At 39.5% G+C, this 72,089-nt stretch overlaps 1 protein-coding gene and 1 pseudogene across 1 annotated transcript; one reads left to right on the forward strand and one right to left on the reverse strand.

Moving 5' to 3' along the window:
• Positions 1–10,620: 10,620 nt before the first annotated feature.
• LOC108389199 (uncharacterized protein CXorf49 homolog) lies at positions 10,621–14,207 on the reverse strand. The gene is made up of 5 exons (XM_037003989.2): positions 12,933–14,207; positions 12,179–12,332; positions 11,568–11,644; positions 11,255–11,300; positions 10,621–10,661 (listed from the first exon to the last, which is right to left on the reverse strand). The coding sequence occupies exons 1-5, from the start codon at positions 14,205–14,207 to the stop codon at positions 10,621–10,623; spliced, it is 1,593 nt and encodes a 530-aa protein (XP_036859884.2).
• Positions 14,208–15,031: 824 nt separating this feature from the next.
• Positions 15,032–53,662, forward strand: LOC108399440 (trimethyllysine dioxygenase, mitochondrial-like; annotated as a pseudogene).
• The last annotated feature ends 18,427 nt before the right edge of the window (positions 53,663–72,089 follow it).

Here is a 72,089-nt window from a genome sequence, read left to right on the forward strand (position 1 = left end):
ATAGTGATGCGGTAAACGTAGGGGTGCATATGTCTTTTTCAAACTTGGTTGCTGCATTCATAGGGTAAATTCCTAGGAGTGGAATTGCTGGGTCAAATGGTATTTCTATTTTGAGTTTTTTGAGGAACCTCCATACTGCTTTCCACAATGGTTGAACTAGTTTACATTCCCACCAGCAGTGTAGGAGGGTTCCCCTTTCTCCACAACCTCACCAATATTTGTTGTTGTTTGTCTTTTGGATGGTGGAGAGATCCTTACTGGTGCAAGGTGATATCTCATTGTGGTTTTAATTTGTGTTTCTCTGATGACTAGCGATGTGGAGAATCTTTTCATGTGTTTGTTGGCCATCTGAATTTCTTCTTTGGAGAACTGTCTGTTCAGCTCCTCTGATCATTTTTTTATTGGATTATTTGCTTTTTGTTTGTTGAGGTGTGTGAGCTCTTTATATATTTTGGATGTCAACCCTTTATCGGACCTGTCATTTATGAATATATTCTCCCATACTGCAGGATGCCTTTTGTTCTATTGGTGCTGTCCTTTGTTGTACAGAAGCTTTTCACCTTGATATAGTCCCACTTGTTCATTTCTGCTTTCATTTCTCTTGCCCGGGGAGATATGTTCATGAAGATGTTGCTCATGTTTATGTCAAAGAGATTTTTGCCAATGATTTTTCTAACAGTTTTATGGTTTCATCACTTAGATTCACGCCTTTGATCCATTTCAAATTTACTTTTGTGTATGGGGTTAAACAATGATCCAGTTTCATTCTATTACATGTAGCTGTCCAGTTTTGCCAACACCAGCTGGTGAAGAGGCTGTCATTTCCCCATTGTATGTCCCTGGCTCCTTTATTGTATATTAACTGACCATATATGTTTGGGTTAATACCTAGATTTTCTATACTGTTCCACTAGTCTGTGGGTCTGTTCTTGTGTCAGTATTAATTGTCTTAATTAATAAATTGTCTTAATTACTTTTGCTTTGTAGTACAGCTTGAAGATGGGAAGCGAGATCCCCTCTGCTTTATTCTTCCTTCTCAAGGTTGCTTTGGCTATCTGGGGTCTTTTTTGGTCCCATATGAATTTTAGAACTATTTGTTACAGTTCATTGAAGAATGCTTTTGGTATTTTGATAGGAATTGCATTGAATCTGTAAATTGCTTTAGGCAGGAGGCCATTTTGGCAGTATTAATTCTTCCTAGCCAAGAGCATGGGATGAGTTTCCATTTGTTAGTGTCTTCCTTAATTTCTCTTAAGAGTGTCTTGTAGATTTCAGGGTATAGATCTTTCACTTTCTTGGTTAGGTTTATTCCTAGGTATTTTATTCTTTTTGATGCAATTGTGAATGGAATTGTTTTCCTGATTTCTCTTTCTGCTAGTTCATCATTAGTGTATAGGAAAGCAACAGATTTCTGTGTGTTAATTTTGTATCCTGCAGCTTTGCTGAATTCAGATATTTGTTCTAGTCGTTTTGGAGTAGAGTCTTAAGGGTTTTTCATGTATATCATTTCATATGCAAATAGTGATAGTTTGATTTCTTCCTTGACAATCTAGACGCCTTGTATTTCTTTGTTTTGTCTGACTGCCATGGCTAGGACTTCCAATACTGTGTTGAATAACAGTGGGGAGAGTGGGCATCCCTGTCTTGTTCCCAATCTTAGAGGAAAAGCTTTCAGCTTCTTGCTGTTAAGTATGATATTGGCTGTGTATTTGTCATATATGGCCCTTATTATGCTGAGGTACTTGCACTCTATACCCATTTTGTTGAGTTTTTATCATGAATGGATGTGGAATTTTGTCGAATGCTTTTTCAGCATCTATGGAGATGATCATGTGGATTTTGTCCTTCTTTTTGTTCATGTAGTGGATGATGTTGATGGATTTTCGAATGTTGTGCCATCCTTGCATCCCTGAGATGAATCCCACTTGATCATGGTGTATGACGCTCTTGATGTATTTTTGAGTTCCATTTGCTAATATTTTGTAGAGTATTTTTGAATCTATGTTCATCAGGGATATTGGTCTGTAATTTTTTGTGTGTGGGGGGTGTTTGCCTGGTTTTGGTATTAGAGTGATGCTGGCTTCATAGAATGAGTTTGGGAGCATTCCCTCCTCTTCTACATTTTGGAAAACTTTATGGAGAATGGTTATTATGTCTTTCTTCTCTGTATGTCTGATAAAATTCAGTGGTGAATCCATCACGCCTGGGGGTTTTGTTTTTGGGTAGTTTTTGATTCCCTATTCAATTTTGTTGCTGGTATTTGGTCTGCTTAGATTTTCTGTTTCTTCTTTGGTCAGTCTTGGAAGGTTGTATTTTTCTAGGAAGTTGTCCATTGCTTCTAGGTTTTCCCACTTGTTAGTGTATAGACTCTAGTAGTATTTTCTAATAATTATTTGTATATCTGTAAGGTCTGTCATAATTTTTCCTTTCTCATTTCTGATTCTGTTCATGTGTGTAGATTCTTTTTTTCACTTAATAAGTCTGACTTGGGGCTTATTTATTTTGCTTATTTTATCGAATAACCAGCTCTAGATTTCATTGATTTATTTCTATTATTTTATTCGTCCCAATTTTATTTATTTCTTCTCTGATCTTTATTATATCCCTCCTTCTGCTGACTTGGGGTCTCATTTGTTCTTCTTTTTCCAGTTAAGATAATTGTGACGTTAGACTATTAATTTGGAAATGCTCTTCCTTCTTTATATAAGCCTGGATTGCTCTATACTTTCCCCTTAGAACTGCGTTCACTGCATCCCACAGGAGTTGGGGCTTTGTGTTGTTGTTGTCATTTGTCTCCATATATTACTTGATCTCTGTTTTTATTTGGTCATTGATCCACTGATTATTTAGGACCATGTTGTTAAGCCTCAATGTGTTTGTGAGCCTTTTTGTTTTCTTTGTACAGTATAGTTTTATGCCTTTGTGATCTTACAAGTTGTTTGGTAGAATTTCTATCTTTTAGAATGTACTGAGGCTCTTTTTGTGGCCTAGTATGAAGTCTATTCTGGAAAAAGTCCCATGTGCACTTGAGCAGAATGTGTATCCCGCTGCTTTTGGGTGTAGGTTTCTGTAGATGTCTGTTAGGTACATCTGTTCTAGTGTGATGTTCAGTACCTCTGTGTCCTTACTTATTTTCTCTCTGGTGGATCTGTCCTTTGGAGTGGTGTGTTGAAGTCTCCTAGAACGAATTCATTGCATTCTATTTCCTTCTTTAATTCTGTTAGTATTTGTTTCACATATGTTGATGCTCCTGTATTGGGTGCATATATATTAATAATGGTTGTATCCTCTTGTTGGACTGACTCCTTTATCGTTATGCAATGTCCTTCTTTATCTCTTGTTACTTTGTTTTGAAGTCTATTTTGTCTGATACCGGTACTTCAAAACCTCCTTTTTCTCCCTATTGTTTGCTTAAAATATCTTTTTCCATCCTTTGACTTTTAGTCCATGTATGTTTTGTATTTGACATGAGTCTCTTGTAAGCAGCATATAGATGAATCTTGCTTTTTCATTCATTCTATTACACTGTGTCTTTTGATTGGTGCATTCAGTCCATATACATTTAGGGTGATTATCGATAGATATGTACTTATTGCCATTGCAGGCTTTAGATTCATGGTTACCAAAGGTTCAAGGATAGCCTCTTTGCTACCTAACTGTCTAACTTCACTCACTTATTAAGCTATTATAAACACAGTCTGATGATTCTTTATTTCTCTCCATCCTCCATTCTTTATATGTTAGGTGTTATATTCTGTACTCTTTTGTGTTTCCTTTGACTGCTATTTGTGAGTAGTTGATTTTGTTCTTTGCCTTTAGTTAGTATTTGGTTGGTCTGCTTTCTTTAATGTGATTTTCTCTGGTGACATCTATTTTGCCTTAGGAGTGCTTCCATATATAGAATTCCCTTTAAAATGTCCTGTAGAGGTGGTTTGTGGGAGGCAAATTCCCTCAAATTTTGCTTCTCTTGAAATTGTTCAATCCCTCCTTCATAGTTAAATGATAATCATGCTGGATACAGTATTCTTGGTACAAGACCCTTCTCTTTCATTGCATTAAATATAACATGCCGCTCTCTTCTGCCCTGTAAAGTTTCTGTTGAGAAGTCTGATGGGTTTTCCTTTGTAGGTGACCTTTTTTCTCTCTCTGGCTGCCTTTATTACTCTGTCCTTGTCTTTGATCTTTGCCATTTTCATTATTATGTGTCTTGGTGTTGTCATCCTTGGGTCCCTTGTGTTGGGAGTTCTGTGAGCTTCCATGGTCTGAGAGACTATTTCCTCCCCCAGCTTGGGGAAGTTTTCAGCAATTATTTCTTCAAAGACACTTTCCATCCCTTTTTCTCTCTCTTCTTCTGGTACCACTATAATGCAAATATAGTTCCGTTTGGCTTGGTCACACAGTTCTCCTAGTATTCTTTTATTTCTGGAAATCCTTTTATCTCTCTCTGCATCAGCTTCTCTGTGTTCCTGTTCTCTGATTTCTATTCCATTAACGGCCTCTTGTACCTCATCCAGTCTGCTCTTAAGTCCTTCCAGAGATTGTTTTATTTCTGTATTCTCCCACCTACCTTGATCCTTCAGCTCTTGCATATTTGTCTGCAGGTCCATCAGCATGGTTATGACCTTTTTTTGAATTCTTTATCAGGAAGATTGGTTGAATCTATCTCCCCAGGCTCCCTCTCAGGAGTTGTCTGGGTGATTCTGGAATGGATCAAATTCTTCTGCCTTTTCATGGCTATAGAGGTAGTCGTGGGCAGTTGGCATGTGTGTTCAGTGGGAGAAGAAAGTCCCTTCCTGCTTGCTGGTCACCTTGCCTTCCTCAGAGCAGCTTCTAGTTTTATTTCCTGAACCACCATGGGCAGGGCAGCTGTTGGGGCAGCCCAGAGCCCCGTGGGGATGGGCAGGTGCACCGGGTGTGCTCTCCTGCAAGAACGGCAACCCTTGGTGCCCTGTTCTGGCTTCCTCTGTCTGTGCGCACCAGCGGGGCCTCTGAGTCAGGCTGGGCAGCTGCGGAGGAGGCTCTGGGCTGTTGCTGTGGGTGCGGCTCTCTCAGGCTGCTCCCCTGCTATGGTGGGGCTGTGCCAGATGGGGAATGGACGGGAGGCTCTTTATCGCTGTGAGGGGCTTCAGAGCTGTGCTGCCTCCCAGGGGTCTGGAGCACCTGAATTTCCCTGGGATTCCCAGCTGCTGGGCTGAGTGTGTTGGGACGCTTCCATCCCACTGTGAGGCCCCTGTCCCTTTAAGACTTTCAAAAAGCACTCACTTTTCTTTTGTCCCAGGGGCACTGGCTGCTGTGACGCGCTCACAGATTTTACTGTTCCGTTTCCCTAATATCCAGCACACCACGCAATATGGGTCTGTGCTCCTGGTGCAGATGACTAGGGCTGGGTTTTTAGCAGTCCTGGGCTCCCACTCACTCTCCGCTCTGACTCTTCTCCCACTGGTCGGCTGGGGTGGGGTCAGGGGGCACTCAGGTCCCACCGGGCCGTGGCTTGTATCTTACCCCCTTCGTGATGTGCCTAGTTCCCACAGATGTAAATGTAGCCTCACTGTTGTACTGTACCTTCTGGCCTCTCTTTTAGGAATAGTTGTGTTTGTTGTATTTTCAAAAATGTATATGGTTTTGGGAGGAGAAATCCGCTGCCCTACTCACACTGCCATCTTGGCTCCTCCTCTGGCTCTACCTTTTTACCCTTCCCAATGTGGTCTTCTCTTCTTCACCTGTGTGTATGGTCTGTTCTGAAGTCTTCAGGACACTTTCAGGGTTAGTTTGATTTGCTAAAGTTGTTTCCTTGGTGTGCATGTGGGAGGACATTTTCACCTTGCCTTCTTACTCTGCCATCTTTTCCTTGCTCCCACAGTTAAATTTTCTCAGTGTGATGATTGCATTAAGATTTTGTAGCAGACTACCTCTATTCTTAGGAGATACATGGCAAAATATTTAGGGAGGATATACTGTAATGTCTTCAAGTAACTCAAATGATTCAACAAAACAATTTAAAAAAGCAAGATGGAGAGAATATGGCAAATGTGCAAAATGTTAATAATGGGCAAATCCAGGTGAAGGATAAGTGGGTGATCCTTGCAATTTTCTTATAACTATCCATGGGACAGGCATATGTAAGTAAAATTTGGGGGTAAAAGAAGGTATTATAGACCACTTTTCTCCAATCACTTTGAAAACTTGAGAAAGGTAACTCATCTGTACAAAAAAATAAAATTTCTAAAAACTGATTGAAGCAGGAACAACCAACATGAGGTGTTCCATACGCATAAGGAAATACATCAGTACTCAGAACGCTTTTCACAAAAAACCCCGAATATTGAATACTGACAAACATCCTAGGCAAAATTATTTTTAACTTGACATGAACTTTGAGGAAAAACAGAAAAGGAGGGACACTCCCCAACTCATTTTGTGAGGATGGAATAACTTGACACTATATCCTGTCAAGGACAGTTTTGGAAACAGAAATCATGGGTCAGTCACATGCTCTTGACATAGAAGCAAGGGTCAGAAACAGAATATTAGCAAACTGAATCTTATAGGATATAAGAAGGAAAAAGCATAATGTGCCATGACTAAATTTGATTCATCCCAGGAATACAACCCTGAGTTAACTTCAGAAAATAAGGTAAGGTAATATAATATTCCACATTAACTGATTGCAGGAGAAAATTATGATCCTCATATTCAGAGAAAAACACTTAATAGCATCAATATCCACTTGTGACATACTTTATTACATCTTTTTTTAAAGATGCTAAAGATGCGGTATGAGTCTTTATGAACTCATACTGTTAGGGGATCACTACCAGAATCAAATATAACCCATTTTCATCACCCCAAAAATTCCTTCTGGTAGTTAAACCCCTTCTCTCAATCCCCAGATCCTGGCAACCACCGATCTGCTTCTCTGTCCCTGTAGTTTGCCTTTTCAAGAATGTCACATAAGTGGAAGCAAGCAGTGTGTAGACTTTTGCATTTGGCTTCCTTCACAGACAGGGATACCAGATGGCACTTCTGGAGGTTCAATGTACTATGACTTCTCCTAAGCAGTAGCTACATGGCTGATCACTTCATAATTATTTGTCAAATTGCAGGTATATGTTTTCTGTAATTATGCACATGTATACAGTGCTTTATAGATATAATTAATGTTTAATTTCAGGTAACTTTTCTTTTAGATCTTTATAAGGGTTATGCATTAAATAGCAATTGTTATCCTTTATAAAAGTCCTAAAACTCCTAAGAAGTCAGGATGGCACTTACCTTGGGAGGACTGCAGAGAAGTGATTGGCTTTGGCATGAAAAGGGTTCCAAAGGTACTGGCATGTTCTCTAAATCTGAGTGGTGCTTACCAGGGCTTCCACATCACACAAAAGCAGGGGCACCAAGCACCCCGTAGTAGTGCCAGTGGTGCTCCCAGGAGTCAGGCAGGTAGCGTTCACATGGTCACCCTGGCAGCCCCAGTGTGCCTTGCTGGACCTGGCAAACTTGGGCGAGAGTCTCCTCATTCTAAGTCATCTGAGAGGCAATTGTAATTACATCTGTGACCTTAAGCTCCCATTGCCACGCAAGGTAACATGTTAGCCAATTCCAGGAATTAGGACGTGGACATCCTTGGGGACCATTACTCTGCCTACCACACCCTGCTCCCTCTCTAGTGCTCACCTCCTCCTACCTTCCCTGGGTTTGCCAATCCCCCCAAGAGTCCAGAGAGAGTGGATTGGCCACTCCTGTTGGTGGTGCTGGTGGCAGTGGGGGTAATGGAGAGGGTCATCTGCCCAGGAGCTGGGTAGGTAGCAGGATGGGGAAGGATGAGGCCTAGGGCTCTCCAGGTGAGCCCCACTGCCTCCTTGGCTGGACAGGAGGCTTGAGGGGAAGGCAACAGCAACACATTGTATTAGGATAGGGGTCTGACAGCCTCATTTCCCCTGGGACCCAGATGTATTTCTTTGATCTATGTGCCAGAATTGGCCACTTATGAATACCCCCTGGACCTGCAAGGCCCTAGCTGGTAGCCTGTGATGTACACTGTTATAGCAATACTATTGTGCTGTAGTTGGTGTGAATATGGAACAGAGAGACCATGTGCTAGAGGAGGGATGGGAGCCTGGCAAAACTAGTCACTGGGGTTGTGTTCATGTTCTCCCATGACTCGCTCAATGTGCTTCTCCTCATCTTCACCCTTGGTGACCACGTCCCCGACCTCCTGGAGTAGTGCCTGTGCTGATCTTCTGCCCATTCATAACTTGCTTATGTGGCTGGCTGGTTGGAAACCCCAGTTGGAAAGTCTCTGCCAAACTCATTCACTCAGACAGCAGCATGCTGTTACCCTGCCAAGAAATTACCACTGTCGGGTTGAGGTCAAATCTGTAGCCTAAGCAATCCAGCTCACCTTCTCAAGTGAGGGTTTAGAAGTGGAAGCATTGAGTCCCACCAATGTTATTCTGCACCCCTGAGGTCCATGGCTGTCCCCTTTGGGACATGGGGGTCTGTCACCTGAGCTCTGGCCACGGGCCTGCAAGAGAGACAGGGTGAGTGTGGGGGATCGGTGGACTGAGTCTGCCCCATTTCCAGGAGAAGACACCCTACTACCCATCTGCGCTGTGCCCTCCCGCCTGTGTCCTGGCTAGCTCAACTGGGGCAGTCTCCTATGTGAGCTCCCTGCTTCTTAGATGAGGGGTGTCCCAGCTACTCTGATGAAGTCGACCTTCCCACTCTCACTCCATCGACACACACAGGAGATGTCAGATACCGCAGGATCACGGACTAGGATCCAGAGCCTCCTCCAAAGACTCCAGCATTCTGAGTGTTCCGACATGCCATAGTGCAGTTTGGCAACTTCCCTGTCATTCCCCTCCTGTGCTTTAGGAATTTAACAACACTCCCGGAAACATAGACCCAACCCTTGCTCTTGCTCACTCCATCCTTTCTGGGTTCTTGACCAGTCTCTACTCCCCTTATTCCGCAGTCACATCTTTCTCCTTCAAAGGAGACTATCTCCAAACACTATCATTCACAAACCCACACAGGCGCACACATGCCAACCATGAATGTTCCATTCCCCATCATCCCTCCATTTATATATTAAACCCCAGTCACTCGGCAAAGGAGTCCGGCAGAAGTTACCCTCACTCGGTACCCTCCTGTACTGAAGCCTTAGCCCTGGGTCCTGGCTGAAGGAAGGAGGTAGTCCCCAAATGCGAGCAACAGGGAAATCAAACACGGAGTTCAGATTAAGTCTCATGTGACCTAGAGAGGCCTCTGGGAGATTGAGCTGGGACACCGAAATAGCATTTCCAGGAACATCTGTGTCGTGGTTGTATTTGCCGGGGCTGTGCAAGAACACTGAGACCTATCAAGCATGTGTGCCATAGAAACTGGTCACTCAAGGGCATGGAGAAGACCAGGCTGGGGGAGGGGTGGTTAGCTTCCTAGGACAGGAGGGATGTGAAAATCCGGGGGACAGATCATCCATTTCTAGCTGCTGGGTGGGCAGTTTCCCCGAGATTGGACCAGAACCACCACGACAGACTCCTTGCTCCGACCTCCAGCCCAGAAACCAGCCTGTGCTTTCCCTGTCGTGTTCCCTATACCTCTGCTCTTGCTCTGCAAACCCCTGGACTGTGAGTTCTGCATCCTCCCCTCTACTGAAGCCAAGGAGGGCAGCCCCACGGGATCAGTAACCGAGTGTCAAAGGTGACGGCTTCGTCAAAGGAGAGGAGGATGCCACACGGGACCGTGGGTAACTTATCCTGTGCACGGTGGCACCTGAGGGAGGTAAGGACTCCACAGAGAACACTGGACCTTGGGAGAAGGAAGACAAGGCCCACCACATTCTTTAACACCTGCTGAAGCACAGGTGCAGGGAAAGCTGCCAAAGGAAAGCCACAAGGGAGGCCAAGGGCACACGGCCAGCCAGGCAGGGTGGACAGGACCAGCAGGACCGAGATCCCAACCAGGGAGGGGAAGAGGGCTTAGAGCTCTGGAAGGGGGTCTGGAGATCTTGCTGAAGGGTAGGGGGAGGAACAGCAATACCTGGGAACCCAGAGACCCAAGAGGAGGAGATCAGGAGAGAAGCCAAGAGGGCCTGCAGGGGGAAGGGAGGAACTGCTCATGTGGCCAGGCAGAGCCCACACAGAGGCCAGACCCAGGGCCCTCTGGTGGCCTGACCGCAGGGCCCCTACTAGAGGCTGGCCCGGACTCCCCACAGGGAGAAGGCCACTGCACAATTCCAGAGGTGCTGTTCTGGAAAAGGCTCTGAAGTGGAGCAGCTCCCAGCGCCACCCCTCTCCCACTCCTCCCAGCCCCCAGAGAGCAGACAGACCACAGAATTTGAGAGGTACTTTAATTTGAAACTGCTGTGAACTGGGGTGGGGAGGGGGCAAAAGAAGCAGGAGAGGAAGCCCCGGCTGAGGCAGAACAACAGGAGGGACCCAACTCGGCCACAGCTGCTGGGCTCCACAGCGACCAGCTGCTCCTCTTGTACAAAGACGCTGGGCTCAACCTGTGGAACAGAGCAGAGTCAGGGAAAAGCCTCCAGTCAGGGCCGGCCCACAGCCCTCCTTAATAGCCAGGACTATGGGAAGGGAGAAGGAGTGTGTAACACTCACTTCAAAGGGCCTGGAACTTGTCAAACAGGGACTGCATGGCCGCTGAAACAGAGAGAGACTTAAGCAGGCGCTGCAGACATGGGGACAGATGAGCCCATCCCCCATGTCACCCTGGGGGGCACTGCCTAGCCCTGAAACCTCAAATGCCCTGCTGCAGCCCCTGTCCACAGGGCCCAGGACTCACTCACTGACTCACTCACCCACCACCTGAATTAAATGTGGACACGTTTCATAAACGGGAGCTAAAGTGTCAGTACTTCTCAAGCTTTGGGACATATCAGAACCTCTCAGCACTTGTCATTCATACACACACACACACACCCATACTAGCCATACCAAGGGGCAGGTAAAGGGAAAATCAATGGGGCATCTCTAAACGTCCTGAGAAGAGGAGATCTCATTTTTGCAAAGAGTGATGCAGTGCACGCAATGCTTTCCCATTTGCACCCCACCACTCCACCACCCCCTGGCCTGTGAACATGCACAGCAGGCTCCAGGGCCAAGCCTGCTAAGTTTTCCTCCCCCACGGGAGTGTACCCCCAGCCCGGCCACCCCCCACCCCCTAGACTTGGCACCGAGACTCCACAGTCTGCCTCCTGCCCCCTACCACAGCCACAGCCCGAGGTTCCTCATACCGAGTTGGTTTTTAAGCTCATCTATTTCTCTCTGTAGCACCACACACTAGGCCGGCAGACAGCAGAGGAGGAGAAATGATTAGAATGTTCGAACCTCCTGTATCATTGACCTCCCACCTGCCCACCCTCCACCCCTCCCCCAGGCCCTCCAACCCGAAGCCCAGTGGCCAGACTGCCACGGGCTCCTCTGTGGAGAGGAGGTGCCCTGCCTCTGTGGGGTGCAGGACTTGGGAGGGGGCACGTCAGTTTATCCTAGGCTCGGATCCCACCATCTAATTTGGCCTGCACTACTAGGAGCCAGAGGAAGCATTACCTGACAACATCCCTGTGCTCCAGCAGGTTGCTGCTGCCTTTCTGGTCTTGGGGAAACGTCAAGTGGTTCCTGGTCACCTGAGAGGGAAAGAACACAAAATCCAGCTTCCAAGGCTCCCGGTGAGGCAGAAAGGGCTTAGCAGGGTCCAACATGAGGCAGCACCACCCTCTGCTGGCAGCAAGTTGGCCCTGCTCTGCCCAGCTGCTGTAGCCTCCCCTCCGGGGCTGCCTCCCCTGTTCCTCTGGGGCAGCCCATCTGCAACTGTGCTCACCCAGGACCCCAAGGGCTGTGGCTCTGAGTGGCACCCTCCCAGAGCTGTAGCCACAGCCAGACCCTGGGATGAGCAGCATGGCCAAACAGGACTTAACAGAAAAGGCTTGGCTCCACTCAGAGTCGATGTCCAGAGGTGCACTTTGTGGCACTGCCACCGATCACCCCTGCAACTCAAACCCCACGCACACGATGGCTAGCCCTGTCCACACCCCATTTCCTGTGTGAGAAGCTGCCTGGGCAGGCAGGTTGTCAGGGAGCAAGGCTGAGCCCCCAGCAGAGCCAGAGCTTCCTTCCTCATGCCCTCTCCCCTCCCCTCTTATCAAACCCACAAGACTCACCAGAGGGTGCCGGTCCTCTGGGCATGATGTCTTCCTGGATCGGGGTCAAGGGCTGTGAGTTTCCTGGAACCTGGGGGGCTCTGGTGTCCAGGTTGCCAATGTGGCATTCTCCACGATGCATACACAGACATGGCCCTGGACTGGGTGTTGGAGGCTAAAACAAAAATTTCTCACTGGTAGGGGGCGGAGGGGGTACCTGCACATGTGTACCATGTGTGTGCTTAGGGCTGGGGTGAGTCAGGGAACAGAAGGAAATTCAGAGGCTGACCTCATTAGCACCTTTGTCTCACAGTCAGCCCCAGGCCAGGAGGCAGAGCTGAGCTAGGTGGGGGAACAGTGGGGCACTGAGAAAGCCCAGGCCCCTGCGAGGCAGGCTGGGGGAATAGCTAGGATGTAGGAATCAGGAAGGTGATGATGGGGATCTAAACACTGAACCTGTGCCTCCCAAACTCTGAAGGGGTCCCCGATCCAAATCAGCCACCAGCCCTCCCTTTCCTTCCATCCCAGTCCCCCTGGGGGAGAGGGCAGGAAACCTGCAGACAAGGGTCAGTCCGGAATGGCGCCGGCACACACGCAGCGTCATCCTCCTGTCTGCCCCTACTGAAACGACCCCTATCTGGCATCCTAACGACCCAGGGTACCCGGGGACGACCGCTGAGGTATGGACAGTGGGGGTCAAGAGGTGATGGTGTGGGGGTGGGGGGAGGGGAGAAGCATGGGGAGGGAGAGAGGAGCAGCAGCATGGCCTACTCACTTGGCCCTTTGGGACTGGGTCTCCATCTGGATCGTTATCTCCTCCCACCAGCAGCTCAAACTCTTGTGTCCTCCTGGCCACAGAATTCTTCCCAGCACCCCTGTGCTTGGAGTGTTTGGCAAACAAGCGGACCAACGAATACCTCTTGGACTTCCAAGGCAGTGGAACCCCAGAGACTGGGGGTAAGGTGGCTGTCTCCAGGGGAGCTGCCGGGACTCTCTGGCCCCAGGAAGGGAAGGTTTTCACCAGGGTACCTTTGGAGACATCCTCTGGGGATTTCTTCCCCTGGGCCACCTTCTCTGTAGGAGTGGCCTGGTGCAGGCCGCCTGTGCTGGCCACGCCCACAGAAGTTCCCACTCCTGCTCCAGGGTAGCTGGGCCTGCTCCCCACCTTCTCCCAGAACACACTCTGCATTTTCTTAGCGGTAGAGATGTCCACCTGGCCAAGAGCCTGCCTTTCCACAGCTGAAGTGAACCCTAGGGGAGCTGAGGACAGGACAGAGCCTGGCACATGAGGGAAATTCTCCCTGAGGTGTAAATTCAAGCGTCTGGGTGTGTTCCTGGAATCCTCGGGGCTGCTGGGCTTGGCCTGGTCTCCTTCTTTGGGGTAAAGGCTCATCCTCATCAGCTGGATCTCACCCAACTCATCTGATGAGTTGGGGTCCAAAGGCGGCCCAGTCTGGCCCTCTGCCCAGGGCCACTGGTGACCCACACCGACCTTTCGCCTACTCTTTATGCCTCTCTTAGACAACCTCCCCCAGGCCCAGGGCTCGTCGAAGGCATCCAGCTGGAGCAGGGTGGCAGAAGCTGCCTGCGATTCCATAAAGCCAAGGGCAAGTATGCACCCACCACCGGGCCCTGCCTCTGGGCCTGGCCACTTGACCGAGCCCTCAGAGGCGTAGCTCTCTGGGAATGGCTTTCTGCGCCCACCCAGGGTACCCCGGACACTCAGCTGCTGCTGCGTGATGGCCGCCACTACAGACTCGTCAGCGAGGTGGAATGCGTAGTGTAGAGCATCTCCCTTGTCATCGACCGGGTAACCAGGTCGGCCTTCACGGCCCCAAAGCATGGGCCCTCCCACCTCCATCACTTCCCGCTTGGACTCAAAGCCCTCGGGGTCCAGGAACCCGCCCTTGCCGCCGCAGGGGGCCCCTCTTTCAAGGCCTAGCGCAGGTCCCCGCAGGGCTCTGGGATCTGCGGGGTGGACGCCAGCCTGCTTCCCACCCTCTGAGCCGAAACCCGCCCTGTACGCAGACATTTTGTCGGGGGAGGTCATGCTGCGCATGTGCGCAGGCCCGGCTCCCAGGCAACGACCTCCAAGGTCACTGCCCCTGCAGCAGCGGCTAGGCTCTGAGTGCGCAGGCGCCTCATGAGATCGCATCAAACCTCACGTGCCCTCTTCTCATTGCCCCCCCCCCGCCCCCGCCCCTCCCCCCACTCCTCCTCCCGCCACGCCATGCCCCGTGCTACTCCCCACGCCCCGCCCTTCCTCTCCCACCCGCACAAGCCTTGCTAGTCCTCAGCCGATAGGGCCAGGGCCTCTGCTCCATGGCCAAATGAGACCTTGGGTCCTCTGGACTGGAGTCCGCGGGTCATGCCTCTTGTCCCACCTCTTCCAAGTCTGGCCTCGCCTGGTCGGGAACCTACGTCCCAATTTGCAATCAGGGGCTCAGCTCTGAACATCCGTTTCCCATCCCCAAAGCTGGGCGATGACGGCACCTGTCAGTGAGGCTTGGAGGCATGAAACGTCACGATGGAGGTGAAGCACCTGGTGCAGAGGGGTGTTGCTAGCCATCATTCCACACCGAGACTTACCACAACCTGATAGGAAAATGGGCACAGGCAGCCAGCAGTGATCAGGGCTCTGTTCACTCTTCCCGTAAAGGGCCAGAGGGTAAATGCTGTCATGATTATGAGCAGTACGGCTGCTGTCGCAGCAACTGCCTGGTGACGGTTGCTATGGTTGTTAAACGTGGCCTGTGACTGTGCGCTCAGCAAACTTTACTGGCAGGCCTGTTTGGCAGACAGGCTGGGGTTTGCCCCCCTCCCTTGCTGAGCCCCTGCACCACTCCAAGTCAGTTCAAAGGAGAGGCAATCCCGATGGCCAGTGCACACTCCAAAAGATGCTCACCATCACTAATCCTGCAAGTGCGAGCTAAAACCACCAATCAGTTGTCTGGCACCAGGTTTGCAACCCTCAGAGAACGTAACCATTCCAAGGGTGGCAGGGTTGTGACAAATCCCAAGCTTTTGCCCTCTGCTGGGGGGACCGTGGTGCCGGTGGGGGGGAGGGGGTGATGGTGGCTGTGGCAGCAGCAGTGCAGAGGCATCATCTGTGGACAGGAGGTGGGTAATTTGGCAGAATGAATGGAAAGCAACTTCTACCACAAGTTCTGTGTGCCTGGTGCTCTTCTAAGTGCTGTGGGCAAGAACGAACGAACGTGTGCTCACGACAGTCCTAGTATTGAAGTACCCCCCTATTAGCATCCTCAGGTGAGGCACTGACTGACAGGTTCAGCCACTGGCGCAAGGTCACTGGGTTTGTTGGGATCTGCTACAGGTCAGAAACCACGCAGTTGGGCTCCAGAGGTCTGCTCTGAGCCGAGAATCTTTAGCCTGGGAAACGTGCATTCCCGCTGTGACCAGGTCAGGCCGCTGCCAGGCCTGGTACATTTTCCAGAGACAGGCTGGTATGTGTGGTTGGTGTACAAGGGACACATGCACAAGGGTGTTGGTTGTCAGAAACTGAGAACGCTCTGAGTTCCCATCAGTAAGGAGAGGGATGAGTGCAACGAGGCCTGTGTATCCAGTAGATTAAAGCTCAGCAGTCAGAAGGGACGCATGAGCCTGTGTTCACAGATTGCAGAGGCATCCTCGTGAGTGCATAGAGCAAAGCTGCAAGACAACGCCATTGGATGCACGTTTGTAAATTATAAAAGAAAGAAAAAGAAACGAAGTCAACCCTGCATAATGTTTGAGAATACATACAGGTGTGTGTACAGGTATGTTTGAAAGGTCTAGGAGGAAAAACAGCCAATGAGGGACAGTGGTGGTGGCCGTGGCGGTGGCAGTGGGGTGCCAGTTACCTCTCAGACTTCCCTGACACTATTGCTTCCCAGCATCCATGAGCTGAGCAGCCCTGGTATCTGGAGTGTGGTCCCTGCTCCCTTGACTTCGGTAAGGCCCTCCAGTATTAGAATTTCCCTTGCTTGACACTCAGTCCCTGCTCCAACGGCCCTGCTTTCCCTCAACACCTTTCTTCCTCCCTTTCCCATCCATACTCCTCTGTCTTCCTGTCACCTTTCCTTCCTGCATCCTACTCTGGCTGACCTGCAAGGGAGGCCTGGGGTGCCTCAACACCTGTTGCCTGTGGGAACTCAAAGACCTGATTTCTCTGCGTCTTCCCTTGAGAAGCCTGCTGTGCTGGAGCAGGTTACAAAGCAGTGGAGATTCCATCCACTCTAACTCTGCAGTCAGCCTCACGGAGTGTGCTCCCAGCCCCAACACTGCACCCCTGCCTGTGTCTGGAGATTGCTTTCTCCCACTTCTCCCAGGTCTTTATGAATGCTCACGAACAGATTTTTGGTAAACATAAGTTTTCATTTCTCTAGGGCAAGCACCCAGGAGTGGGATCATTGGGTCATATGGTAATTGTATATCTACCTTTATAAGAAATCGACAAACTGTTTTCCAGAATGACCATACCATTCTGCATGCCCTGCACCAATATATGAGCATCTCATTTGCTTAAAATCCTTACTAGTACTTGAAACTGTCAGTAATTTTATTGCAGCTATTCTAATAGGTGGGTACTGGTATCTCACTGTGTTTGTAATTTGCATTTTCCTAATGGCTAATGATTTTGAACATCTTTTCGTGTGCTTATTTGTTATTCTTTTATGCTCTTAGGTGAAGAGTCTGTTCAAGTCCTTTGCCAATTTTTTTAATGAGCTATTCATTTTCTAATTGTTGAGTTTTGAGAGTTCTTTGTATATTGTGGATCTTAGTTGGATGTGTAATTTACAAATATTTCCTTGCACCATGTATTTGTCTTTTCAGTCTCTTAATAGGGACTTTCTAAGAATAAAAGTTTTTAATTTTGCTGAAAAAGCAAATTTAACACTTTTTTCCTATGATTTCTTATAGTTCATGTTTTGGTGTTATGTCTAAGAATTCTTCATCTATCCCCAGGTCATGAAGGTACTCTTCTATGTTTTTCTCTAAGAATATTATGGCTTTATGTTTTATATTTAGATATATGATTTATTTTGAGTTAAGTTTTGTATAAAGTGTGAATTATAGGTTCAGATTATTGTTATTTTTTTATGTATGGATACCTAAATGTTGCAATGCCATATTTGAAAAGGCTATGCCTTATCCAATTAATTTCCTTGTATATTTGTCAAAAATCCATTGGCAGTACTTGCTTGGATCTACTTCTGGAGCCTCAATAGTGTTCCATTTATCTATGTGTCTATTTCTTCACTAACATCACATTGTCTCAATTATTATGCTAAAAGCAGGTAAATATTAAAAGCAGGTCATGTAATTCCTTCACCTTTATTCTTTTAAAACTTGTTTCAGTGCTTCTAGGTTCTCTGCCTTTCTACATAAATTTTAGAACCATCTTGTCTGTATCTATAAAAATATCCTACTGCCATTTTGACGGTATTACATTAAATATGTAGATTAGTTTGAGGAGAATTGATATCTTTACTATGTTTTATATTTCAATCCATTAGCATGTTCTATCTGTCCATTTAACTAAGTCTTCTTGGGTTTCTTTCATTAGTATTTTGTGGATTTCAGAAAGTAGATCTTGTATGCGTTTTGTTAGATTCATCCCTAAATATTTCATGTTTTGAAAATATAAATTATATTGGTTTTAAAATATTTGGTTTCCGTTTGTACATTTATTATATGTAGAAGTATAATTGATTTTTGTATATTAATGTTGTATTCTGTGATTTTACTAAACTAATTTTTTATTATAGGATTTTTTTTTGGTATCATTAATCTACAATTACATGAAGAACATTATGTTTACTAGGTTCCCCCCTTCACCAAGTCCCCCCCACATACCCCTTTCACAGTCACTGTCCATCAGCGTAGTAAGATGCTGTAAAATCACTACTTGTCTTCTCTGTGTTACACAGCCCTCCCATTGCCCCCACCCACACTATACTTGCTAAGAAAAGGGGCATTACGATTATTTATAGGATTTTTAAATAGATTTCATGGGATTTTCTATATAGATAATACTGTTGTCTGTGAATACAGGAGTTTTATTTCTTCCTTTCCTAATGGAATGCCTTTGATTTATTTTTCTTGAATTATTGCACTAGTTAGGATTTATAGTATGCTGTTGAATAGGAATGGTAAGTATGAACATCCTTGCCTTGTTCTAGATCTTAGCGGGAAGCATTCAGCTTTTCACTATTAAGTATAATATTAGCTATAGGTTTCTTTGAAGATGCCCTTTATCAGGTTGAAGAAGTTCCTTTCTATTCGTAGTTTGGTGAGAGTTTTTATCTTGAATAGTTTTATTTTGGGTAGAAAGGCTTTTTCTTTATCAGTTGACTTCATCATGTGATTTTACTTTGAAAAACAATTAATATAGTGTATTTAATTGATTGTTTTACAAACATTGAATAAGCATTTAATATTGCATTCCTGGTATAAACTCTAAGTGTCTGAGATGGATTTTTCTTTATATATATTGCTGGATTCTATTTGCTAATATTTCGTTGAAGATTTTTGTGTCTAGGTTCATGAGAGTCAGTAGTCTGTGGTTTTTTTTCTTGATTGCTTTTTTATTGTCTTTGCTTGGTTTTGGTATCAGGTTAATGCTGACCTCATAAAAGGAGATAGGAACGGTTCTCTCCTGTTCATTTTTGAAGAGGTTTTGTAACATTGCTGTTAATTCTTTAAATATATAGTAGAATTCACCAGTGAAATCATCTTGGGCCTGTGGTTTTCTTTTTGGGAAAGCATTGAACTATGAATTCAATTTCTGTGTAGGAGTATTCTATTTATCTATTTGATATTGGATGAATTGTAGTAAGTTGAGGTTTTCAAGATACTGCTCTATTTCTTCTAAGTTGTTGAATTTATGTTAATTGAGTTATCCATAGTACCATTTCCTCACCTATTTGACCAATATCAATACTTTTCTATATTCCTCAGATTTGGAAGTATCCCAGTAAGATGATTTTTTATGATGTACATTTGGTATACCCCATTAGTTAGCCTGAAGATTTGTGTACTTATAATTCCAGGAACTTCTCTTGTCTACTTAATTGGTTCAGTCTGCTATTACAGTACTGTAGACTGGGTGGCTTGTAAATCACTCAAATTTATTTCTCACAGATCTGGAGGTGGAAAAGTACCAGCTAATTTGGTATGTGGTGAGGGCCCACTTCCTGGTTCATGGACAGTATCTTCTCTGTGTCCTCACAGGCAAGAGGAGCAAGGTAGCTCCCTGGGGTCTCTTGTAAGGGCACTAATCCCGTCCATGAGAGCTCTGCCCTCATGACCTAATCATCTCCCCAAAGCCCTGCTTCCAAATACTATCATGTTGCGGGTGAGGTTTTAACCAGTGAATTTGGGGGGACACAGACATTTAGTCTACATGCACAGTGTTAATTTTTTTCCTTCCCAGCATTTCTTTCTCTCTCTTGAGAACTGCTAGTGTTTCCACGCTGGCAAGCCTGCCACATTTCACAAAACTAAGAACACCATCCCTAGACTGGCAGGCTGGATTTTCTGGTATGATTATGAAATTTTCTTATCTTTTCTTTTTTGTTATCCATCTCACTGTCTTATTTCCATTGCTTCTGGGATACTTCTGTAACTTTAGTTTTCAGCCTATCTAGAGAGGTTTGTTGTTTCTTGGGTTTTGATCTCCATTCTTCTATTTTAGTTTCTCTATCAGCTCTTTTCATTCTCTGTGCCTATTTTAGAGCACGGATGCAGTATATTTTCTCATTTCTCTAGGATATTAATTAAGGATCTTGGGGGTTCATGGTTTAAAAAATGTTTTTCTGTTCCCATATTGATGCCGGGATTCTTGTTTGTGGAGTCAAAGAATGAACTTAGCAAACACCCAAGGTAGGAAAGCCAGGGAGAGGCTTTTATTGAGAGATAGAGTGAGAGGACAGAGCTCCTGGCTCTCACTAGGAGGGGACAAGAGAGCCCAGGGTGGTGTGTTGTCTAGGGGATTCATAGGCTGTTGAGGATTTTGGGGAACTGATAAAGGGCTTAGGGTGTGGACTTGTTCAAAGTGGTCTTAGGATGTTTGTCCTTGATGAGATATTAAGTCTCTTTCACCATGCTGAAGTGAACCATATACATGATTACAATTAGCATTATAAAAACATGGGCTACTTTCCTTTTTTGAGGAGCATCAACTGATCTCACTGAAGAATGACTCTAGAGCTTAATGTTTAACAGAGTTTTGGCAGGGGGTTTCCTTGCATGTAGTTACATTGCTCTGACTGTAAATATCCTGCCTTGCTTTTTCCAGAGGCCCTCACCCTACTCTGTCTAAGGCCACAGTCCCTGTCTCAATATCATATCTGTTTCCTCTGGATTCTACTTTTCTGTTTGTTTTGGTCCCTCTCATATTGGAGATCATACCGAATACCATAGGATCCCTGAAAGTCCACTAGTATTACATTTTAAAGCACTAACATGCTGACTAGAAGTTGCATTTGTGTAAACAGTGTTTGATCACACACTCTTCTACCACACACTGCTTAGTGATTTTAAATTTGGAGTACTCTTTTTCTCTCTTTGATTTTTTAAACTTTTATATTGTGAAAGGTAATGCATGGATGATCACCAAATTCAATAAATTTTCATAAAGCAAATACCTTTGTAACTTCAATAAATAGAACATGCAAGTCAATAAATAGAACATTTTTAGTACTCAGATGCTTCCCCCATGTCCCTTCTCAATCCGTCTTCCCCCTTACCCTAAAGTAACAACTATCTTAATTTTTATGGTAATCCCTTCTTTGTTTTTCTTTAGTGTCTTAACACCAGTAGGAAGAAGCACTCTTACACATTATAGTAATTTTTTTCTCTTTTTTAAACTTTAAATTCATGGAATCTTACTATATACATGGTTGTGGGTCTGGTTGTGTGGTAGACAGAATTATGGCCCCTTAAATATGTCCATGTTCTAATCTGTGAAACTTGTGACAGTGTTTGGTTACATGGCAAAGGTGAATTGAGGTAGCAGATAGAATTAAGTTTGTTAATCAGCTGACTTTAAGATAGTGAGATTATTTTGCATTATCTTGGTAGACTCGATGTAATCACATGTCCTTAAAAGTGGAAGAGGGAGGCAGAAGAGGGAGAACCAGAAAGATGGTAGCATGAGAAAGACTCAATATATTGTTGACATTGAAAATGGAGGAAGAGACTACAACTCAAGGGGTGCAGGCAGCCTCTAGAAACTGGAGAAGTCAAGGAAATATATTCTTCCCTAGAGCCTTCAGAAGGAACAGAGCCCTGTTCCCGCCTTGATTTCAGCCCAGTGAGACCTGTGCTGGACTCCTGATCTCCAGAACTAGAAGACAGTAAATTCATATTAAGGTACTTAGTTTGTGGTAATTTGTTATGACAGCAATAGGAAACTAATGCAGGTTGCTTTTTCTCATTGTCACATTTGTGAGATTTGGCCATGTTTTGATTGCTAGCTATACTTTATTCATTTTCATTACTATATAGCAGGAATAGGCGATCTATGGCCCACAGACCAAATCTGGTCTGGTATTGGTTTTGTATGGCTTTTGAATGGTCTAAGGATGATTTTTACATTTTTAAATAGCTGAAAAAAATTGCAAGAAGAGTAGTATTTTGTGAAATACACATTTTAGTGTCCATAAATAAAGTTTTATTGAAACACAGCCATCCTCGTTCATTAATATATTATCTATGGATGCATTCATGCAACAATGGCAGAATTGAGTAACTGAAACACAGACCACATGGCCTGCAAATTCTAAATTATTTACTGCTAGGCCCTTTGCATAAGAAAGTAGCTGACCCTTGCTCTGGAGCCATGCTGACTGATAATACTTTCTGTGGTAATAAAAATGCTCTGTTTCTATGTTGTATAATTCAGTTGCCAGCAATCACCTGAGGCTGTTGAACACTTGAAATGTAGCTAATGCTACTAAGGAACTGGATTTTAAATTTTTATTTTAATTAGCTTAAATTTAAGGAGCCACATGTGGCTAGTGGACACTGTATTGCACACTGAAGCTCTAAAGTGTTACATTCTATGAATATGCCCACATTTACCCATTTTACTGTTGATGGACATTTGGATTGTTTTCAGTTTGTAAGTATTATGAATAAGCCTATTGTAACTCTTCTTGCATGTGTCTTTGATTCCACATATCCATGACTTTTTGTATATAGGATTTTCTGAATATACAATGAGCAGCATGTGTAAATTCCACTACTTCCACATACCCACCAACTAGACAGTCAATCATTTTTATTTTAGTCAATCTGGTGGACATGTAGGTCTATCACAATGGAGTTTTACATTTGCATTTTCTTGTTCCTAACAATGTTGAGAACTTTCTCACATATTGTTTCAATGCTAGGACCTAGAACACTTCAGTTCCACATATGCTAACAAGCTGGAAAACCTAGAAGAAATGGAAAACTTTCTAGAAAAATATAACCTTCCAAGACTGACCAAGGAAGAAACACAAAATTTAAACAAACCAATTACCATCAATGAAATTGAAGTGGTAATCAAAAAACTACCCAAGAACAAAACCCACAGGCCACATTGGTTTACCTTGGAATTTGATCAGACATACAGAGGAGACATAATACCCATTCTACTTAACGTTTTCCAAAAAATAGAAGCGGACGGAATACTCGCAAACTCATTCTATGAAGCCAACACCACCCTAATACCAAAACCAGGCAAAGACACCACAAAAAAAAGAAAATTACAGACCAATACCCTTGATGAATGTAGATGCAAAAATACTCAGCAAAATACTAGCAAACCAAATTCAAAAATTTATCAAAAGCATCATTCACCACGACCAAGAAGTATTCATCCCAGGGATGCAAAGATGGTAGAACATTCAAAAATCCATCAACATCATCCACCACATAAACAAAAAGAAGGAGAAAAACCACATGATCATCTCCATAGATGCTGAAAAAGCATTCAACAAAATTCAACATCCATTCATGATAAAAACTCTCAGCAAAATGGGTATAGAGGGCAAGTACCTCAACATAATAAAGGCCATATATGAAAAATCCACAGCCAACATCATACTGAACAGTGAGAAGCTGAAAGCTTTTCCTCTGAGATCGGGAACAAGACAGGGATGCCCGATCTCCCCAATGTTATTTAACATAGTTCTGGAAGTCCAAGCCATGTCAGTTAGAGAAAACAGAGAAATACAAGGAATCCAGATTGGTAAAGAAGAAGTTAAACTGTCACTATTTGCAGATGACATGATATTGTACATAAAAAACCCTAAAGACTCCACTCCAAAATTACTAGAACTGATGGAATACAGCAAAGTTGCAGGATATAAAATTAACACACAGAAATCTGTGGCTTTCCTATATACTAACAATGAACAAATACAAAGAGAAATCAGGAAAACAATTCAATTCACAATTGCATCAAAAATAATAAAATACCTAGGAATGAACCTAACCAAAGAAGTGAAAGAGCTATACTCTAAAAACTACAAGACACTCTTAAGTGGAATTAAAGAGGACACTAACAAATGGAAACTCATCCCATGCTCTTGGCTAGGAGGAATTAATATTGTCAAAATGGCCATCCTGCCCAAAGCAATATAGAGATTTGATGTAAACCCTATCAAATTACCAACAACATTCTTCAACGAACTGAAAAAAATAGTTCAAAAATTCATATGGAAACAACAAAGACCCCGAATAGCCAAAGCAATCCTGAGAAAGAAGAACTAAGGGGGGGGGAATCTCACTCCCCAACTTCAAGCTCTACTACAAAGCCATAGTAATCAAGACAATTTTGTACTGGCACAAGAACAGAGTCACAGACCAGTGGAACAGATTAGAGAGATGCCATGCATTAACCCAAACATATATAGTCAATTAATATATGATAAAGGAGCCATGGACATACAATGGGGAAATGACAGTCTCATCAACAGATGGTGCTGGCAAAACTGGACAGCTACATGTAAGAGAATGAAAGTGGGTCACTGTCTAACCCCATACACAAAAGTCAATTCAAAATGACTTAAATACCTTAATGTAAGTGGTGAAACCATGAAACTCTTAGGAAAAATCATAGACAAAAATTACTTGGACATAAACATTAGAAAGTTCTTAATGAACATATCTTCCTGGGCAAGAAAACAAAAGCAAATTGAACAAGTGGGACTACATCAAGCTGAAAAGCTTCTGTACAGCAAAGGACAACATCAATAGAACAAAAGGCATCCTACAGTATGGGAGAATATATTCGTAAATGACAGATATGATAAAGCTTTGATATCCAAAATATACAAAGAGCTCACACACCTCAACAAACAAAAACAAATAATCCTATTAAAAAATGGGCAGAGTTGCTGAACAGACAGTTCTCCAAAGAAGAAATTCAGATGGCCAACAGACACATGAAAAGATGTTCCACATCGCTAGTTATCAGAGAAATGCAAATTAAAACCACAATGAGATATCACCTCACACCAGTAAGGATGGCTACCATCCAAAAGACAAACAACAACAAATGTTGGCAAGGTTGTGGAGAAAGGGGAACCCTCCTACACTGCTGGTGGTAACGTAAATTAATTCACCCATTGTGGAAAGCAGTATGGAGGTTCCTCAAAATGCTCAAAATAGACATACCATTTAAGCCAGGAATTTCACTTCTAGGAACTTACCCTAAGAATGCTGCAGCCCAGTTTGAAAAAGGCAGATGCACCCCTATGTTTATCACAGCACTATTTACAATAGCCAAGAAATGGAAGCAACCTAAGTGTCCATCAGTAGATGAATGGATAAAGAAGATGTGGTACATATACACAATAGAATATTATTCAGCCATAAGAATAAATCACATCCTACAATTTGCAACAACATGGATGGAGCTAGAGGGTATTATGCTCTGTGAAATAAGCCAGGCTGAGAAAGGCAAGTACCAAATGATTTCACTCATATGTGGAGTATAAGAACAAAGAAAAACTGAAGGAACAAAACAGCAGCAGAATCACCAAACCCAAGAATGGACTAACAGTTACCAAAGGGAAAGGGACTGGGGAGAATGGGTGGGAAGGGAGGGATAAGGGCAGGGAAAATGAAAGAGGGCATTACGATTAGCATGTAGAGTGGGTGGCACGGGGAGAGCTGTGCAACACAGAGAAGAGAAGTAGTGATTTTACAGCATCTTACTATGCAGATGGACAGTGACTGTGAAGGGGTATGTGGGGGGGACTTGGTGAAGGGGGAGCCTAGTTAACATAATGTTCTTCATGTAATTGTATATTAATGATACCAAAATTTTAAAAAAAGGAATTTAAAAAAAACCCACAAGCCTGTAAGGCTTCCACAGTTTCCCAATGGATCTGCATTTGGATTGGTGGACACATTTGATTTTAAGCTGGTTAAAAGTCTGACGAGGTTTTTACTTTGTGCCATTATTCATACGTCTTCTTTATGCCTCCAAAAGACCCCACATTCTTCCAGAACATGGAGATAACTAGTGCCTTTTCCAGTCCTGAATATGCGCACAGCTCTCCTTGTGTGCACAGCCTTACCAAACACTAAAGTCTGGTCTGTTAGATTTCTGGCTGGTCTGGTCTGTTGCTTGCCCCAACCCATATGCCTTCCCTGATTGTTTCAATGCCCAGAGACATGGGTTTTTTTTGCGCTGTGCTGCAAATTGACTTAGTCCCCTTCAGCAGCAAAGCTGATGCTTTTCTTGATAGAACTACTATTGATAGAGCTGGTGCAGGAGATGGGGGGAGGTAGGAAGTATGAGCACCCCAAGCTAAAACACACATATCCCCACTGTTTCTTCCCAAAGTTCAGCAATTTTTCTTGAACAAATGCTTCTTAATTTGTTGTATGCCTTTGATCAATTTCCAGAGTCCAAAAATGATTGTTTTTGATAATTTTATTCAGTTTTATCATTGTTATTGAGGGAGAGGATTTGCCAACCTCTTTTTTCTGCCTTTCTAGAATTCTCACCGTCAGAAATTCCCAAGGCTACACTTTGAGAAACAACAGTGTAGTGGGCTTTGGGGTTGGACAACTTGAGTTCTTGTCCTAGCTCCATCACCTCATGATTATATGATCTTGCAAAGTCATTCAACATCTCTGAGCTTTAGTTTCCTTGACTTTAAAGTGAGAATAATACCGGGCAAAGTCAATTTGAAGAGTACAGGTATACTGCATTTTTTTAAAACTATTCCTTAGTATCTTATCATGTAGATATACCACAGTTTATTCAGCTATTTCTCCACTTCCCCCACTGATAGACATTTAGTCTTATTTTCTAACTTTTTTCTATTATATACAACACTATTATGAATATATTTATGTGCACCTCCACATGTGTGACAGTTGCTATAAAGTAAATACTGAGAGATGAATTTCTAGGTCAAGCAATAAATACACATTTGAAAAAACTTCCTGACTGCCATCCAGTGTGGCTTCACAAATTTTTTATATTCATTCCCACTACCAATGTTTGAGAGTATGCATTTCCCCACATCTTTTGAAACACTTGCTTTAATCAAACTTTAAAAATGTCATTCTGATGGATTAAGAATGGTATCTTAATATACATTTCTCTGATTAATAGTAAGGTTGGTAGGGTGGGAGGGTTGATGTGTTTACTGATCATTTTTGGATATCGTCACTCATTTTTCTGTTGAGTTTTTATCTTAGTGATCACAGGGATTTATTTTCTGTGTGCTGGGTATTAATCTTTTTACGTTAAAACAGTTTTTAAACTGTTTCTTGTATTTACATAACAAAGTTTTTATTTTCATATAGACAAATTTATCTTTTATGCTTTTTGTGTTATAACTGCCTTTCTTACTTCAACATCAACATATAGTCTGTTTTATATTTTAATCTATCAGTAATTTACTGTTTTGAATGTTGTGAATCCCTTGATTTGTTCATATGATTCACTTGATCTGTTCATCTACTCGGAATGAATACCATACTTTTTAAGTCACTATAGTTTTGTTTTTATATCTGGTAAAACAGTTTCCTCCCAGATGCCTTTCTTCTTTTTAAAAACTATAACTCTACTAATTCCAAATATGAATTTTGGAATTACCTGCCCAGTCCATGAAAATTTCTACTGGGGTTTGGATTGGAAATACATGAAATTTTGTGTATTGATTTGTGGGAGAATTTTAACTTTTCATTATTGAGTCTGTCCATCTGTGAGCATATTTTTTCATTCAGGTTTCCTTCAAGTCCTTCAGGATAGTTTTATAGATTTCTCTGTAATAGTCTTCCACATTTTTGTTTATACCCAGACACTTTATAGCTTTCATTCCTCTATAAATTTCATCTCATTTTTATTTACTTTTTCTAAATGAGTAACCTAGTGTATAGGAAAGTGTTTGATCTTTTGGTAGCTCCTTATTTTGTTATAACTTCAAACTAATAGAAGTTTCAAGAATAGTACAAGGAACTCCTTTATATCCTCTATCCACCTATGTTTCCTTTTTATATACTTGAATGGTTTCATTTACCAAACTTAGAACTCTGATCTACTTTGAGTTTATGTTGGAGACCTGGTGACAATATGAGGTATGAACCCAATTTTATCTTTTTCCAAGTGTCTATCTAATCCCAACACTGTTTATTTTAAAATTTTATATTTTCCCCAGTGATTATACCTGCCAGTTTATTACATACCAAATTACTATATCCATTCAGGTACATTTTTGGGCTTTTTATACTCTTTTATTGTTTTATCTGCCTATTCTTATGCCGACATCACACTTTTAATCATAGAAGTGCTATATCTAGTGTCTCCTTGCTTCTTGGTGGAGGACTTTTTGAAGAAAGTTTCTTGGCTAATGATTTTTTTAAGTTTTCCTAAATATATATATATTATATATTATATAGTATTATATATTATATATTATGTATTATATATTATATATTATATATATTGCATATTATATATTATATAATAATTTATTATATATATAACAAATATAAATATATATTATGTTTATTATAAAAGAAATAATATACTAAATACTAAAAAATAATATGATCTTTTCTCTAGAATTGCAGTATGCTAACACTGTGATGTGCTTTGATTATGTTTGGCTTCAAGACCACTGCCGCTCAGCATCTTGCTACAACTCTTAAGACTCACCAGCACAGCCTGGAAACTGCCACTGTGGATTTATGTATCAAGCCAAGGACCATTTGTCTGCATGAGACCACACTCTTTTTCACTTGTGAGTGGACAGGAGATTTGGTCTTCTTTGGGGTACCCTTCTAAAGAACAATTTGCAAAAAAATGGTTTGCTCCTTTCCAAAATAGGGTATTCTTTAGTTCTCCTTTTTCCTCTGTTTAGAAGCATTTATTTTTTGAACCTTTTATTTTTCTCTTTAAATAAAATTGCTGTAGTTATTGATTTACAGGCTGCAGTTATTGATTTATGGGAGAATTTTAACTTTTCATTATTGAGTCTGTCCATCTGTGAGCATATTTGAATGATCTGAAACCTGCACTGACACTCAGAGGTTAGGGAGAGACCAAAGAAAGAGGCAAGCCACTCCAGGTTGATAGGTGGCAGGTTTAATAAACAAGGGAGCTTACGTGGCTTGTCTTGGATGGCCGTAAGACCAACAGAGCTCCACACCCACCAGCCAAACCTTAAAAGTTTATACATGGCAGAATAAATGATAGATACTATTTCTAAAAAAAAAAAAGAAGTTTATACAGAAGCCTTAGCTCGATTTAGTCATGTATATTTCACAAATGGTCTTAATGTTACATCACTATCTCAAGGCTGTTTCCTTTGGTCAGCCTCTGGGAATGGGGAAGGCGGGCAGAACCCATGTTCCAAGGATACATGAATTTGGGGAGGAGCCTCTGAGTGCTGAGGCTCAGCTCACAAGTCATCTTTTTGGTGACCTCTTCAAACAGTAATCCACAGCTAACATCATACATTTTAAAATCATTTTTTTCAGCTTTATGGAGATGTATTTCACATATAACATTGTGTAAGTTTAAGGTATACAGTGTAATTACTTATATGTATACATTGTGAAATTGTTACCAAAATAAGCTTAGTTAACACATCCATCATTTCACATGTGTGCATGTGGGGAGAGCACTTCAGATGTACTCTTTTATCAACTTTCAATTATATAATACAATATTATTAACTATAGTCACCATTCTGTGCATTAAATCTCCACAACTTACCTTTTTTATAACTGTAAGTTTGTACCCTTTGACCTCCATCGCCCATTTCCCCCAATAGCCAGCCCCTAGCAACCACTGATCTACTCTGTTTCTATGAGTTTCTTCTTGGATTCTACATATAAGTGAAATCATATGGTTTCTCTGACTTATTTCACTTAGCATAATGGCCTCAAGCTTCATCCATGTTGTTGCAAATGGCAGGATTTCATTTTTTATGGCTGAATAATATTCTATTGTGTATATGTACCACCTCTTCTTTATCCATTCATCTATCAGTAGACACTCAGGTTGCTTCCTTATCTTGGCTATTGTAAATAATGCTGCAGTGAACATGGGGGTGCAGATACCATTTTGAGTTAGTGTTTTCTTCTTCTTTGGACAACCAGGATTATATTTGCTGGATCATATGGTATTTCTTTTTTTAATTTTTTGAGGAACCTCCATACTGTTTTCCATTGTAGGTGTACCAATTTTCATCCCGCTAATAGTGCACAAGGATTTCCTTTCCTCCACATCCTTGCCAGCACTTGTTTATCTTTGTCTTTTTGATAATAGCCATACTAAAAATTGTAAGATGACATTGTGGTTTTGAAAAACATTTCCTCATTACATTACCTTTTCAGCTATCATCATATTTAATGATGACACTGAACACTTTCCCTCTAAGATGAGGAACATGGCAAGGATGTCTACTCTCATCACAGTTATTTAACACAGCTCTGGAAGTTCTAGTCATTACAATAAGGTAAGAAAAATAAATAAAATTCATTCATATTAGAAATCAAGAAATAAAACTCTTTATTTGCAGATACATGATTATATCAACTATCCCAAATAACCTACAGTAAAACTCCTGGAACTAATAAGTGAGTTTAAATTGTTGAAGGATACAAGATCAACACACAAAAATCAATTGCATTTCTCTATACTTACAATGAACATGCAGAAACCAAATGAAAAATGCCCATCTACAATTGTTTCTAAGAAATTTAAATACTTAGGTATAAATCTAACAAAGTATGTACAAGATCTGTATGATGAAAATTATAAAAAGCCAATTAAAGAATCAAGGCCTATGTACTTGGAGAGGCACATCATGTTCATAGACTGGTAGATTCAACATATAAAGATGTCAAATCTCTCCCAAGGTGATATATAATTTTAATGCAATTCCTATCAAAATCTCAGCAAGATGTTTTTGTAGATATAAACAAGCTTATTCTAAAATTTAAGTGGAAAGGCATATGCCATTCAATGGAGGAAGGGTAATCTATCAAAAAATGGTGCTGGAGAAATTGGACATGTATAGGATTAAAAATCTAACTTTAACCTAAGTCTCACACCTTATATAAAAATTAACTCAAAATAAATCCTCAACTTAAATGTAAAACATAAAACTATAAAACTTCCAAGAAAGAACATAGAAAAACATCTTTTGGACCTAGAACTAAATCCTGACTTGGACTGGGGTTGAACTCTCAAAACTCAACATAGAACAACAAACAATCCAATTAGAAAATCAATAAAAGACACACACAGACATTTCACTGAATAGGATATGCAAATGGAAAATAAACACATGTAAATATGCTCAGCATCATTAGCCATTAGAGAAATGAAGGTTAATATCACAATGAAATTTCACTGTATATCTAGCAGAATGGCTAAAATAATGAATAATGACAACATGAAATGCTATAAAAGGTAGAGTAATTTTATCAATCATACATTGCTGGTGGGAATGTAAAATGGTACAGCAACTCTGGAAAACAGATTGTCAGTTTCTGAAAAAACTATACAACCCAGCAATTGCATTTCTGGGCATTTATCCCAGAGCAATGAAGACTTATATTCACATAAGAACCTATATATAAATGTTCACAGTAGCCTTATTTGTAGCAGCCAAGACCTGGAAATTACCCAAATGATCTTAAAAGGGTAAATGGTTAAACAAACCATCCATATAATGGAACACTACTTGGCAATAAAAAAGAATGAACTATTGACACACACAACAATTTGGCAAAACCTCAAAGGAATTATGCTGAAGGAAAAAAGTAAATCTTCATGATTCCATTTATGTAACATTCATAAAATAACATGATTATAGAAACAGAGAAGAGATTAGCAGTTGCCAAGAGTTATAGATAAGAGGAGAAGTGGGTGTGGCTATAAAGAGGTAATATGAGGGAATCTTGTGCTGATAGTACAATTGAGTATATTGACTACTAGTGGTTACACAAAGGTGCACATGTAATAACACTGCATAGAGCTACACACACACACACAAATGAGTATACGTATAACTAGTGAAATCTGAATAAGCTCTATGGATTTTGCCAATACCACTTTCTTGGTTCTGATTACTGTATTGTGGGTGTGCATGCACCTTTCCCTGAGTCATCCCCAGTGTTAACATCTTGCACGACCACAGTACATTATGCATTTCTCTGCAACTTCCTATGAATCTATAATTATTTCAAAAGAAAAATTATTGGCAACAAAAGTATTTAGCATCAATACATTTGACTACAATTTCTCTAAAAAATAGGCCATATAAATTTCTCTTAAAAAATAACTGCCTTCACAGAATAATTTCAAAATATAGGACAAAGACTAAAAAACATTAATATATAAAGTGCTAATATATTTTCTAAGAAAAGCACTAGCATTTCAATAGAAAAATATGAAGAAGTAAACAGAGAGATCATTAAAACATGAGTCAGCAAACATTCTGCAAAAGACCAGATAGTAAAGTTTTGTGGGCTTTGTTGGCTATAGAGTCTCTGTCACAACTATTCAGCTACTGAGTTCTTCAGTAGTAGGGTGAAAGCAGCCATAGACAAAATGTAACCAAATGGGCATACATAATACAAAAACAGGTATTACAAAAACAAGTCCCACACAGGTTTGGCCCATGGGCTATAGTTTGGTAACCTGTGCACTAAAAATATATAAATGTCTAACAAATGTTTATACTAGCTTTATTATTAAGATAATAAATTAAAATTTACTTATTAAATATATTTTACTTATTAAATTAGAAGAATATATTTTAAAATAAGAATACTCAGTTTTAATGGACATGCATATGTTGTGGGAGGGAATGAAAATTGGTAGACTTTCTATAAGGTAATTTGGTTATGTTAATCAAGACATTTTTTGGAGAGGAAAAAGATGGCAGACTAGGAAGGCAAGGTGGAATCCTCTTCCCACAAACACACCAAGGAAGCAACTGCAGCAAATACAACTAACCCTGAAAATGACCTGAAGATGGCAGAACAGACCATCTACACCTGGTAAAGAAGAGAAGACAACAGAGAAAAGGGTAAAGTGGCAGGGCTGTGATCAAGCAGGATCCAAGCCCCTCCCAAGTCCTTGCCCACAGATGGGAGGGAGAGGATAGGTACTCAGGAACTCTGCACACCTGGCCCTGGAGATCTGCTCTGGGAGCATGAGCCAACATTGCCTTAGGCTTCGGTGATTAGCAGGGCTAGACACCAGGGAGAGTTGGAACACTCTGGAAGGTTGAGACTTCAGCCACTTGTGGAAGACAGGCATGCTGTACCAGTTTGTTGAGACCCAAAGCAGAGGCAGCAGTTTGAAAGATTTGTCAGTAGTGGGATGGGTACCAGAGGGGAAAGGGTTGGACAAAGCTCTCAGGAGAAAGGGCAGGTGGACAATACCTCCCCAGCCCTCCCTTGGCCCAACAGGTTGGAAACTCTCAGGAGCACCAGACACTCCATCCCCTTCACTGGCAATACAGCCCCACAGCTCCTTCCTGCACACACTACCAACCAACCCACTCATCCTGGAAGCAGCACCAGACTTTGCTGCCTGGCATACAGAAGGAGACTCTCCCAACTTTCTCAGCTACACTTCAGCCCAACTTGGGAGGCGCCTGCAGCAGCCAGCTTTTGGAGCTCCTTTCTCCTAACAGATGGCCAAGCCCAGTGCTGTGTGCTTGGCCACAGCCTGGGGGAACCCAAATGACTCACTGCTGCAGCACCCTGCCCTTTCCTACAGCTGTGCAACTGCCACACCTACCCTCACTAACCCTCCAGCCCTGCCATCACACAGGAACAGCAGAGGGTATCCCTGCCCACAATGATCTCAGCAGAAACCACTGCCCTGATCACAAAGGACCAGCTGAGGCAAATGGACAACTGCAGCAGACTGAGACTACTGCCAGCAGACAGAAGGGTGGCCCTGCCCATTAACCACCAGCTGTAAATGGGGCTCCACAGCAAAGGAGAACCAGGCACTGGAGGGCAAACAGTCTTGAGCTTCTGGGCACCGCAGAACACCTTCTTCATAAAGTCACTACTCTCTATACCAGGAAACAGCAGATCCATCTAATATGAAGGAAGAAACACAGAAACCCTGACAAAATGAGTAGACAGAGAAATATGCTCCAGACAAAACTACAGGATAAGACACCAGAAAGAGGGCTAAATGAAATGTAGATCAGCAATCTTGATAAAGATTTCAAAGAAACAATCATAAATATAATCACTGATCTTCAGAAAAGTATTGATCTCAGGGAAGTCTTCAACAAAGAGATACAAGAGCTGAAAAAGAGCCATTAAGAGCTGAAGAATACAGCAACTGAAATTAAATATACAATGGAGGGAATGAATAAGAGATTTCTGCAAGTAGAGGAGACAATCAATGAGATGGAAATCAGAGAACAGGCATACAATGAAGGTGAGGAACAGAGAGAAAAAGGAATTCCTAGGAATGAAAGGATGAGAGAGCTTTGTGATCAATCCAAACAAAACAATATTTGGACAATAGGGGTGCCAGAAGGAGAAGAGGGAGACAAAGGGATAGAAAGTCTCTTTGAGGAAATAATTGTTGAAAATTTCCCCTATCTGGGGAAGGAAATAGACATTGAGGTCATAGAAGCACAGAGAGCCCCTAACAAAAGAAACCCCAGGAAGACAACAAGACATATAATAATTAAAATGGCAATGATTGAGGATAAGGAAAGAGTATTGAAAACAGCCAAAGAGAGAAAAAAAATTACTTACAAGGGAAACCCCATCAGGCTATCAGCGGACTTCTCAGCAGAAACTTTACAGACCAGAAGGGAGTGGCAAGAAATATTCAATGTACTGGAACAGAAGAGCCTTTAACCAAGAATCCTCTACCGAGCAAGATTATCATTCAGATTTGAAGCAGAGATTAAACATTTCCCAGAAAAATGAAGGCTCAAGAAGTTTATAACCACTAAACCAGCATTACAGGATATGTTAAAGGGACTGCTGTAGATGGAAATGTTCCTAAAGCTAAATAGCTTTCACTAGTGAAAATAAACCCACAGTAAAGGTAGTAGACCAAGTACTTACCAAGCAAATGTGAAATTAAAACAAAAGTAATAAAACCAACTATCCATAAAATCAGTCAAGGGATATGCTAAAAGTGCAGATTATGACATCTAATACATAAAATGTGGAGGAAGAAGAAGTACTTTTAGATTGTGTTTGAAATAGAGCAATAAATTTAGTATAGACTGTTGCATAGTCAGGGAGCTATCCTTGAACGTTACGGTAACAACAAACCTAAAGCCTATAATACACAAAAATTTGAAAAAGAAATCCAATTACAACACTAAAATAAATAACAAATAACACGAGAACAGTGTAAGAGAGGAAGAAACAGAGAGGAACTATAAAAACAACCAGAAAACAATTAATATAGTGGCAAAAAGTACATACGTATCAATAATTACCTTAATTACATCTAACTGAATGTACCAATAAAAAGCCACAGAGTGACAGAATGGATAAAGAAACAAGACCCATCTAGTTGCTGCATACAGTAGACTAATTTCAGACTCAAAGACACACAGACTAAAAGTGAAAGGATGAAAAAGATATTTCATGCAAATAATAGGGAGAAAAAAAGCAGGAGTAGCAGCACTTATATCAGACAAAATAGATTTCAAAACCACAGCAAGAGACAAGGGAAACACATATGGTAAAGGGGTCAGCCCAACAAGAAGATATAACCATTATAAATATCTATGCACCCAGTATAGGAGCACCTACATATGTAAAACAATTGCAAACAGAATTAAAGGAAGAAATTGATTGCAACACATTCATATTAGGAGACTTCAACACACCACTCATTTCAATAGACTGATCAACCAGACAGAAAGTAATAAGAGACAAAGGCACTGAACAACACATTAGGTCAGATGGACCTAAAAGACATCTACAGAACTCTACACCCCAAAGCAGCATGATACACATTCTTCTCAAGTGTACATGGAACATCTTGCAGAATAGATCACATACTAAGCCACAAAAAGAGTTTCAGAAAATTCAAAAAGATTGAAATTGTGCCAATCAGCTCCTCAGACCACAATGGTATGAAACTAGAAATAAATTAGACAAAGTAAACAAAAAAGCCTGCAAACACATGGAGGCTAACCAACATGTTTCTAAATAATCAAAGGATCAGTGAACAAATCAAAACAGAAATAAAGCAATACATGGAGACAAATGAAAACAGACACACAACAGCCCAAAATCTGTAGGACTTATTCCAAGAGGAAAGTACATAGCAATACAGGCTTACCTCAAGAAACAAGAACAGTCCCAAATAAACAGTCTAAACTCACAATTAAAGAAACCAGAAAAAGAAAAACAAATGAAGCCCAAAGTTAGTAGAATGAGAGACATAATAAAGGTCAGAGAAGAAATAAATAAAATAGAGAAAAATCAAACAATAGAGAAACAGTGAAACCAAGATGTGGTTCTTTGAGAAGATAAACAAAATAGACAACCCTTAGCCAGACTTACCAAGAAAAAAAGAAGGCATACACAAGTAAACAAAATCAGGAGTCAAGAAGGAATAGTCACAACAGATATCACAGAAATACAAAGAATTTTTAAGAATACTATGAAAAATTATATGCCAATAAATTGGACAACCTTGAAGAAATGGACAGATTCCTAGAAAAATACAGCCTTTCAAGATTGACCCAGGTAGAAACAGAAAACCTGAACAGACCAATTGCCAACAATGAAATTGAATCCATAATTGAAAAACTCCCAAAAAACAAAAGTCCAGGACTAGATGGCTTCACAGCTGTCTACCAAACATTTAAAGAAGAGCTAATACCCATCCTTTTTAAAGTTTTCCAAAAAGTAGAAAAGGAGGGAACACTTCCACACTTATTCTATGAGACCGGCTTCACTCTAATACTAAAACCAGACAAAGACACCTCAAAAAAAAGAAAATTATACACCAATATCCCTGATGAATATCAATTCAAAATTTCTCAACAAAATATTAGTGAACCGAATTCAAAAATACATCAGAAGGATCATCCTTCACAACCAAGTGGTATTTATTTATTTCAGGGATGCAAGGATGGTATAATATTCATAAATAAATCAATACCATATGCCATAATAACAAAAAGGATACAAACTATCTATTGAGACAATAGATGCTGTAAAAGCATTTGACAAGAACCAACATCCATTCATAATAAAAACCTTCAACAAAAGCAATATAGAAGGAAATACCTTAGCACAATAAAGGCCATATATGACGAACCCACAGCTAACATTACACTGAATGGTAGAAAGCCAAAAGATTTTCCACTAAGATCAGGAACAAGACAAGGGTGCCCACTCCTACCACTTTTATTCAACATAGTGCTGGATTTCCTGGCCATAGCAATCCGAAAATATAGAGTTAAAAGGCATCCATTAGAGTTAAAAGGAAGAAGTTAAACTGTCACTATTTGCAAACAACATAATATTACACATAAAAAACCCTAAAGACTCCACCAAAAAACTACTAGAACTAATAACTGTATTCAGTAAACTTGCAGGATACAAAATTAATACAGAGTAATCTGTTGTAGTCCTATATACTAACAACAAACTAGCAGAAAGAGAAATCAGCAAAACAATTCCATATACAATTACATCAAAAAGACTAAAATACCTAGGAATAAACCTAACCAAGAAGGTGAAAGACCTATAATCTGAAAACTAGAAGACACTCATGAGAGAAATTAAAGACACAAATAAATGGAAATCTATCCCATGCTCATGGATAGGAAGAAGTAATATTATCAAAATGGTCATCCTTCCCAAAGCAATGTACAGATTCAATGCAATTCCTATCAAAATACCAACAGCATTCTTTAATGAACTAGAGAAAATTGTTCTAAAATTCATACAGAACCACAAAAGACCCAGAATAGCCAAAGCAATCCTGAGAAGGAAGAATAAAGCAGGGGGGATCTTGCTTCCCAACTTCAAGCTCTACTTCAAAGCCACAATAATCAAGACAATTTGGTACTGGCACAAGAACAGACCCACAGACCAGTGGAACAGAATAGAGAGTACAGATATTAACCCAAGTATATATGGTCAATTAATATATGATAAAGGAGCCATGGACATACAATGGGGAAATGACAGCCTCTTCAACAGCTGGTGTTGGCAAAACTGGACAGCTACATACAAGAGAATGAAACTGAACTACTGTCTAACTCCATACACAAAAGTAAACTTGAAATAGATCAAAGACCTCTTATGGTTCATAAGTCCTGAAACCATAAAACTCTTAGAAGGAAACATAGGCAAAGATCTGTTGAACATAAGTATGAGCAATTTTTTCCTGGACACATCTCCTCAGGCAAGGGAAACAAAATAAAAAATGAACAAGTGGGACTACATCAAACCAAAAAGCTTATGTAGAGCAAAGGACACAATCAGCAGAATGAAAAGGCCAACTGCAATATGGGAGAATGATGTATTCATAAACGATTTATCCAATAAAAGGTTAACATCCAAAGTATATAAAGAACTCATATGCCTCAACACACACAAAAAAACACAAATAACCTGATTAAAAAATGGGTGGAGGACCTGAACAGACGTTTGTCCAAAGAAGAAATACAGATGGCCAACAGGCATATGAAAAGATGTTTCATATTGCCAATTATCATGAAAATGCAAATCAAAACCACAATGAGATACCACCTCACTCCAGTAGAATGGCCACTGTCCAAAAGACAAGAAACAACAAATGCTGATGAGGATGTGGAGAACAGGATATCCTCCTGTCCTGTTGGTTGTAATGTAAATTGGTACAAGCGCTGCAGAAAGCAGTATGGAGGTTCCTCAAAAAACTCAAAATAGAAATACCATTTGACCCAGGAATTTCACTTCTAGGAATTGACCCAAAGAAAACAAAAACCCCTGATTTGAAAAGATATATGCATCCCTATGTTTATTGGTGTATTATTTACAATAGCCAAGATATGGAAGCAACCAAAGTGTCCATCAATAGATGAATGGATAAAGAAGAGGTGGTACATGTATGCAATGAATTATTATTCAGTCATTGAAAAAAAAGAAATCCTGCCATTTGCAACGACATGGATAGATCTAGAGTGTATTATTCTCAGTGAAAAAAGCCAGGTGGAGAAAGACAAATGCCATATGATTTCACTTATTTATGGAATCTAAAAACAAAACAAAACAAAATGAGCAAAACAGCAGTAGACTCAGACACTGAGTAGTGACTGGTGGTTACCATGGGGGAGGGGTTGAGGTGGGTGTGTGTGGAGGATAAGGGAGATAAAGGGACACAAAAATTCTCAATCATAATACAAGCTGGTCATGGGAATAGTAGTACCGCATGGAGAATATAGCGAATAATTCTGTAACATCTTCCTATGTTGACAGATAGTAAGCACACTGGGGCGGGGATTAAAGGTTTAATAGTATAAGTAACTGTTGGACCACTGTGATGAATATTTGAAGCCAGTATAAGATTGTATATCAATTATATTTCAATTAAAAAATTAAATTGGTAAAAAAAAGACTAAAAAATTTGTATCTTTGGCTTTAGTAATTCCACCTTCTTTGTTTCTATTTCAAGAAAATTATCAGAAATATAAACAAGGATGACAACTATTAAAAGGGAAATTTTTCAAAAATCAAAGTACATGCTCCAAAAGATCAGATTAGTTATGTAAATTTTGATAGTACATATTCTTCAAATTACAAGACACTTTATGAAGATTTAATTTTTTAATGATAAATCATTAAAATGTTAAATGACAAGGTACAAACTTTCATATACACACACATACACATATATATACCATCTGGTTTCATCTGCATGTAAAAATGATGAGCATAGGTGATTTTTGTATTTCCTCATTTTTCTCTCAAAATTCTTTATACTTTGTTATCAAAGGGTGAGAAGCCAAAGAGAGAGAAAGCAGACAGAGGCAGAAAGTTTAAAAAAAAGAGAGATAAAATTCCAGCATAGCCTATCTCTCCTCTTGCTGTATCCTTTGCTTATCCTGAAGATTTTCTAAAGCATTTTGCTTCTTTGGCACAGTGGGAAAAGTCACTTGTGAAGTCACTTCATAATGTATTGATGTAATATCATTAGATCAGAGTGCCCTAATTCATTTAGAAGAGGAAGGAACTGCTGGAAGCAAGAGGCCAGAGTTCTAGTTCCAACTGTGGTACTTATTGGCTGTGTGATCTTGAGTGAGTCGTTGATGTTTTCCACCATTAGTAGAATAATTAGACCCTTGTATCTCAAAAAGTTTGTGTAGAGAGGTAAGAATGGGGGCAAGGAGATAGAGAGAGGAGTAGTCTAAAAAGTAACTGGGATTTTTGTCATTATCATTCTTTAATGATTTAATGAATGCTCTGAAAGGTCCTTTACTATGTAGCTATAATTCCATAAACTTATTTACCTGATGGGCAGATTTATTTGTTCATTCATTGACTTATTAAATCATAGTACTCAATTCACAAATACTTCTGTCTTAGAAACATTCTAAGCACTCATTTTAATTTGGCTTCATAAACAGTAAAACATTGGGTAATTGGTTGCTAAAAATAAAATTCTTAAGCAGTGAATTATTGGCAGTATTCATAATTACTCTTTGCAATGCCTCTTATTTTTCTCTTAAAAGGGACAGATGGTCATGTGACTAGATATGATTTGGATTGGCTGGTGAAAAACAGCTATGAAGGGCAGAAACAAAAGGTCATCCTGCCTAGAATTTTATGGAATGCTGAAATCTTCCAGCAAGCCCAAGCTCCATCTGTAGATTTCCAGAGCTTCTTAGAAACCAATTAGGAACTAAAGGACTTTCTGCAAAACTTTCTGCTCTATGGAATTGCCTTTGTAGAAAATGTTCCTCCCACTCAAGAACACACAGAGAAGTTGGCAGAAGGGATCAGTTTGATCAGGTAATTCATTAGTTCCCTGTTATCTGCAATTTATTTCCAGAATATGAATACCCTTGTTTTTAATCTAGAATATTTTGTGGCCTGAATAAGGGTATTCTCATTTATAGTGCTGTACTTGAGGCTTGGATTTCTAATCTCTAAAAACACGTATATGTTAATTATGATGAAGACTTCAAAGTTACTGGTATATTTTTCAAAATCTTCAAAGTGAAAGGTACCACTGCATACTAGAAAAAACACTGAGTAAAGAGAACAGGTAGTAGTGTTAGTTCCACCAACAGCCTGCCATCCCATGGGATCTATTTTCCCATGTGATCAATAAAAGGATTGAATAAGATGGTGCCTGACTATCATACAGTTTACTTTCTATGATTACTAAGGCTTCATCAGAGACGGATAGTTAATAGTACTGCCTTATACCATATAGCATTTAACCAGCATATTCACACCCATTATTTTCTTTTGGTCATTACAGAAATCCTGAAAAGTGTGTGTTTTATTCCCTCTTCTACTGACGAGGCAATTGAGTCTCAGATATGTTAAGTGCCTTGCCCATGGTTGTTCTGCTAGTAAGCAATTCAGATTCAGATTCCTGTAGGATTCAGAGAGATCAGATTTTCTGATCCTAAATACAGCGTTCTTGCCACTTGCCAGTCTGAATATCGTTAGTATATAGATGGATCTTCTCTAGTATTAAGCCAACTTACTTTATTATAATTAGTACTTTCCTTTTACTTAATAGCCAGATATACTTCATTGTGTAGTAGATAGTATGCTAGGTCATTTGCCCTATCCCAATAGAGTATAGTCAACATTTGTCAACCATTCAGTCTAAAACACAATTTGAGAACTTTCAAGTAAAAGAAGCAATAAATAACCTGAGAGTACTTTAGAGATTATAGTTCAAGTGGAAGAACACTTCCTGTATAGACTTTGAGGGTTCAGAGAATAACATGAACTGAAAGCTAAGGAATTAAAGTGACCTTTAGTCAGATCCTACCCCACTGGGAAAAGAACTATAAAATCAGAACCTGTGAAGTATATCTCAAGAAGAGACACAACAGTAATACACCAACAGTGATAGTGATACAGCATCTCACTAAATACTTGGTAACATAAGTATCCTTTTCTTTTTTCTTATTTCTCCATGTCCAGAGGATAGATGAGAATTTACATTAATTAGTTCTAAAAATAGCTGCATAAAAACATTTTTTCTATGCAAGGAAGGTGAGCACAGAAAAGAGCCTTGAATATGAAAGCTATTAAAAGTAGGGACATGAACAGAGTGGGATGATTCCCTAAGGTTTCAGACTACATTATACTTCCACAGGTTTCCCCCTAACTTCATAGAATATTAATAAGTAACTGAATTGTTAAGACTGGTGGCATGTTCAGCTGCCATCATCACTTTATAGATGGAAATCTGGAGCCAAAAAAAATCTATTGTTATTTGTGAATAATTAAAGAAACGACTAGAAAGTTTCAAAAGATAAGAATGAAAATTTCAAATAGCTTAAATATCTTCCTGTATTTCATTTGACAGAGAAACCATGTATGGAAGGATGTGGTATTTCACTTCAGACTTCTCCGGGGATGACACCGCATACACAATGATTGCTCTGGATTGGCACACTGATACTACCTATTTTAAAGAGCCCTGTGGGTAAGTGGATTAGAATTATCCATAGTGGGTCTTTACTTGTGTTGGTCTTGAATAGTTTCTTCAGTCATTTTCCATTCTATTTGAACCAAGATCATATCTGCTGCTGCTGATTTGTATGAGTATTTATTTCTCTCTTCCTAGAAACATGAGCATTTTGAAACCGCATAGCCCAGCCTTCTTTAGACTTACAGGAATAAAATTTTGGGAAATTATTGAAAATCCACCTTACTATATGAATGGGTCTTAATTTTGTTTAAACCACACTTTTTTTTGTCAAAGTGATTACAAATAACTTACCAAAAAACTATTGTCTAACCATTAGTTTTGAAATCATACAGTTTTCTTATATTTAGTTGTTATATTGCATAGGGGTCAATCTTCCAAACACAGCTACCTTGGTTATGATATTGAAAGGAACTTGAATCCATTTTGCAAGAAATTGGAGAGAAAGAATGAATGAAAAATAACCTTACATGGAATCATAAGTTATTGAGCTTTAACTGAGATATAATTGACATATATAACATTGTGAAAATTTAAGGTGAACAGCCATTATATATAGCAATATGATTATCACCATAGCTAACAGAAAGTAGAACTTAAATGTTCTCACCACAAAAAACAAATGGTAATTATGTGACATGATAAATACCTACTTAACTTTCCTACCATTTGCCTCTTATTTAGAGGTACTTCTGTGTTTGTTATTTTGTTGTTTTATTATTGATCTTGCTTCTGCATATAGATGATGAGCCTGAGGCACAAAGATATTAATAAAGTGAGTGTACATATGGATTTATAAAGGCAATATGAGAGGGTGATGAACTGGTGGTGTGTTGAACTGTTACCTTGATCTCATAGAGGGAAATCTGAAGCCAGTTTATTCAATTGATTGTGGTACAATTGATTTCCTTCAGGGTTTATAACTTACGAATGTTTGGTTTGGGGGAGGAAGAATAAAGCAGGTTTTAGAGCTCCTGCTCAATGTTATCAATATATGAGGAGACCAACAGTTTGCATCCTTATTCTAGGGAATACAGAAGGAAGAAATACGAAATAGGATGAGAAGCAGCTGAGCAGGGACTGAGGTTCCAATATTGACTAACTGTTCTCTCTGCCCACTACCAGAGATAAGCAGTTTTCTGTGCTTTAAGTTTAATCCTTCCTAATCAACAGCAAGGACCAAGCACATTTATTAACACTTTAATAAGAATGATTAAGAATTCAGGCTATGGCACCAACCAGATCTGGATTTGCATCCCAGCTGGAACATACATTAATTAGCTTTGTGATCTTGGGCAAGTAACATTTCTGTGCCTCACTTTCTTTATCTATAAAGCAGGACTAGCAATAAAACCTATGCATCGTTATTGCTTAGGGGTTAAGTTACACAATGTATCTAAAGTACTTGGCATACTGCCTGGCATGTTTAAACTGTTCAATAAATACTAGCTATTATCATTTTAGCCATTTTCATCATCATCATCATTGTTATATTCCTTGTGGTTTTTTTTGCTCTCGATCTCATCCTTTCCAGCCTCCTTGGGGTTTCTCTTTATGTGTTTTCAGCCTCTCCACACCTACTGACTCCTTCCTTTTGGCTTCTCATTTCTTAAATCTCTACTTCTGTACACTTCCTTGGATTCTGTCTCTCTCTAGTTACAGCCTCCCCTTACTCCTCCTTCACTAAAGATATTAAAAGAGTTATCTACATTCAATGTCTTTTCATTCTCACTTCCCATTCACTCCTCAAACCCTTAGTCAGCTAGTTCATCCAACCCCCTCCCAATTAAAATTACTCTCCACAAAGTCACCAGCAACTAACTTATTGCCATACCTAGTGTGTACCTTTCAGTCTTCATCTTACTTGACCTCCTGGGGCATACCATTAACCACTACCTCTTCTTAAATATTCCTTCTTTTCTGGTTTTCCTCCTATATCTCTCATTATTTTTTTTTCAGTCTCTTGTGCTGGCTTATTCTCCTTTGTCCATGTCCTAAATATTGTTGTCCCTCAAGGTTTATCTGCTTGCCCCTCTTTTCTTACTTGAAATGATCTCTACAAATGACTTCCTCCACATTGTTGGCTTTAGCTACCATGTACAGAAAACTGCAAAATCTACCCCTCTTCTGAGTTAAACCTCTTTAGCTGGCTACTCAATAATCCTGACCTAGAAGTTCCACAGAAAGCTCAACAGACCAGAACTGACCTTTGTCATTTTAATTGTAGTTATTTATATTAGGTTCTTTTTGCTTTTATTCCTTCCAACTTTATTTATGTTTATTACTAATTTTACTTTCTTGTTCACTTTCTCTGATTTCTCTTTTTTTCTAAATTACTATTAGCTTTATTTCGCCCTCACTAATTTGAAAATTCTATTTGTTTTCCAGTGCATTAATAGTTGCCTTTGCCTTCCCTGTGAACATTTTCAGCCACATATGACTCAACTGTTTCAACATGCCCCTACACTGAACTTCTTCCTCAACACTTCACAGTCCCTCACTATCATCCAGTTACATATCTTCCTGCACTCTCTGTCTTAGCAAATGGCATTATCATCTATCAAGTTGTATAATTGAGAAACCTGGAATTATTCTAGATTTTTGCCTGCTTTTAATCCTCCAAATGTAATAAATTATCAAATCTTTCCAGTTCTACCACTGTAGTATCTCTTAAGTTTGTGTTCTTTTCTGTAATACCCTTCTCTAAGCTTAAGTCCACCGTGTTTTCCTCTACTCTTTCAGTTATCCACTTTTTTTTGTTCATCTTGTTTCCCATCACTTCATCTCCTATGCTATCATCATAATCAAGTCTTAAAAATGTTAATATGAGAATACAGTCTCCCAGTTTAAAATCCTTCTGTGGTTTTCTGTGCTATACTGATAGGAACTTCTTACTCTCTTCCTTGAATATACTTTCTTTTACATTGGTATCATTGGTCATATATTTTCTCGGCCAGGAATGCCCTCTCCTCACCTCAGTCTAATCCCAATTCAACTCTTTCTCATTCTTTAAGACTAAAGAAAGCCATTCTCATCCACTCTAAAACATGTCTCCTTACAACACCCTGCTAGGGTAATTTCACTTCTTTACAGTCCCACTATATCTTGTATACAATCTTATTTTAGTGCCTATGATAATTTATTTGTAGTTATTTGCTTTATCTCTTCTTACTAAACTATGGGTATTTTTTAAAACAGAGACTGTATCTTATTCATGCTAGTATTCCTAGGGTCTGGTACATATTGTCTTCAATATACATTGCATATGTTTAGAAGAAACCTATAGAGGCTTTAATATTGGAAAAAACAAAAGTAGTTCAACTGGCTATGAAAGGAAAATTATTAGGAAATGAGATTTATTTATTCATGAAAATAAATGACAGAAGTAGGTTCAGTAATTATTTTACATATAATTTTCTAAAATTTTGATACATTTCATTTTCTTCAATGAACACAATAATTTTATTTTTTCCTTCTCTAGCATTCAAGTGTTTCACTGTCTTAAGCATGAAGGAAAGGGTGGCATGAAACTGCTAGCAGATGGATTCTATGCAGCAGAACAGGTACTTCAAAAGGCAACTGAGGAATTTGAACTCCTCAGAAAAGTGCCATTGAAGCATGAATATATTGAAAATGTTGGAGACTCAGGGTGGAGCCAACATGGCGGCGTGAGTAGGACAGTGGGAATCTCCTCCCAAATACATATTATGTTTGAAAATACAACAAATACAACTAATCCTAAAAGAGAGACCAGAAGACACAGGACAACAGCCAGACTACATCCACACGTGCGAGAGCTCAGCGCCTGGTGAAAGGGGTAAGATACAACCCCCGGCCCAGCGGGACACAAGCACACCTCCCCCCAGCTCCCGGCGGGAGGGAGAGGGAGCCCAGGATTGGTAAACACCCAGCCCCAGCCACCTGCACCAGAGCGCAGACACAATGCATGCATGGAGGGCTGGAAACTAAGGAAATAGGGCAGCAAGACCTCTGAGTGGGTTCTGAAGCTGATGCCCTTGTGACAAAGAAAAGCGTGTGCTTTTTGAAAGTCTTAAAGGAACAGGGACATAACAGCTGGACGGGTACAACACAGGTCACAGCCCAGTGGCTGGAAATTACAGGGAAAACCGGGTGCACTAACTCCCTGAGCAACAGCTCTGAGAACCCTCACGGAGGTAAACAGCCAAACAGAACCCCCTAGTCCATTACCCCTCTGGGCGCTGCGAAAGCAGAGAAACAGCCTAAGGCAGACTACACACACAGAAAGGGAAATTCCTCCATATCGGCAGGCAAGACACAAAGACCCAGTCTACACGCAATTACCCAACACAAGCCACTAGGAGTCACAGTTGTCCCAGTAAAGAAAGGCCAGTAGCAAGTGAAAAGTATGGCCCTCCACTACATCTTCCCCTGAGAAGGAACCTGGGGAGATAGATTTAACCAGTCTTCCTGAAAAAGAATTCAAAACAAAAGTCATAACCATGCTGATGGACTTGCAGAGAAATATGCAAGAACTAAGGAAGGAGAATACAGAAATAAAACAAGCTCTGGAAGGACTTCAAAACAGAATGGATGAAATGCAAGAGACCATTAATGGACTAGAAAACAGGGAACAGGAACGCAGAGAAGCTGATGCAGAGAGAGATAAAAGGATCTCCAGGAATGAAAGAATTCTAAGAGAGCTGAGTGACCAATTGAAATGGAACAATATCCACATTATAGGGGTACCAGAAGAAGAAGAGAGAGAAAAAGGGATAGAAAGTGTCTTTGAAGAAATAATTGCTGAAAACTTCCACAAACAAGGGGAAGAAATGGCCTCTCAGACCACAGAGGTACACAGAACTCCCATGACAAGGGATCCAAGGAGGGAAACACCAAGACACATAATAATTAAAATGTCAAAGATCAAAGACAAGGACAAAGTATTAAAGGCAGCCAGAGAGGAAAAAAAAGGTTACAGACAAAGGAAAACCCATCAGGCTATCATCAGACTTCTCAACAGAAACCCTACAGGCCAGAAGAGAATGGCATGATATACGTAATGCAATGAAACAGAAGGGCCTTGAACCAAGACTACTGTATCCAGCACGAATATCATTTAAATATGAAGGAGGGATTAAACAATTCCCAGACAAGCAAAAGTTGAGGGAATTTGCCTCCCACAAACCACCTATACAGGGCATCTTACAGGGACTGCTCTAGATGGGAGCACTCCTAAAAAGACCACAGAACAAAACACCCAACATATGAAGAAGGGAGGAGGAGGAATAAGAAGGGAGAGAAATAAAGAACCATCAGACCGCGTATATAATAGCTCAACAAGTGAGTTAAGTTAGACAGTAAGATAGTAAAGAAGCTAACCCTGAACCTTTGGTAACCACACTTAAAGCCTGCAATGGCAATAAGTTCATACCTCTCAATAATCACCCTAAATGTAAATGGACTGAATTCACCAATTAAAAGACACAGAGTAATAAAATGGATAAAAAAGCAAGATCCATCCATATTCTGCTTACAAGAGACTCACCTCAAACCCAAAGACACGCACAGACTTAAAGTCAAGGGATGGAAAAAGATATTTCATGCAAACAACAGAGAGAAGAAAGCAGGTGTTACAATTCTGGTATCAGACAAAACAAACTTCAAAATTAAGAAAGTAACAAAAGACAAAGAAGGACATTACATAATAATAAAGGGCTCAGTCCAACTAGAGAATATAACCATTTTAAATATATATGCACCCAGTACAGGAGCAACAACATACCTGAAACAAATACTAACAGAACTGAAGGAGGAAATAGAATACAATGCATTCATTCTAAGAGACTTCAACATACCACTCACTCCGAAGGACAGATCCACCAGACAGAAAATAAGTAAGGACACAGAGGCACTGAACAACACACTAGAACAGATGGACCTAATAGACATCTACAGAACTCTATATCCAAAAGCAACAGGATACACATTCTTCTCAAGTGCACATGGAACGCTCTCCAGAATAGACCACATACTAGGACAAAAAGAGCCTCAGTAAATTCCAAAAGATTGAAATCCTACCAATCAACTTTTCAGACCACAAAGCATAAAACTAGAAATAAACTGTACAAAGAAAGCAAAAAGGCTCAGAAACACATGGAGGCTTAACAACATGCTCCTAAATAATCAAAGGATCAATGACCAAATCAAAATGGAGATTGAGCAATATATGGAAACAAACGACAACAACAACACTAAGCCCCAACTACTGTGGGGCACAGCAAAAGCAGTCGTAAGAGGAAAGTATAGAGCAATCCAGGCATATTTAAAAAAGGAAGAACAATCACAAATGAATGGTCTAATGTCACAATTATCAAAATTGGAAAAAGAAGAACAAATGAGGTATAAGGTCAGCAGAAGGAGGGACATAATGAAGAACAGAGAAGAAATAAATAAAATTGAGAAGAATAAAACAATAGCAAAAATCAATGAAACCAAGAGCTGGTTCTTTGAGAAAATAAACAAAACAGATAAGCCTCTAGCCAGACTTATAAAGAGGAAAAGAGAGTCAACACAAATCAACAGTATCAGAAACGAGAAAGGAAAAATCACGATGGACCCCACAGAAATACAAAGAATTATTAGAGACTACTATGAAAACCTATATGCTAACAAGCTGGGAAACCTAGGAGAAATGGACAACTTCCTAGAAAAATACAACCTTCCAAGAATAAACCAGAAAGACACAGAAAATCTAAACAGACCAATTACCAGCAACAAAATTGAAGTGGTAATCAAAAAACTACCGAAGAATAAAACCCCTGGGCCAGATGGATTCACCTCGGAATTTTATCAGACATACAGGGAAGACATAATACCCATTCTCCTTAAAGTTTTCCAAATAGAAGAGCAGGGGATACTCCCAAACTCATTCTATGAAGCTAACATCACCCTAATACCAAAACCAGGCAAAGACCCCACCAAAAAAGAGAACTACAGACAAATATCCCTGATGAACGTAGATGCAAAAATACTCAACAGAATATTAGCAAGAAGAATTCAAAAATATATCAAAAGTATCATACACCATAATCAAGTGGGATTCATCGCAGGGATGCAAGGATGGTACAACCTTCGAAAGTCCATCAACATCATCCACCACATCAACAAAAAGAAAGACCACATGATCATCTCCATAGGGGCTGAAAAAGCAATTGACAAAGTTAACATGCATTCATGATAAAAACTCTCAGCAAAATGGGCATAGAGGGCAAGTACCTCAACATAATAAAGGCCATCTATGATAAACCCACAGCCAACACTATATTTAACAACAAGAAGCTGAAAGCTTTTCCTCTGAGATCAGGAACTAGACAGGGATACCCACTCTCCCCACTGTTATTTAACATAGTACTGGAGGTCCTAACCATGGCAATTAGACAAAACAAAGAAATACAAGGAATCCAGATTGGTAAAGATGAAGTTAAACTGTCACTATTTGCAGATGACATGATATTGTACATAAAAACCCTAAAGACTCCACCCCAAAACTACTAGAACTGATATTGGAATACAGCAAAGTTGCAGGATACAAAATCAACACACAAAAATCTGTGGCTTTTCTATACACTAACAATGAACCAACAGAAAGAGAAATCAAGAAAACAACTCCATTCACAACTGCATCAAAAAAAAATACCTAGGAAAAACCCTAATCAAAAAAGTGAAAGACTTATACTCTGAAAACTACAAGTCACTCTTAAGAGAAATTAAAGGGGACACTAACAGATGGAAACTCATCCCATGCTCATGGCTGGGAAGAATTAATATCATCAAAATGGCCATCCTGCCTAAAGCAATATACAGATTTGATGCAATCCCTGTGAAACTACCAGCAACATTCTTCAATGAACTGGAACAAATAATTCAAAAATTCATATGGAACCACCAAAGACCCCGAATAGCCAAAGCAATCCTGAGAAAGAAGAATAAAGTAGGCGAGATCTCACTCCACAACTTCAAGCTCTATTATGAAGCCATAGTAATCAAGACAATTTGGTACTGGCACAAGAACAGAGCCACAGACCAATGGAACAGACTAGAGAATCCAGACATTAACACAGACATATATGGTCAGTTAATATTTGATAAAGGAGCCATGGACAGACAATGGTGAAATGACAGTCCCTTCAACAGATGGTGCTGGCAAAACTGGACAGCTACATGTAGGAGAATGAAACTGGACCATTGTCTAACCCCATATACAAAAGTAAACCCAAAATGGATCAAAGACCTGAATGTAAGTCATGAAACCATTAAGCTCTTGGAAAAAAACATAGGCAAAAATCTCTTAGACATTACCATGAGAGAACTCTTCTTGAACAAATCTCCCTGGGCAAGGAAAACAACAGCAAAAATGAACAAGTGGGACTATATTAAGCTGTAAAACTTCTGTACAGCAAAAGACACCATCAATAGAACAAAAAGGAACCCTACAGTATGGGAGAATATATTTGTAAATGACACATCCAATAAAGGCTTGATGTCCAGAATATATAAAGAGCTCACATGCCTCAACAAACAAAAAACAAATAACCCAATTAAAAAATGGGCAGAGGAACTGAACAGACGGTTCTCCAAAAAAGAAATATAGATGGCCAACAGACACATGAAAAGATGCTCCACATCGCTAATTATCAGAGAAATGCAAATTAAAACTACAATGAGATATCACCTCACACCAGTAAGGATGGCTGCCATCCAAAAGACAAACAACAACAAATGTTGGCAACGCTGTGGAGAAAGGGGAACCTTCCTACACTGCTAGTGGGAATGTAAATTAGTTCAACCATTGTGGAAAGCAGTATGGAGGTACATCAAAATGCTCAAAACAGACTTACCATTTGACCCAGGAATTACCCTCCTAGGAATTTACCCTAAGAACGCAGCAATCAAGTTTGAGAAAGACAGATGCACCCCTATGTTTATCGCAGCACTATTTACAATAGCCAAGAATTGGAAGCAACCTAAATGTCCATCGGTAGATGAATGGATAAAGACGATGTGGTACATATACACAGTGGAATACTACTCAGCCATAAGAAGAGGGAAAATCCTACCATTTGCAGCAACATAGATGGAGCTGGGGGGTATTATGCTCAGTGAAATAAGCCAAGTGGAGAAAGAGAAATACCAAATGATTTCACTCATCTGTGGAGTATAAGAACAAAGGAAAAACCGAAGGAACAAAACAGCAGCAGAATCACAGAACTCAAGAATGGACTAACAGGTACCAAAGGGAAAGGGCCTGGGGAGGATGGGGGGGGGGTATGGAGGGATAAGGGTGGGAAGACGAAGGTGGGTATTAAGATTAGCATGCATGGGGGAGTGGGAGAAAGGGGAGGGTTGTACAACACAGAGAAGAGAAGTAGTGATTCTACAACATTTTGCTATGCTGATGGGCAGTGACTGTAAAGGGGTTTATAGGGGGAACTTGGTTATACAGAGGATCAAAGCCTAAGTTGGCTACCCAGAAAATGAACTAAGATATGATATGAAAAAGAACTTCCAACATCAGCACTCTCTGGAAAACTCATGCCAGAAGATGATCATCAAAACCCCAACAAAGATCCACGTGCTGCTACAGCTGTAGATGCACTCATCCCACCGGTTCCTGGACTTGTCATGGGAATGAAGAAGGAGATATCTAAGCTGGCCTGTGCATATAGTAAAACAAAAAATTTGACTGGATCTATACTGTTGGAACTCAAACAAGAATTAGGAGAAGTGCAAATTGTAGCACTCCAAAATCTTACAACTACAGACTATTTACTGTTAATAGAACATATGGGATGTGACCAGTCCCCAGGAATGGGCTGTTTCAATTTGTCTGATTTCTCTCAGACTGTTCAAGTTCAGTTGGACAATATCCACCATATCATAGATAAGTTTTCACAAATGACTAAGGTGCCTAACTGGTTTTCTTGGTTTCACTGGAGATGGCTGGTAATTATAGGTCTGCTTTGGTTATATAACTATACTCCTATTATGTTAATGTGTGTGCACAATTTAATTAGTAGTTTAAAACCTATACTTGCTTATGTTACTCTACAAGAAGATATGTCAAAGAAATAATCAATCTTCCCATGTTTTCTTCTGCCTGCTACTTCTATAGCTTTTCTTCTTCCTTCCTAATTACAACCCTTAAATAGAGTTTGTGCCTCATATTGAATTTACCATGTATTATAATTCTTCCAAGTGGTAAAGATACCTCAAGACAAATGCTGGGCATAGAAGCCACAGGGCATAAATATGCAAAGAAGTAGAAAACTAACCATTTCAAACAATAAGGCTTCTCTCTCACTTACCAACTTTACATTTCCCTGTATGGCCCCGGAAGATAACTGGTTAGCCAGACACGGGTAAGATTCCTCAAGGGAGGAACACCCTAAGACAGGCACAGTCACAGGGGGGCCACCAGTTGAGAATTGGGGATCAACAGAGGTGAGGCTTAGAACCTCTCCCCCACTGTTCTGAGAGAAATCTGCTGCATCTGTGGATGTTTTATTGCCCTTGTCTAGCTTGGATTAACACATAGTCTACAGGCACACACCTGATCATCTACATTTGCTCTCTTGCAACACTAAACTATGTTTTCTACCTTTATCTTGCATCTACCTACCACTTCAGCATTTTATTAAAAATAATAATAATAAAGAGAGAAATGTGGTATCCACATATAAATCAAATATAAAAATCAAACGAATATTCATATTTGGACTGATTGTTTATAGTTCATAATGCATGATCAAAACCGAAAGTTTCTGTGATGACTGCCCTTGTACTGTTCACCATGTAACTTATTCACTATGTAAGAATTTGTTCTCCATGTAAGAACTTGTTCGTTATGCTTCAGAAGATTGGAGACTGACAAAAATTAGGCTTGGGGTGGATTAATGATTGTGCATTGATCATTGACTCCCCTATACAGAATTTTATGGTTGTTAACAACCATTTGATCAATAAACAGGAGAGATGCCCTCACAAAAAAAAAGAAAAGAAAGTACACACTTCCAATTGTAAAATAAATAAGTAACCGGGATGTAATGTATAGCATAAGGAATATAGTCAAAATATTGTAACAACTTGGTATGGTGATAGCTGGTACCTAGAATTATCATGTATATAAATGTTGAATCACTGTGTTGTACACCTGAAACTAATGTAATACTGTGTGTCAACTACCCTTCAATAAAAATTAATTATCTACAAAAAAAAAATGTTGGAGACTGTCACAACCACATGATTGGGGTTGGGCCAGTCTTAACATCTACCCATGGAATAAAGAGCTTTATTTGATCAGGTGAGTATCAAGGAACTATCCCCCAGTGTAATTTATTTACCAAATATTAGCCTTAATGTAGTGAAAATCTCTAAGATCCTTGTATCTGCCACACTTTAATCTTGCTATTCCATAGATTCTTCTCAGTATAATTCCTATTCCTAGTATAATTCCCATGGAATAGTAAGTAGAACAACAGTCAAGGAAAGCTAGATTCTTGCAGTTGTTGGAGGAGAATTGAGATAGTATTTAAAAACAAAAGCACTAGTAAAATAAAGAACAGTTATCTAATTGTGCTCAGTGACCAAACAGCTATGGTATCCGAAAGCATGATGACCACATTTGTCTGTAGCACAGACTTGTGCAAATCTCATATCCTGTATATCCAGTATTCTACTAAAATATCACCACTTAGATATCTTCTAGGATCATAAAACATCATATTCAAGACTGAACTCATCATCACTACTTATTTCCAGCCTGTTCTTCCACAACCAGTTGTGAAGAAAAGAATAAATAATTGCCCTTGTCCTTTCCCCTAGAATGTAGTAGGAACTACATAAATACTAATTCACTTCCCTTGGATGAGCTCCTCTGGAAAACTCTCTGTCAGTCATCTCTTGTATTTCCATTATCTAGAATAATGAGTAGGTTCTCAATATTTTTTTCCAACATTTTATAATGAATATTTTTAAACATAAAAACTTGAAAACACAGGAAAATCCCATAGATTTACAACCTAGATTCTACTATTAAGTTATTACTATACTTGCTTTATTACCTAGCTACCCATCTATCAACTAATCTATTTTTGATATATTTCAAAGTACATTGTAGATATGAGTACATGTCTCTTTGAAATACTTCAACATTTGTATCCTTAAGTAGAGTTCAATATTTGTTTACAGATTTTTTATTTTGAGGTAAAATTTATATACAATTATGTTAAATAGTAAATATACACTTGCTACATTTTGACAAATGCATACACCTACGTAGCCCAAACCCCTATCAAGATATAGAATGCTACCATCACTGCACAAGGAACCGTTATACCCCTTCCCAGTCCAGCCCTACACACACACCGCAGAAGAAACCAGCATTTTGATTTTTTAGCACCATATATACTTTTGCCTATTCTAGAATAGCAAATCCATTTTTTTATGAATAAACAACTGGGCTGTTTCCAGGTTGGAGTTATTATGAATGAAATTGCCATGAATGTCCATATAAAAGTATTTTTGCATATATGTGTTTTCATTTCATTCACATAAATACCTAAGAGTGGAACTGCTGGGTCATAGAATATGTGTTTAGTTTCATAGGCAACTGCCAACAATGTATGAGAGTTGTAGCTTCCCCAGAACTTTTCCAACACTTTATGTTGTCAGCCATTGTGGTGGATATCTCCTTGGGGTTTTAATTTTCATTTTTTAATTATTGATGATGTTGAGCATTTTTCCGTGTGCTTATTGGCCATTCATATGTCATACTTTGTGAAGTATCTGGTTAAATCTTTTGCCCATTTTTTCACTGGGTTATCATTTCACTATTGACTTGTAGGAGTTCTTTATAAACCCTGGTCACCAGTTATTACCTGATATATGTTTTTGGAATATTATAGTGTGTGGCTTACCTACTAATTTTTTAACAATGTCTTTTGATGAGCAGAAACTTTAAATTTAATGAAGTGTAATTGATCAGTTTTTTCTTTAATGATTGTTTCTGTGACCTGTGTAAGAAATCTTTGACTACTCCCAATGATGTGAGGATATTCTCCTATTTTTTTCTAAAGGTGTTATGGTTTTATCTTTTACATTTAAGCATGTAATCTCTCTCAAATTAATTTTTACATGTTGTGAGGTAGGCGTGTAAGATCATATATTGCACATGTGGATATCCAGGTGTTATTACCACCATTGGTTGAAAAGACCTTCCTTTCTCCCATTGGATTGCTTTTGCAACTCTGTCAACAAGCAAATGACCATATAAATGAGGGTTTCTTCCTAGCCTCCCTATTTGATTCCATTATTTATTTGTGGATCCTTGTGACAGCTCCACACTGTCTTGGCTACTTCAGATTTATAGTATGTTTTAAAGTCAGGTAAAATGTTTTTGAACTTTATTCTTTTTCAAAATTATTTTGGATACTCTAGATCGGGTCTACAAAGTTTCCTACAAAGGGCCAAATTGTAAGTTTTTAGGCTTTGTGGGCCATATGATCTCATTCACAACTACTTAATACTATTGTGGAAGCACAACAGGAGCCATAGACAGTATATAAATGAATGGGTGTAGTTGTATTCCATAAAACATTACTTACAAAAACAGGCAGTAAGCTGTATTTGGCCCACAGACCACAGTTTGCTAACCCCTTTTCTAGAGTATTTACATTCCATATAAATTTTAAAATACCTTTGTCAAGTTTTTAGGATAAAGTCTGTTAGGATTATTATTGTGGTTGCTTGAATCTATAGATCATTCTGGGGAGAATAAACAAACTAACAGTTTTGAGTCTTCCAATCCGTGAACATGACCTTATCTTTCTTTTTATTTAGGTCTTTCAGCAGTGTTTTAGAATATTGAAGACAGATATTGTACATATTTCATTTTATTCCTAAATATTTTTATGTTTTAATGGTATTATAAAATAAAATTTAATATTATTTTCCAATTGTTGCCATTATAAAAAGTAAACCTATTCTTTTTAAGTTAGCATTGTATTCTATAACCTTGCTAAGATCATTCATTAGTTCTAAGATTTTTTGTTTGTTTTTTTAGGTTTCTTGGGATTTTCTACATAAACAATTGTGTTGTAGAGACAGTTTTATTTCTTCCTTTCCAACATATATACTTATTTATTTGTTTTTCTTGCTTTATTGCACTGGGTAGCATCTTCAGTTATTAGTATATTAAATAAGAGAGACAAGACCAGACATCCTTAGGATGAAAGTTCTCAGTATTTTTCCATCTATGATATTAGCTATAAGGGTTTCAGTGGTATCTTTTATCCACTTGAGGAATTTCCCTTCCAACTTTGCTCAGATTTTTAAAAATCATGAATAGGTTTTAAACTTTGACAAATGCCTTCTCTTCATTACAGTTATCAATTAAAATAATCATGTATTTTTCTTCTTTATTCTGTTAATATGGTAAATTATATTGATTTATTTTCAAGAGTTAAACCAACCTTGCACTCCTAGGATAAAGTGTACTTCATGATTTATTACTGTACACATGTGTGTATGTTAATAGTGTAGTCCAATTAACAGATACATATCACACAGTAGATTAAACAGGTAAAGTTTAATATAAAAATTATGAACTATGATAAAAGAGTAACTATAAGATATAAGGAAATTCTGTATAGTACCCTAGGGCTAAGGCAGGGAATCCAAGGAAGAATAAACCTGGAAGTGGTTCAAACCTCAAAGAAAGAGTGGTTCTGCCACCTTAAAGCAGATAAGTTGTTGTTTTGGCCAGGCAGGAGCTGGTCTAAAGTTGTTTAGCAAACAATAGGCCACCTTAACTGACTGTATGGAAAAGGCAGAGAAGACAATCATCAAGCTGGTTCAAAGGATATCTGAGTGCAAATGAAAACAGGAAGACTTAAGAGCACATAGATTGCAGGAGATGGGAGTGAGGGATGGGAGCTTGCTAAATGACTCTTCAGTGTGTGACCCTGCCAAATATGGGAGGCTGTGCACAAGTCATGCAGGGGCTTTCCCAGGGAGTCTAGACAGGTGGCTGTATGCAGGCTGTGGGGGAGGTTCTGTGAGAGGGCTGTGGAAAGGTTATCACCAGGCTGATGATGCAAAATCACACAGGTAATAACTCCTTGGACCCAGAGGGCTGGTGCTACCTGATATCGTAACACTCACACAGCCAGGCCCTGGCCAGGACATGAATAACAAGAGAAACTCTTTCTCCTTCAGTGTCCCACCACCTTCCTCTACTGAGGAAGTTTAAAATTGAGAGAGATGGTTAAAAATGGCGGTGTAAGAGTTAAGACAGAAACCTCTTCCCAAAAACACATATAATATGAAAATATAGAAAATACATCAAATCCTGAAAGAGGAACAGCAAAGAAGGCTTCAGCAGACTGTCTACACCTGGGGAAAAGAGCACACCTCAAGGAACAGGGTAAAGTACCAAAGCCATGATCCAGAGGGATCCAAACCCTTCCCCTACTGCAGCTCACCAGAGGGAGGAATAGAAACAGAGTGGGGAGGGGGTGGAGACCTAGCACTGCTGAACACCCAGCCCTGGAGTTCTGCTCTCAGAGCACGAACTTACTTCATAGTTTTCTCTAGAGATTAGCAGGGTTGGAAAGCTAAGACAGGTGGAATACTTGGAGAGACTGACATTCCAGCCATTTGTGGAAAACAAAGATATGCATCTGGCCACTGTGAGACAAAAGAAAAATGGGCAGTCTGAGAAACTTCCTAAGAGGGAAAGGGCTGCTAAAGGAGCAAGAATTTCACAGAGCATGCTGCTCAGGAGAAAGGACAGGTACAAAAAATTGTCTAGGTGCACTTTGCTCAAAAGATTGGGAACTTTCCAGAACTTCAGGGGCTCCATTCCCCTGGCTGGCTATGCAGATCCGAGGGAAACCACTGTGATATGAAGCCTACTGCACCTTCCTCCAGGCAAGCAGAGGCTCACAAACTGGCTTCCCCTGCTATTGCAGCAGGCCAGCCAGAGGGCAGCCCCACCTACAGCAACTACAAGTGCAAAACATAGAGGATTCTCCCTGCATGCTCAGCCCAATTATCTGGGCAGTGAACACAGGCAGCTGCAGCCAGGAAGCACGAAAGATCTTTTCCTCTTGACAGGCACCTGCAACCGCTGCCATCACTCCAGGGGCTGAGCAGTTCCAGAGAGTAAAGATCCTGGGCACTAGAGGGTGCCACCTACAAATATGAAACATCAAAGGAACCTGGTTCAAACCAAAATCTCGCAAATGCCAGAAAGAGGTTCAAGTGAAAATAAACCCATCGATTTTCCTGAAAGAGATTTCAAAATAAAAATCATAAATATGCTCACAGAGCTACATAAAAATATTCAGGAATTCAGGAATGAGATACAAACATTGAAGATTACACTATCTGAAACATACAAAACGTGGATTTAAAATTAGATTTGATGAAGTAGAGGAGAGAGTAAATGAAACACATATTAGAGAACAGGAATACAAAGAAGCTGAGGCACAGAGAGAAAAAGAGATCTCTAGGAATGAAAGAATAGTGAGAGAACTGTGTGACCAATCCAAATGGAATAATATTTGCATTTAGGGGTACCAGAAGAAGAGGAGATAAAAAGGGATAGAAAGTGTCTTTGAGGAGGTAATTGCTGAAAACTTCCCCAGATGGGCCATGTATGTGCACAGATCTCCCAACAAAATGGACCCAAGAAGACAGGAACAAGACATATAATAATTAAAATAGCAAAGATCAAGGATACAGATAGAATATTAAAAGTAATGAGAGAGAGAAAAAAGGTCACATACAAAGGAAAACCTATCAGGCTATCATCAGACTTCTCAACAGAAACCTTACAGGCCAGAAGGGAGTCACATGATATATTTAATGCAATGAAGCAGAAGGGCCTCTTAACAAGAACACTCTACCTATCCAGAAATATTACTATTCAAAATTGAAGGAAGGATTAAACAATTTCCAGATAAGAAAAAGCTCAGAGAATTTACCTCCCACAAACCATCTTTAGAGTGTATGTTGAAGGAGCTGCTATAGATGGACGTGTTCCTAAAGCTAAATGGCTATCACCAGAGGAAACAAACCACAGTAAAGAAGAACAATTAATTACTAAGGAGTTACAAAATCAAATCAACCACCCCCAAAGTCAGTCAAAGGATATACAAAGAGTACAGAATATGATACCTAATGTATATAGAATGGAGGAGGAAGAAAAAGGAAGAAAAAAAGATTGTGTTTGTAAAAGCATGCTGAATTAAATTAGACTTAGATAGCAAGGAAGTTACCCTTGAACCTTTGGTAACTATGAATCTAAAGCCTGCAATGGCAATAAGTACATACCTATTAACAATCACCCTAAGTGTAAATAGTATGAATGCACCAATCAAAAGATAGAGTCACTGAATGGATAAAAAAACAAGACCAACCTATATGCTGCCTACAAAAGATTCACTTCAAACCCAAAGATGTACACAGACTAAAAGTAAAGGGATGGAAAAACATATTTCATGCAACTAATAGGGAGAAAAAAGCAGGAGTTTCAGTACTTGTATCTGACAAAATAGACCTCAAAACAAATAATTGCAAAAAAGTGTCAAAAGAGGACGTTGCATAATGATAAAGGGGTCATTCTAGAAAGAGGATATAAATATTATAAATATGTGCCCAATATACAAGCGCCTACATATTATAAAAAATACTAGCAGAATTAAAGGGGAAAACAGAATGCAATGCATTCATTCTAGGAGACTTCAACACACTACTCACTCCAAAGGACAAGTCAATCAGGCAGAAAATAAGTGAGGAGACAGAAGCACTGAACAACACACTAGAACAGACAGACCTAACAGAGATCTACAGAACACTCCAGCCAAAAGCAGCAGGATACACATTCTTCTCAAGTGCACATGGAGCATTTTCAAGAATAGATCATATACTAGGCCACAAAAAGAGCTTCAGTAAATTCAGGAGGATGGAAATTGTACCAACCAGGTTCTCAGACCACAAAGGTATGAAACTAGAAATAAATTATAAAAAGAAAACAAAAAAGTCCACAGACACATGGAAGCTTAACATGTTCCTAAATAACCAATGGATCAATGACCAATATTGAGACAAATGACAACAATAAGAAAACAAACTCTGTGGGACACTGAAAAGGCTGAGCTAAGAGGGAAGTATATTGCAATACAGGTTTACCTCAAGAAAGAAGAACAATCTCATATGAACAGTCTAAACTCTAAACTCACAATTAATAAAACTAGAAACAGAAGAACAGATGAGGCCCTAAGTCAGTAGAAGTAGGGACATAATAAAGATAAGAGCATAAATAAAGAAAATAAAGAAGAATAAAATAGAAAGAATCAATGAATGCAGAAGCTGGTTCTTTGAGAAAATAAACAAAATAGATAACCCTCTAGCTGACTTATAAAAAAATAACAGTCTACACACATAAACAGAATCAGAAAGGAGAAAAGAAAAATCACTGCGGACACCACAGAAATACAAAGAATTATTAGAGAAAGCTATGAAAAATCATATGCTAACAAACTGGATAACCTAGAAGTAATGGACAACTTTCTAGAAAAATACAACCCTCCAAGACTGACACAGAAAGGAAGAAAAAATTTGAACAGACCAATTACAAACAAAGAAAATGAACTAGTAATCAAAAAACTACATAAGAACAAATCTCCTGTACCAGATGGCTTCACTGCTGAATTTTATCAAACATTAAGTGACGTCCTAATACCCATCCTCCTTAAAGTTTTCCAGAATGTAGAAGAGGAAGGAATACTTCCAAACTCAGTATATGAGGCCAGCATCACTCTAATACCAAAACCAGACAGACAACACAAAACATGAAATTGAAGACCAATATCCCTGATGAACATAGATGCAAAACTACTCAACAAAATACTAGCAAACGGAATTCAAAAATACATCAAAAAGATCATCCATCATGATCAAGTAGGATTTATTCCAGGGATGCAAGGATGGTACAATATTTGAAAATCCATCAACATCATCCACCACATCAACAAAAAGAGGGACAAAAGCCACATGATCATTTCCATAGATGCTGAAAAAGTATTCAACAAAATTCAACATACATACTTGATAAAAACTCTCAACCAAATTGGTATATAAAGCAAGTACTTCAACATAATAAAGGCCATATATAATAAATCGACAGCCAATATAATACTTAACAGTGAGAAGCTGAAAGCTTTTCCTTTAAGATTGGGAGCAAGACAAGGATGCCCACTATCCCCACTTTTATTCAACATAGTTTTGGAGGTCCTACCACAGCAGTGGGACAACACAGAAGAAATAAAAGGCATCCAGATTGGTAAGGAAGAAATTAAACTGTCACTGTTTGAAGATGACATATTTTACATAAAAAACCCGAGAATCCACCCCAAAATGACTAGAACAAATATCTTAATTGAGCAAAGATGCAGGGTACACATTAATATGCAGAAATCTATTGCATTCCTATATACTAATGATGAAATAGCAGAAAGAGAAATCAAGAAAACAATTCCATTCACAATTGCATCAAAAAGAATAAAATACCTAGTAATAAACTTAACGAAGGAGGTGAAAAACCTATGCCCTGAAAACTACAAGACACTCATGAGAGAAATTAAAGAAGATGCCAATAAATGAAAATACATCCCATGCCCATGGATAGGAAGAATTAATGTTGTCAAAATGGCTATCCTGCCTAAAGCAATCTACAGATTCAATGCAATGCCTATCAAAATAACAATGGCATTCTTGAATGAACTAGAGCAAATTGTTCTAAAATCCATATGAAATCACAAAAGGTCCAGAATAGCCATAGAAATCCTGAGAAGGTAGAATACAGCTAGGGAGATTATGCACCCAAACTTCAAGATCTACTACAAAGTCACAGTAATCAAGACAATTTGGTACTGGCACAAGAACAGACCCATACATCATTGGAACAGAATGGAGAGCCCAGGTATAAATTCAAGCATATATGGTCAATTAATATACGATAAAGGAGCCATGGATATACAATGGGGAAATGATAGCCTCTTCAACAATTGGTGTTGGCAAAATTGGACATCTACATGTTAGAGAATGAAACTGAATTATTTTCTAACTCCATAAACAAAATTTAACTTCAAATGGATCAAAGACCTGAATGTAAGTCATGAAACCATAAAACTCTTAGAAGAAAACATAGGCAAAAATCTCTTGAATATAAACTTGGGCAACTTTTGCCTAAACGCATCTCCTTGGGCAAGGGAAACAAAAGCAGAAATGAATAAATCAGACCACCTCAGTCTAAAAAGCTTCTGTACAGCAAAGAATACGATTAGTAGAAAAAAAAATGGTATCCTACAGTATGGGAGACTATATTTATAAACAACATATCCGACAAGAGGTTAACATCCAAAATATATAAAGAACTCACAGACGTCAACACCCAAAAAGCATATAACCCTATTAAAAAATGAGCAGTGGATATGAACAGACAGTTCTCCAAAGAAGAAATTCAGATGGCCAACAGACACATGAAAAGATGCACCGTTTTGCTAATTATCAGGGAAATGCAAATTAAAACCACAATGAGATATCACCTCCCACCAGTTAGGATGGCCAACATCCAGAAGACAAACAACAACAGATGCTGGCAAGGATGTGGAGAAAGGAAACCTCCAATGCTGTTGGTGGGAATGTAAATTAGTTCAATCATTGTGGAAAGCAATATGGAGGTTCCTCAAAAATCTAAAAATATAAATTCCATTTGACCCAGGAATTCCACTTCTAGTAATTTGCAAAAAGAAAACAGATTCTCAGATTCAAAAAAACATATGCACCTCTGTGTTTATTGCAGCAGTATTTGCAACTGCCAAGATATGGAAGCAACCTGAGTGTCCAACAGTAGATGAATGGATAAAGAAGACATGGTACATATATACAATGGAATATTATTCAGCCATAAGAAGAAAACAAATCCTACATTTTGGAACAACATGGATGGAGCCAGAGGGTATTATGCTCATTGAAATAAGCCAGGTGAAGAAAGACAAGTACCAAATGATTTCCCTCATATGTGGAGTGCAACAATGGGGCAAACTGAAAGAACAAAGCAGCAGACACACAGACTCCAAGAAGGGACCAGCCGTTATCAAAGGGGAATGGTAGGGGAGGGTGGGTGGAGAGGGAGGGAGAAGGGAATTGAGGGGTATTATGATTGGAACACATGGTGTGGGGGGATTCACAGGAAGGCAGTGTAGCACAGAGAAGACAAGTAGTGACTGTGGAATCTCACTACAATGATTGACAGTTACTTCAATGGGATATGGGGTTGACTTGATAATATGGGCGAATGTAGTAACCACAGTGTTTTTCATGTGAAACCTTAATAAGAGTGTATATCAATGATACCTTAATTTAAAAACTTGTGCAGAAATGCTTAAAGGAATTCTTACATACAGAACAAATATATAAGAATGCATTCAGAACTGAGAAGCAATGAATTGGTAACTGACACATTACACCACTGGTTTGAACTTAATAATATGTTGAGAAATTTTGCATCTAAGTTAAAGAGGATAGTTTGCTTCTACATCTTGACTATCATAAATAATGAAGCAATAAACATATATAGGGTGCATTTATCTTTTCAAATCAGAGATTTTCTTTTCTTTGGGTAAATTACTAGAAGTGGAATTACTGGGTTATATGGTATTTCTGTTTTTAGGTTTTTGAGGAACCTCCACACTGGTTGTACCAATTTACCTTTCCACCAACTATGTAGGAGAGTTCCCTTTTCTCCTCATCCTCACCAACACTTGTTATTTCTTCTCTTTCGATAGTGCCTCTGCCCATTTTTTAATCAGATTCTTTGGGGATTTCCTTTGCTATTGAATTGTATGAGCTCTTGATATATTTTACATATCAATCCTTTATCAGAAACATGGTTTGTAAATATTTTCTCAAATTCTGAAGGCTGCCTTTTTATTTTGTTGTTGGTTTCCTTTCCTGTGCAGAACCTCTTTAGATTGATGTAGTCCCATTTGGACTTTTTTTTAGTATCATTAATATACAATTACATGAGCAACATTATGGTTAATAAACTCCCCCCATTCTCAAGTCCCCACCATGTATCTGATCACAGTCACTGTCCATCAGTGCAGTAAGATGCTATAGAATCACTACTCATCTTCTCTTTGTTATACTGACTTACCTGTGCCCCCCTACATTATGTGTGCTAATCATAATGCCCCTTATTTCTCTTCCCCCTCCCTTCTCACTCACCCCACCCCTAGTCTCTTTCCTTTTGGCAACATTTAGTCCATTCTTGGGTTCTGTGAGTCTGCTACTGTTTTGTTCCTTCAGTTTTGGCTTTGTAATTATGCTCCAAAGATGAGTGAAATCATTTGGTACTTGCCTTTCTCCACCTGGCTTATTTCACTAAGCATAATACTCTCTAGCTCCATCCATTTGGTTGAAAATGATAGGACTTGTTTTCTTCTTGTGGCTGAATCATATTCCATGATTGGACCACATCTTCTTTATCCATTCATCTACTGATGGACACTTAGGTTGCTTCCATTTCTTGGCTATTGTAAATAGTGTGGCAGTAAACATAGGGGTGCATATTTCTTTTTGAATCAGGTATCCTGCATTCATAGGGTAAATTCTTAGGAGTGGAATTCTTGGGTCAAATGGTATTTCAATTTCTAGTTTTTGAGGAACATCCATACTGCTTTCCACAATGGTTGAACTAGTTTATATTCCCACCAACATTATAGGAGGGTTCCCCTTTCTCCACATCCTTGCTAGCATTTGTTGTTACTTGTCTTTTGTATGTTGGCCATCTTAACTGTTGTGAGATGATATCTCATTGTGGTTTTAATTTGCATTTCTCTGATAACTAGCGATACGGAACAGTTTTTCATGTGCCTGTTGGCCATCTGAATTTCTTCTTCAGAGAAGTGTCTGTTCGTATCCTTCACCCATTTATTAATAGGGTTATTTGCTTTTTCAGTGTTGAGGCATGTTAACGCCTTGTCAGATATGTCATTTACAAATATATTCTCCCATACTGTAGGATGCTTTTTTGTTCTGCTGATGGTGTCCTCTGCTGTACAGAAGCTTTTCAGCATGATGTATTCCCATTTATTCATTTTTTATCTTGTTTCCCTTTCCTGAGGAGATGTGTTCAGGAATAAGTTGGTCATGTTTAGATTCAAGAGATTTTTGCCTGTTTTCTTCTAAGAGTTTTATGGTTTCATGACTTACATTCAGATTGTTGATCCATTTTGATTTAACTTTTATGTATGGGGTTAGAAAATAATCCAGTTTCATTCTCTTACATATAGCTGCCCAGTTTTGCCAACACCTGTTGTTGAAGAGGCTGTCATTTCCCCATTGAATATCCATGGCTTCTTTATCGTATATTAATTGACCATATATGCTTCCTTCTGTTCTTTTGGTCTATGGGTCTGTTATTGTGCCAGTACCAAATTGTCTTAATTACTGTACCTCTGTAACAGAGCTTGAAGTCAGGGAGTGTAATCCCCCATGCTTTATTCTTCCATCTCAGGATTGCTTGGCTATTGAGGGACTTTTGTGGCTCCTCATTAATTTTAGAACTATTTTCTCACATTCGTTGAAGAATGCTGTTGGTATTTTGATAGGGATTGAATTCAATCTGCAGATTGCTTTAGGCAGGATGGCCATTTTGACAATATTATTTCTTCCTATCAATGAGCGTGGATGTATTTCCATTTATTGGCATCTTCTTTAATTTCTCTCATGACAGTCTTGTAGTTTTCAGAGTATAGATCTTTCACTTCCTTGGTTAGTATCCTGCAACTTTCTTAAATTCAGATATTAGATCTATTAGTTTTGAGTGGATTCTTTAGGGTTTTTTATGTACAATGTCATGTCATCTGCAAACAGTGACAGCTTAACTTCTTCCTTGCCAAAATGGATTTCTTTTATTTTTTGTGTGTGTGTTGTCTGATTGCCGTGACTAGGACCTACAGAACTCTTTTGAATAAAGGTGTGGAGAGTGGACATCCTCGTCTTGTTCCTTATCTAAAAGGAAAAACTTTAAGCTTCCCTCTGTTAAGTATGATGTTGGCTGTGAGTTTGTCATATATGACCTTTATTGTGTTGAGGTACTTGCCCTCTATATGCATTTTGTTGAGAGTTTTTATCATGAATGCTTGTTGAATTTTTTCAAATGCTTTTTCAGCATCTGTGGAGATGATCATGTGGTTTTTGTCCTTCTTTTTGTTGATGAGGTGGATGGTTTTGATGGATTTACAAATGTTGTACCATCCATGCATCCCTGGAATAAATCTTACTCAGTCATGATGATGATGTATTTGGTGTATTTTTTAATTCGGTTTACTAATATTTTGTTGAGTATTTTTGCATCTATGTTCATCAGGGATATTGGTCTGTAATTTTATTTTTTTGCAGTGTCTGCCTGGTTTTGTTATTGAGTGATGCTGGCCCCATAGAATGAGTTTGGTATTATTCTCTCCTCTTCTACATTTTGGAAAACTTTAAGGAGGATGGGTATTACATCTTCACTAAATATTTGATAAAATTCAACAGTGAAACCATCTGGTCCAGGAATTTTGCTCTTAGGTAATTTTTTGATTACCAATTCAATTTCATTGCTGGTAATTGGTCTGTTCAGATTTTCTCTTTCTTCCTGGGTTAGCCTTGGAAGGTTGTATTTTTCTAGAAAGTTGTCCATTTCTTCTAGGTTATCCAGTTTGTTAGCATATAATTTTTCATAGTATTCTCTCATAATTCTTTGTATTTATATGGTGTCTGTAGGGATTTTTCATTTTTAATTTCTGATTCAGTTTATGTATTTACACTCTTTTTTCATGATAACTCTGCCTAAAAGTTTTCCTATTTTGTTTATTTTTCTTGAAGAACTACCTCCTGCTTTCATTGATTCTTTCACTTATTTTTTCTCAATTTTGTGTATTTATTTCTGCTTTAATCTTTATTATGTCCCTTCTTCTACTGACATTTGTTCTTCTTTTCCTAGTTTTGTTAATTGCATGTTTAGACTGCTCATTTGTGATTTTGTTTCTTTCCTGAGGTAGGCCTGTATTGCAGTATACTTCCCTCTTGGCATGGCCTTTGCTGCATCTCACAGATTTTGCAGTGTTGAATTATTGTTGTCATTTGTCTCCATATATTACTTGATCTCTGTTATTATTTGGTCACTTATCTATTGACTATTTAGGAGCATGTTATTTAGCCTCCATGTGTTTCTGGGCTTTTTCATTTTCTTTGTGTAATTTATTTCTAGTTTCATACCTTTGTGATCTAAGAAGCTGGTTGGTACAATTTTAATCTTTTTGAATTTTCTGAGGCTGTTTTTGTGTCCTAGTGTATGACCTATTCTTGAAAATGTTCCATGTGCACTTGAGAAGAATGTATATCCTCTTGCTTTTGGATGGAGTACTTTGTAGATGTCCATTAGGTCCATCTGTTTTAGTATGTTGTTCAGTGCCTCTGTCTCCTTACTTATTTTCTGTGTGGTTGATCTGCCCTTTGGAGTGAGTGGTGTGTTGAAGTCTTGTAAAATGAATTCATTGCATTCTACTTCCCCTTTTAATTCTGTTAATATTAGTTTCACATATGTAGGTGATCCTGCATTGGCTGCATAGATATTTATAATAGTTATATCATCCTTTTGGACTGACCCCATAGCATATAAATGGGTCTTGTTTTTTATCCATTCAGTGACTCTATGTCTTTTCATTGGTGCATTTAGACCATTTATATTTAGGGTGATTATCGATAGGTTCATCCTTATTGCCATTGCAGACTTTAGATTCATGGTTCCCGAAGGTTCAAGGGTAATTCCCTTACTATCTCACAGTCTAATTTAACCCACTTAGTATGCTATTACAAATACAACCTAAGGTGTTTTTTTCCCTCCTTTTTATTCCTCCTCCATTCTTTATATATTAGGTGTCATATTCTGTACTCTTTGTCTATCCCTTGATTGACTTTGTGGGTAGTTGATTTAATTTTGCATTTACTTAGTTATTAATTATTCTATTTTATGTGGTTTTATTTACCTTGATGACAGCTATTTAGCTTTAGGAATACTTCCATCTATAGCAGACCCCTCAAAATGCACTGCAGAAGTGATTTGTGGGAGGTAAATTCTCTCAGCTTTTGCTTATATGAAAATTGTTTATTCACTCCTTCAAGTTTAAATGACAACCTTGCCTGGTAAAGTGTTCTTGGTTTGAGGCCCTCCTATTTCATTGCATTAACTATATCATGCCACTCCCTTCTGAGTTCTGTTGGGAAATCTGACGATAGCCTGATGGATTTTCCTATGTATGTGATTTTTTTCTCTCTCTAGCTGAGTTTAAAAGCCTGTCCTTATCCTTTTGATCTTTGCCATTTTTATTATTATATGTCTTGGTGTTATCTTCCTTGGGTTCCTTGTATTGGGATATCTGTGCACCTCCATGGCCTGAGAGACTATCAGCTTCCCCAGATTCTGGAAGTTGTCAGCAATTACATCCTCAATAACACTTTCTATACTTTTTCTCTCTCTTCTGGTACCCCTATAATGCAAATATTGTTTCCTCTGAATTGGTCACACAGTAGTCTCAATATCCTTTCATTCTTTTTTTTTTTTTTTTTTTTTTTTTTTTTAATTTTTCCCCTTGGGGTATCGTTTTTATTCAAGAACCCTTGAAAAACACGTGTTGGCAATCAGCCATCGTCAGCTACCCTCTGTGAGAAACCCCAAGATTCTGGCTCATCGCTGTTTTTCCATCTCCGCTTTTGAAACATCTGTTCTGGTTTATTTATGTTGAAGTCAGGTTGATGGGCCAATGTGCCATTACAATCAGCTGAGAGCTTTTCTGAGCACCGGAGGGACAGTGCCTCCTAGGCCTGAGGGACACACAGTGAAGGCTGGACCTTCTCCCAGTTTCTGTCCCTCCTTGACCCTGACCGGATGGAGAGCTGAGCTCGCCCTCCCCCAGATGGCGTGGCTGCCAAGCTTCCTCCTAGGCCAGATCTGAAAACCCCGTGTGATTTAAGGTTTTCTGCTCATTTTTCTTCTTTCTTTCCCCATTTCCTTGTTGGAACTTAATATTCTCTTAATGGAATAAATTTTTAAAAATTTTGTTGTTGTTGTTCTTCCCCTGTCAATTTCCAGTTTGAAGACACAGGGTGGATAGTAACCCCCATCACATCCTGGGAAATGTTGAATGAGAACTGATATTAGGGCAGTAAGATGAGCTCCGGACTGGCCACAATAAATGACAGCAGTTTAGACACAGGGAGGAGGAGATACTTTCCAGCCTTTCCCAGAAATGACTTAAGTAGGGTAGAAAAACTTCCACTGAGAAACTTGGCTACAGACGATTATCCCGTGTAACAGAATATAGAAATCCTACAGAAACTATTAGCAAACAAAATCACAGTGGTTTACAAAATCAGTACACCAAAAAAAATTAATTAGTATTGTATAACAGAACGAAAGGATTACTCAGTGTTAGGGGCCCTGGGCAGGAGTCATTCTGGAACCTGCCTGCACAAACGCTGCCCGGCACAGACAGACACCTGCCATTGGGGAGGAGGCTGGTTCATATGCATGCAACAGACCACTCTTAGTCAAGTGCTGCACGTACATTTAAGGACAGGAAGGGGTCCCACCCACTCACTGCGCTTCTGTAAGGTCTTAATGTCTCTTAAGACCTTACTTAGATCTTAATTTCTCTGCCTTCTCTCCCCCACCTTCCCAATCTTTTCACTGTGACATGGGAAGGGGCCGACAGAGAGCAGACGGGCACATCTAACAATACCCGCTACTATCCCATCACACAGATACCAGCAATGGGGACAGTCAAATCATAGTAAAAAACTCAGACGGAGCATTTACCTGGACAAGGAGCCCTGCGGTGGGCTGCCCTGCAGCCTGATGTATGGATCCCAGAGGCCAGCCTCCTGCTCCGCCCCTTTTTTTTTTTTTTTTTTTTTTTTTTTTTTACAAGTATTTCATTTAATCTCCACAGTGACCTTATGGGCTACATATTAAGTTCTCCTAATGAGGACATTGATATACAAGAACTTAAGTAACTTGTCTAGATTCACAGAACTAGTAAAAGAAAGATCCATAATTCAAAGTCTGTCTGGTTACATGTGTGTAACCACTATGTTCTGTGACTTCCTGAGCATCCTTTTAAAGAACAGAAAGTCAAAACTTTTTTTTTTTTTTTTTTTTTTGCAGCTATGATTTTTTTTTTTTTTTTTTTTTTTTGAGAGGGCATCTCTCATATTTATTGATCAAATGGTTGTTAACAACAATAAAATTCAGTATAGGGGGGTCGATGCTCAATGTACAATCATTAATCCATCTCAAGCCTAATTCTCGTCAGTCTCCAATCTTCTGAAGCATAACGAACAAGTTCTTACATGGTGAACGAATTCTTACAGAGTGAATAAATTCTTACATGGTGAACAGTACAAGGGCATTCATCACAGAAACTTTCGGTTTTGATCATGCAATATGACCTATAAACCATCAGGTCAAATATGAATATTCATTTGATCTTTGTACTTGATTTATATGTTGATCCCACATTTCTCCTATTATTATTATTATTTTTATTTTTAATAAAATGCTGAAGTGGTAGGTAGATGCAAGATAAAGGTAGAAAACATAGTTTAGTGCTGTAAGAAGGCAAATGTAGATGATCAGATGATCAGGTGTGTGCCTATGGACTAAGTATTAATCCAGGCTAGACAAGGGCAGCAAGACATCCACGGATGCAGAAGATTTCTCTCAAAGCAGGGGGGGTGAGGTTCTGAGCCTCACCTCTGTTGATCCCCAAATTCTCACCTGATGGCCCCCCTGCGACTGTGCCTGTCTTAGGTTGTTCCTCCCTTGAGGAATCTTACCCGTCTCTGGCTAACCAGTCATCTTCCGGGGCCATACAGGGAAATGTAAAGTTGGTAAGTGAGAGAGAAGCCATATTGTTTGCAAAGGTTAGCTTTTTACTTCTTTGCAGATTTATGCCCTGTGGCTTCTATGCCCAGCATTTGTCTCGAGGTATCTTTACCACCTGGAGGAATTATGATACTCGGTAAATTCGATATGAGGCACGAATTCTATTTAAGGTTTGTAATTAGGAAGGAAGAAGAAAAGCCACAGATGTAGCATATGAAGGAAACTTGGGAGGATTGATTATTTCTTTGACATATCTTCTTGTATAGTACCTTAAGTATGTATAGGTTTTAAACTACTAACTAATTTGCACACACATATTAACATAATAGGAATACGGTGACATAAACAAAGCAAATCTATAATTACCAGCCATCTCCAGTGAAGCCAAGAAAACCATTTAGGCACCCTAGGCATTTGTGAAAATTTATCTATAATATGATGGATATTTTCCAACTGTACTTGAACCATCAGACAAATTAAAGCAGCCCATTTCTGGGATCTGTTCACATCCCATATGTTCTTTTAACCATAGATAGTCTATAGTCATGAGATTTTGGGGTGCTACAACTTGCACCCCTCCCAACTCCTGGTTGAGTTCCAACAGTACAGATCCAGTCAAATTCGTTGTCTCACTGTATGCACATGCCAGCCTAGACATCTCCCTCCTCCTTCTTATGGCAAGTCCAGGAGACGGTGGGCTGGATGCAGCCACAACCGCAGCATCGTCCGGA

The sequence above is a fragment of the Manis javanica genome, chromosome X (assembly GCF_040802235.1).
Source record: "Manis javanica isolate MJ-LG chromosome X, MJ_LKY, whole genome shotgun sequence".
NCBI lineage: Eukaryota > Metazoa > Chordata > Mammalia > Pholidota > Manidae > Manis > Manis javanica.

Coding starts and splice junctions, on each gene's coding strand:
- LOC108389199 (XM_037003989.2), bottom strand. CDS start 14,207: ATGACCTCCCCCGACAAAATGTCTGCGTACAGGGCGGGTTTCGGCTCA. Junction 12,333..12,932: donor ACCCAGTCCCAAAGGGCCAA/GTGAGTAGGCCA, acceptor TTTTTGTTTTAG/CCTCCAACACCCAGTCCAGG. Junction 10,662..11,254: donor TGAGCTTAAAAACCAACTCG/GTATGAGGAACC, acceptor TCTCTGTTTCAG/CGGCCATGCAGTCCCTGTTT.